We start from the raw sequence: 51,106 nt of genomic DNA on the forward strand, positions 1-51,106 counted from the left end.
TAAAAGCCTCGGGCAAGTTTTTTTTTTTTTGAAAAACATTTATATTTAAAGACACCAGCTGCTAAAGTAAAGTTGTCAGAGACAGAGCCGGATCCATCCAAAGCTAAACTCCTCTCTGACCCCACACACCCACTCTTTTCTAGATTTGAGGGGCTCATTTCATTATTCTGATAAACTGCAAGATAGTGATATGGAAAGCGGCATTTGTCTAGGAATGAGGTGGATTTTGCAGGAAGAAATTATATTTAAGTGCTTTAAAAGCTTGAATCTGGTACTCCTCACGTTTTTTCCTAATTACTTTAATATGAAGAAAAAGAACCACTTGACCAAACCGTTAAGGACTTCCACCTGCCGACCATCAAACATCAGACAGACAAAGTAAGATCCGATTCAACTTTGCCGTCATTGCACAGCGTTTTGTTGTTGCGATGTCCATGATGGTGCTGTTGAAGTTCTGGTCAAGTTTTTTTTTTGCCGTGCGTTTCAGTCAGAGACGGAGCAGTTCCCTCACCACACTGTGATACAGTTGGCGAGGATGCAGGAAACGTTACACAGGGTCCTCGGAGACAGATGGACAGGTGTAATGCGGTAGCCAGACTATGGTAGCAGCTGCCATGCAAAGTATAAATATCAGAACGCTAGCTGATCGTAGCCCCAGGTTGTGCCTCTTGTGTTAGCATTAGCAGGCCGGATAAACACCGGCGGGAAAACAACGGTGTACAGAAGCGCATGGGCCCGCCAATAACTGTGCTATATTCAGCGCTTAACAAGATATTCAGCAAGGCTACGACTATGCACTGACACTCCCCCACAGACATACACACCTGAGAGCCTCTCGCAGTAGAGCCGCTAGCCCAGCAACAACACAAGTACCCCCACAGCGACTCTCTCAACAGGCCATAAAAGTGCCACCAGACTCCCTGTCTTTCCAGCAGAGAAAGGGAGAGTCTGACAGTAGCTTCTTGTGGCTGGTTAGCTCTGACTACCAGCTATACATCTTCTATGCATGCAACCATGGATGTAGTGAGAACATGCAACACTGACCGGTGGTCGGCCAGCATCCCCTGACCCTTTGCATCGCACACTATGTACCCACGAGGCCATGCGAGCCAGATGTTTCCCTTGGGAATTGGTGGACTACAAAACGGAGCTAAATGGAGAATGAATATTTGACTTACATTCATCAGGTGGACTCCAAATGAATGCAAATGTTGCTCAATGCCTGCTGGATGTACAAATAAGCAATAGTTTGCTCCAGGTATTTTACCAACTTGGAATCAAATCCAAAACAGAACAGGCCATTGGAACCCAACCCTACTCACACCTGAAACTGTTGATTCAGAAGCTAATTGCTAGCTACTGAGAGAGCAAACTCACCAGCGGCTAATTGTAAATAAAACACACAAGAACCACCCAGCTATCGTCACAGTTACCATTCAAATAAAAATACAAATATGGCTAACCATAGTGCAGCATGAGTTTTTGGCCTTGCCTAAGCAGTTGGACACCGTACACACCTACGTGCCAAGTTTGGCTTCTCTGGGATTGATGTCTGTTGCTGCTAGAAAACAGCTTTAGTGGGGAAAAATAAAGGAAGACCTGAGAAAACAGGCAATCTGAGTGAATGCAGCAGGGAGTTTCACAGCTTGGGTTAATACACGAGTCTTCGTGTATCAAACATATACCTCTTTTCTGCCCTTGTTGGCATGCTTTTTATGTAACTGTGCTATAATAATTCATTATCCCTTTTTTAAAAGAAATTCATCAGTTCTTTGGACCTTGATCTAAATGTCCTTGACGCTTGGTAAGAAAAGGAACCAGTCAAATGCACTCAAGGTGGTACTTGTGTCATAAAATAGACTATAGCATTTGTTGAGTACACTGCTGTGCCCCTGGCCTGATTATGACGGTTATTTTGACACTTTGGTTTCTATACACTGGCTTTATGGACGTCAAACAATTTTGTACTCCCATTATTTTCTTTTACTTTTTAAATAATACTTTATTGAATTTGTTCAAGAGGAGAAATTACATAAATTGAAAAAGGTAAATGAGACACATTCCTTGATAATACAATGTTAACAAAATACAATGCATAAACTTACAATGCCATTATTGTCTTTTACCTCCACAGGCCTGATATTGTAGTCTTTTCTTTTTTTCAAAAAACATGTTATTTATTCCTTATTTATTTTAAAAGTTAGCAAAAAGGATCTTACAAATGCAGCTGCAGAAACGAGACAAAAAAGAAAAAAGGAAAGACTGAGGTCAAAGGTCAAAAACAAGAAAATCTACACTGACTTTCACTTTTTTGTTTCATTTGGTCTGTTTCAGAGGCCTAAGACAATATTTCTAATGAGTGGGTGCCATTTTTCAAATGTTGTTGATGGTAGTTTGTTTGTATGTAATTTTTACACAGCATCTTGTGTATTCTCCTGTCGAGGGTGCATCCTCGCCAAGCCAATGTCCAGTGATACATTTCCTTGCTGTAAACAAAAGAATAATTAGTAAGTATGAGTGTCCATGCAGGGACTACTCTCAGTGCTGCAGTCTGCAGGAATCATTTACAGGGATATTTCCAGAACACTATTTATAAAAAGAAATTCATCAACTTGGAACACAACCAAAAAACAAGTAGCTTGCAGATTGTTCTCCACACTTCTCCTGTTAGCTCTGCATTTATATTTACCTTTCTCTTTGAGGTTAAACAATATCAGTTAATCATTGGGTTAGGAGTTTCTTCTCCCCATGTTTCATTCAATACTTTCCAAGCTCAGACTGCCATTTCTTTTTAAAAAAATGTTCTTGCCTAGCACTGACTTGTGCCCTACTGGCAATAGCCTGACATCATTTTGCTACTGATTTACTATTTAATACTCCACTCTGTGAATCAATTATATATTTTTCAATGAGTTATGTTTTTTTTGTTTTTTTTAAGTATGTCCCTGTTGTTCAAAAGACAATGTGGCCCAATGTGGCCTTAATTAAATTAAAATGAAGTAATTCACACCTATGACAGCGTGATCGTTTGAAATATAAACACATTTCTATAAAAGTACCACTGATGCTGGTATTACAAACACACTGCCTGTTGACAGAATAACTCAATTACCACATTATAATTGATGATTTGTGTTACAAATGCACAGGACTTTACATCTGACAACGTCTCTACTGTTCAGAAATCAAAAGCCTTCTCCTGGCTTTTATTGCTGGAATTTACACGGCAGATTCTCTGCCAAGTAGGTCACAAGCTCAGTTGTTCACAGTTCCAAAGTGCACTATTACGAAAGCAGCCCAGGCTTTGAAAGATAAGCTAATTGATAAGGGGAAGAAAAGGGAATACAAGTTGGATTTCTGTTTTTGAATCCACTTTCTCACTAGCACATGCTAAGCTGGCACACGGAAACGTAGTCACTAAAGCTGAACTATGACTGCAGAAATTTGGGACGTTATTATTGTTGGCGCCGGGCTATCTGGACTGAGTGCAGCTCATTTGCTCAAAAAAAGGAATGCCAAGTTGAGAATACTGATCACGGAAGGAAAAGGTTTGTGACATTGGATCATAATTGAAAGCAATTGGTAACTTTACACTTTATACTGGATTCTTTTAGTTGTGAAATTGTTGAAAAGAACGCTGCTCTGACTAAATCATGCCTTGTGTGCCATGCAGATCGGGTGGGAGGTCGCACAGTGTCCACTGAAATACCAGCAGCTAATGGTGTTGATCGCTGGGACTTTGGAGGGCAGTGGGTAGGAAGGTAATGTTGCTCAAATATTAGAAGAATAATAAGAGAGGAAACCAAGACAATTCACGCTAAAGTCACATTTTAAGAGTCACTCCAGTTGAGCCTACAAGGATGTTTGTTTCTGATCCTGTTAACTAGAAAATCCCTGAAGGACATAATCATGCTATAGAATGACAGAGTAACATTTTGCTCATGATAGGAGTTTGTTGTTCTGTTTATGATACTGAACACCATTTAGTAGCAATTGAAATGCAGCAGAGTTGCACTGAACATGAGATAAATGTTAAATCAGTGATTCTGGAGCCAGCTGCCAGTATGCAATTGAAAGTCAGTCAGACATTTCACCTTTTTCATTATGTAGTCATGGGAAACAGTGCAGAAGAACCTCAAGGAAATCATTAGGGCTTGAGATGTCAGAACAGGCAGAACATTTAGACCTCAGTTAGACAAGCTTCATCCACGTGATAATTGTGACAAATTAACTTATTGATGGGCGGCCCAGTGGTCCAGTGGTTGGCACTGTCACTTGGCAGCAAGAAGGTGAATGTGAGCTAGGATTGGCTCCAGCCAAGGTTAAGGTTGGTTGTTCACTTACTGACACACTGTCTTGGAGACACAGGCTGAGGATTTTGAGTTTTAAGAATATTGATGTCAATCACACACAAAACAAATACGGTTCCCATAATCTCCCATACATCATAAAATCCTTCTTTCCTGTGGACCCCAGGAAGAGTAGCTGTTGCTCTGGTAACAGGTAATGGAGACCCAAATAAGTTCTGTCTTAGATTACAACTACCAGTCTGTCTCAAAACTTCTGGAAGAATTATGCTACACTCTGTAGTCAAATGTTGGCATTAGAACAACTAGAGAACTTGTGAAATGTATTGTTCAAGAGCACGTAGATGACAGTTGAATTCAAAGAGGAGAGAGCATCTCTCAGGTGCTTCATCTTGACATTTTGCCAGTTTTCAAAGATTTTTTCGGTGCTTCAAGGACTCACTCAAGAGATGCTGTGTTCTCGAGCCAACTTCTCTAAACTCAGAATAAATGCATTTGTGATTATAATTGCTTATGTTTACGCTCATTGAAATGGCTTCCTTTCTCTTTCAGCACCCAAACACACATCTTGGAGCTCATAAAGGAGCTGGGCTTAGAGACCTTCCCACAATTCAATATTGGCAAGAAGGTGTACCACATGGGCGGGCCAGGTGCCAAAGTTCGCACCTACAGAACCAGTGTCCCTGCTCTATCCCCAGTGGTGCTAATGGACTTCACCCAGCTCCTGTGGAAGGTGAGGCAACAGACTTACACAGCAACATTCTGTACTTAGCACTATGTTCGGTCAGAGCTGTCCTCCCTGATGCTTAGAAATGTCTGATCAGGATCAGCTGAATAACCACAACTCTCAGTGGACAAATCTGATACTGAAGAGTGGTTTAATTAATTTCTTGTTGACTTTTGCATGTGCACCAAGAATGAGATGATATACAGCATATATATCAGCAGCTATACAGTAGTAGTAGTTATTTAGAGGCCAGTTTTTACAAGCATATATTATCAGCTTTACAATCCAACACCCTGCTGGGAATAAACGGATGTGGTAACGGTATTTTTACATTTAAGATGCAGTGTGCTTATGGATTGATGGGAAAAGAGTACATTCATCCCACAACAAAATACAACAAAATGTCAAAATGGTTAGAGTAGCAGTGGAAAGTAGAAAACATGGGGGGAAATGCCCTGGTAGAATCGTTTTTGGCAGCCTTCATTTTTATTGTGTTTTTTATCTGTATCGATGGGATGCTTTTGGTTCACAGTGGTAAATCATCATGTGTGGGTGTGTTGTAATGATAATAATTTTTTGCACAGATTGACAGATTGTGTGCCATAGTCTGTGTCCAGGATCCTTCCAAGACTCCCAATGCTGTTGAACTAGACAGCATGACTCTGCACTCGTACATTGAGCAACATGCTTGGACTGCAGGTCAGGGTTAGGAGCAGCTTCAACTCCTCTATCTTCCTCCATGTTGAGTCCCTTCTACTTTGTGTTAATCTTGGACAAAGTCAGTGATTTATGGTGATGTTAATAAAGACATGTCTGACCCTCAAAAAATATTTGGTTGAAATAATTAGATGCTTTTAATTAGACTTTTGGTGACAATATTTTACAAAAACAGTCTACAGCCATGCTCTTTGAGACTGTGATGCCTCTTGTGTAAATTAAAGAAATTAAGATGAATAAAAGTTGAGGTCCAAAGTTTGTCAGCAGTCATAGTGAAGTACAATGTAAAAATGGTTGTAGTTCATGTAGTAACGTTGTAGTAAGTTCACAATGCAGATGGTATAATGTTGGTCATCGTCATCTTAACTTAGTATGTTAGTATGCTAATATTTGCTAACAACTAAAGTATTGGATACATTGAAGGTTTGACCTAGCGATGGCATTAGATGAAATCAGCACTCATCCTCTTTGTAAACTGAAAATCTGTACCAAATTTCACAACAGTCCATCTAGTATTTGTTGAGACATTTCAGTGTGGACCACCTACATTGCCATTCTTGGAGCCATGCTGGTAGAGTTTGTTGTCGCTCCATAAAACTAACTATAGACTGTTATTCGTGCCTTGAGTTTAATGCCAAATCAAATAATACACTGCAGTATTGCAGATTTATTGACTGCATACTAAAAAGGCATCTATATATTATTATAGATTTAAGTACAGAAACAATCACCATTATCCTCCCAGGTGACTGTTAACTATACCTTACCCTGGTCAATGATACAATGGTAGACTTTCATGTGGCAGAAGAAACTGCAGTTTTTTGACAATGCACTGTATAGCAGTTAGCGATGTACACTGTGATTGCAGGGGCAGTATGTATTCATTCATCCATTTCTGCCAGAACTAAAAGAGGAGATGGGACTGTGTAGCAGATCTGTGCTTGGCATGGAACCATCCCAGATGTCCTTCCTATTCTTCCTTATGTATGCTGCAGCAGCTGGAGGGTTACTGCCGCTGCTGGAGAGCACTCCGGGTTGTGCTCAGGAGTTCAAGATAAAGGTAAAGAAAAAAAAAGTTGTTGACTTGAGTGCTTTTTTCTAAGCTGGAGACCACATTGGACTTCCTCTCTACCTTGATAAAACTTAGAATCCGGGCCCTTCAACACAGTCTGCACGTCTCAGTCAAGCCCCGTCCCAACAAACACAGTCTTTTCTTTTGTGCTCGACGCGTCGATTGGGACCATTTAAACACTAGGAGCTGTGGTCTTGTATTGGATTTCCGCGTTTTCTATGAGCTCCCTCAGCATGAAAGCTACAGTTCCTTACTGTTCTATTTGTGTGCTATTGCTGCACCTCCTCAGTCCTCGCAGAGCGTCAAAGGGCTGAGGCCTTAATGAAAATAGCAAGTAAGCTTTTCTAGTTCCACACTTGTGTATTAGCACATTTCCCTTCAATTTTTTTATTGTGCTATTTCAGCCATTTCCTGAAGGAATTATTATGAGTAGCACTGTGAGTATGACAAGAGCACAGGTTCAGTAAAAGCAGATCAAATGAGAACTGGAAAGGCCCTGCTCTTATCAGTTGTACACTGTGTAAGAGGTGCTCACCTCTGCAATATGTAACCTTGCTTTGTTCTTCCTCAAACAAATTTTGAATAGATTTTCATCCAAACCTTTTATGTTCAAGGCAGCACTTGTTTAATTGTGTGTATACTTACTTTACACTCAAGCTTACAATCGCCATTCATTTTGTCCTTTAAAAAAAAAAAAGGTTTCTCTGGTGTAAAAAAAGCCACTGTGAACAATTATAAATACTTTCTACCTTTTTAAGAAAATAGTTCCCACTGAAAACTGTTCACAGTCAGTCTGTTCTGTGGCTTATGCAGAATAACTAGGACATTGTTTCCAGAAGGAGACGTCGCTGGTGAGTTTTTCAAATGCCATTTCTAATTGCTCGAGCACCACAGATAAACATTTTTATTGCATTGGTGTGTTGGCAGAAGTCTCAGACACAGATACATGAAAATCTTGGCAAATATAAATGAATTATCTGTATGGCTTGCTAGACACCACCAGGGGGGTGTTGTTTAGTAATTTGGCTGAAGTGACCCTTGAAGTTCAAGCACTCTGCCCACACCCAGGGAAGGAGGGCATCTATGGGTTTTGAGCCCACCTTGAAGTGTAATATCTGTCTCTCCACAGGGAGGCACCCAACAGCTTTCAGAGCGTCTGGCAGAACGTGTTGGGTGGAAGAATGTCCGGCTGGGTTCTGCTGTGACGGCCATATGGCAGGTAGAGTACAGTAACAGCTCACTCTGGGATTGATGAGGCGCGACACAGGGATAACAGCTTCCTCGGTGGAGAAACAGGCCGTCTCCTGTGAAGGCACTGTCTGTTCTGCCTGACTGTCTTCCTTATCCACAGCTGAGAGACCCAGAAGGCTCCATGCACCCTAAAGTGTAGAGCTCTACCTCAATATATTGCTTATTTCTACTGTTTATTTATTTATTTGTGTATTTATTGATTGTTCGAGGATGGAATATTTAATTTTGATGACTGGAAAATAAAATATAAAATATTTGAATTATAGACTATAAAACACTGAACTGAATACCAAATTGAATCAGTTAGGAACTCCATACAGAGTGAAATGGCAGTCTCCTAATAGCTTAAAAGAGCTGAAACGAATAGTCGATTAATCAATTAGTTGATACGACAGAAAATGGCTGACAACAATTTTGCTAATCAATTTGTAGTTGATATCGTTCATCAAGCAAAAATGCCAAGAGTTCCAGCCTCTTAAAAGAAAGCATTTGGTGCTTTTGCGGTTAATGTTGTGGTATATTGAACATATTTGGGTTTTGAACATGTGGTGGGACAAAATAAGCAAACTGAAGATGTCACCCTGGACTCTGGGGAATTGTGAGGAATATTTCTTAAGATTGTGTTACTCTAATAGAGCTGAAACAATCAACAAGTCAACCATCTTGATATTTGATCAATTCATCATTTAAACCACAGGTTCTATCCTTTCAAATGTGAATATCTGTTGGTTTCTTGGACAAAACAAACAACAATCAGAGGGTTCTTGGAAATTGTGATGGGATTTATTTTCTGTTTTTTATAGACCAAACGGTTAATAATCAGTAATGAAAATAAGTATTAGTTGCTGTCACAGTGTTTCCTGTGTGTTTAGTTCAGTCATTTATGTTTCATGTTTCCTGTTTTATTTTGTTAATTCACTCTCCTCTTGTTTTGATCTACTTCACTTCCTGTCTTTCTGTGTTTTCCTGCCTGTGTGATTGTCTGCACTTGTCCTGATTAGTTTCACCTGCCCCTCATTATCTCCACCTGGCTTCTGTATTTAGTCTCTGTGTTTCCCTCTCTCTCTCTTCAGGGACAGTTTGTTGTATGTTGTTGTGCGTTCCCTGTCTTGGTTCCCTGTCTTGGTTCCCTGCCTTGGTTCCCTGCTTTCCCAGTGTCTTTGGACTTTTGGACTTTTAGACTTTCAGACTGGATTCTGATTCTTGCCTGTTCCTTGCCTGATCTGTTTGCCTGTTTGGACTGCTTTCCTGGTTTTGACCACTGCCTGCTCAGTATCCTGTAAGTCTTTGTCCCTAAATAAATCCCCTGCACTGCATCTACTCTGCCTCTGCAATTGGGTCCTATTCCTTGTGTTCCTTGCTGCCCTGCACCACCAGCTGTGACAGTTGCAGCCCTACATTTTATACACTAAATAATGAATCAATTAATCAACTTTTCCTGGAGAAAAAAAATGAAATGACTCATTATTGAAAATAGTCATTAATTACAGTCCCAAGGACACCGCAGTAATAATCAGAACAAGAATGAGGGAAGGAAGAAAAAGAAGAGTATGTGTATTTTCTATACACGCTCATCATTTGCAGAGTCACAGGAGGCTACAGCCTATCCCAGCATGCATTGGGTGAGAGGCAGGGCACACCCTTGACATTTTGCCAGTCTATCACAGGGCTAACACATATTGACAGACCGACACATTCACACTCACGCACACACAGCTACGGGCAACTTAAGAGTTTCCAGTTCACCTAAGCTGAACCGGAGGACCCAGAGGAAACCCACACAGGCGAGGGGAGAACATGCGAACTTCACACAGAAAGGCCCCAGTCGGCCTGGTTGGCTTCACACCCAGCGCCTCCTTGCCGCGAGGCAGTAGTGCCATGTGTGTACAAAAACCGCAAAAATATGAAAATTCAACATTTTCTGAGAGTGTAACTGAAAATAAATAAATAGGCTTTCTTGAGACTTTGAGGAAAGCTTGTACAAACTTGAGGAGTGGGGACACCTTTTCAGCTCTGACCCTGAAAAAGCCAACAGTCCCTGATCTAAAGAGCAGAGGGCTGTTAGAGTGGTGCTGGAAGATGTGAACTCCTAATTACAGAGGGGCTTTACTCGTTAATGCCTCGTGAATAAAAATCATTTTAATGTTAAAGTTACCAGGGAGCCAGCTAAAAATAGTCAATTTAATTCCTAATTTTCCGCATACATATCTAGTTGTTTTACAGTCTCAGAAGACAAGAGCTTTCTGTGTTGCACAGTGACGCTCTGCTTTAATTATCACCATGGTGATACCACCTCCGGCCAGAGGCTTAAGTTTGTGGAAATGCAAGTGAGACCAATAGAGCTAGCACATATAACATCCCTGCTGTGAGGGAAAGACTATTAAAGTCTATTTAACCACGCAATTTGCATACGTTACTAGAATATCTCCATTGTTTTGTTACGGATGTAAATTCTCACAGTGTAATAGAAGGAAATCTATAATTTATAAAACGATTTCCTTCAAAGCTGTTTTTGCTTCACTGTTCAATACACGCTTAATGAACACAGTAGCATGTGGGTGACGCTTGTCGTGAATCAATTTCAGGCGTCGCAGGTCAAGGTTTATGTATAGACCTATTATAAAACATGTCTGCTTTAATGTATGCAGAGATGCAGAATTTGGCTTCAAAAAGGAGATTATTTCGCCAATGACTAACTAGTAATGACTCCAGTTAAGTAAAAAACAGTTTGTACTATATTTGAAATAAATTGTATTCAAAATCATTCAGCTAAACAGCCCCACCGCCCCAAAGAGGATATAATGTGCTAGCAAATCTGTGCAACTTGTTTAAAAAAAGCTGTATTTCTGTTTGTGTTTCAACAGGATGCTGAGTGGGCCAGGGTGACGACCGCCACCAACAACTTCTTGTGCAGAGCCGTGATTGTCACCTGCCCCCCTCATTTGGCAGGTCAGTGTGTGTCTCCCACCTCTGTTGACTCGCTAAATGAAATTCTCACTGATGCAGGAGGCAAATATCCTCCTCTCTCACCGCGTCTGTCAAATGTGGCAAACTGTGCATCCATGCAGATAAATGTTTGATTTTCCTAAATCTTTTTTTTTTTTCCCGGCTCTTGGGCGTGGCAGTCACTTTGGCTGAAGTAAATCCCGTCAGTGGCTGGGCCCTGGGCTGGGGAATTGCCTGGATTAGATTTTGAACCAGAGCAAGAGTTTAGGCCAAAACTTTTTAACTGGGGGCTAATGTGACATTTGTTATGGTCGGCCGTGGGAAGTTGAAAGTGACAAATGCGTCATTGCCGACCTCTCTGCAAGCTACCAAGGAGGGGAAAAATATGGACCCCTACAGGAAAGTGTTTTTTTTCTTTTTTTGCTATTCACAAGAACCAGAAAGTTTTCACTGATCCAACTGACATTTAAAAACATGCCATGCTGAAAACTTCAAAAGCCTTTTTTAATTAACAACACACATTGGCTGAAAACATAATGTGTATGCTCTTGACTGTGTGGCCAGGAATGTGCATTGACATCACGTTGTGCAAGTGAATTTGGCATATCCAACCCCTGAGTTTATTTTGTTTTTTTCTGGTCAGAAAATAGAAACCCTGCATTCCAACCTACAGTCATAGTGGTGACTTGGAATTGAATTATTTAAATTATTAAATTATAAATTATATCTTTTTTGCAGTTTGTTTGGTGCTTGTCACGTGTAGGACACATACTAAGACTGGAGTCGCCGCTGGTTGATGTTGAGGCTAGGTTTTGCCAGACTTGCAAAGGGGCCGAAGCTGCGGCTCGGGCCTACTCTGGGTCTGTGCCTGTTTGTACTAAGCTGGCAACAGATCTGTCACTTAAAGCCTCATACTCAGAGCCATGGACCATGGCCAGGATCCTTAATGAGACAGGTTTGAGAGCTGTGTTGAATTATGCAGCATGGATTGCTCTGGCTCCCGATGCCACAGTGCCATGCTTTGGCCTTAAATCAGTGTGGGGGATTGACAGGGACTTTCAAAAGCCAAAGTCAGGCCAGTGATTGAGACGTCATTTCTCCCAAAAGGAGTTTGGGATAAATTAAAGAGAGGATTGCTGCTTGAAGTCATCTGTTTTGGTTTTCATTTTGTGGAAGCGGGCAAACCTGAGCAGCTTTCCTGTTAGCGGGGGAGCGAAGAAGAGAGCTTAACACGGACAGTGGGAATGATGATAATGAGTCTAGATGATTCCAAGCCTCCCATGGACAGAAGTCTAAAGCGTTGCTCACAGTATCCACAACCTCTCATGTTTGGCTCGTTCTTTTTTACAGATACTTGTTTCTGACATTCCTAATTAATTCTCAAGTCACTTTCTTTTGAATCAATCAGTGGGGTAGACGGATGAATGAACACAAAAATGAATACTTTCTGGGGTCCAAGAGGTGCTTGGCATTAAAAAGACACCACTGCTGCATTCACAAACACAAATGCTGGCTAGAAGCTGCGCGTTCCCTAATATATCACGTTTGTCCTGTTCTTGGCTCCTGGATTTATCTCCCCATCCATCCATCCATCTTTTATAATGAGTTCTGTCAGTTTTCACCCCTCCCGTTTTTTTGTTACCACTTCTCTCACTCACCTCAATGATTTATGAACTGTTTGGTTTTGCTGCATATGAGATTGTTATGCATGAAAAGGACAAGTCTGGAAATGAGAATGTTGGCCATGTGTTGACTTTTGAACACGGTTTTAGTTATTCATGTAAATTCATTTTGAGACTGCATATCAAAAAAAAGATCCTAATGAAGCTTTCACAGCATGCAGTTGGAGTATAATGCCATTACAGTACGTGCACAGTCTAACATCCGGTGATAGTAACAGAGACAGCTCTGCAGTTACTGAATTAACATTTAGATTCAATGTGTTTTTCTGTCTCTCTTTATCAAGTAGGAAATCCCTGGCAGAGCATGCTGGCTGTGTGTGCACATATGTATGTGTGTGTGTGTGTGGGTATTTATTGTTAAGTGGGTGAAGCTAAAGTTCTTGATGTCACTTGCAGAAGTCGTTGTTCCCAACTAAAGGGGGGATTCTATCTGATTGCCACTGAACTTGACAGGCAGCCAAGCAACACTATATCTGACACTGCCATCTATCTCCTCGTGGAGGAGGAGCCGCTGTAATGACAGCAGGCTTGGGCAGCGACGAGGAAACTATTACATCTGCCACTCATGGTTTAGTCCAGAGCCTTGTTTACAGTAGCAGAAAACAGGTAAGCAGTGCATTAGCATTGATTTGCCAACTGACACTGTGAGCCAGGATTCAAGGCCAGCATCCGCTGTGCTGTGAATGAAACTAATGGAGCCTAATTCAGGGATTAAACACGAAGTGGGAGCTGACGTGATTGTGGAGATAACTAACGCAATGTGATTTTTATCTCGCTGAGTTTAAACTCTGTGGAAATGAATTTAGCTATCTGTGAGTGGCTGTGCTCTCCTGATGAGCAATATAGCAAGTGTTGATGAGCAGGCAAATATAGCAAACTTGGCTTTGCAAAGCTTTGTTCGCCAGTGGAAGTAGTTAAGATCTCAAAAGGACATACCATGGTCAGTACTCTCCTCTCTAAAGCTCTCGTCATTGCTGCGTGGAGCCAGACAATAATGGCATTTTGAGACCAATACTGACATGGATGTTAGTTTTTCTAGAGTTTTTCTAAAAAAAACTGATAACAATCTATTGTCAAATATACATTATTTAAAACACTATTTTTTGTCAAAGATCCTTTAAATGTGGTTTTCAAAGAATTGCGACCAGGATGTGTACTCAGTGTGACACCCTTTCTAAATGAACTTCTGTACTGCAACATATAGACTGATACTGTCTCATCTGTGTATCTATTTCTCAATAACAGTTCCACTTATTAAGAGAATTAAAAGAAACGGTCATTAAAGATTGGCGTCTAAAGTATGGCAACAATCAAAAAGAGTTTTAAAAATAAGTCCTTATCAAAAATGAATAACACTTCACCCTCAAAAGCGCAATTAATCTGCTTCCTCAGGACTGTGTGTGGTGTGGTTTGATTAGATTTGACTGACAGCGGTGTCTGTCTGGCAGCACAAGCAAACAAGTCTATCAAATTTAAAAACACAACTCATCTGCGATATACCATGCTTTCTTCCACAAGCATTTTTTGGCTATCTTGCCTTTACCAGCATGGAGAATGTTTGGGGAATAAAGTAGAGCTGCCCCCTGAAGTCGAGGATTCAAGTCATTAGTCGAGAAGACCCCGAGTCCGTTTCTTTTTTAAAGCTGCGTCATTGTACACAGCAACAGCATGGCAGGCTTTAAACTCAAAATGACCTCACAACACAAAACTGTGATGGAAGTAGAGAAGGGTAGGCCTAATGGAAGCTCCACTGATGACTGATGTTAATGAAGTCAGCTGAACTTTTGAACCAGATGCTGGTACAACGTCCTCTACTGCCGTCCGGTGCGACTGAGTGTTCGGCTTACAGCGCTGTCAGGGGGAGACGCTCCGTGGTGCGCTAAGATTGTGTAACCAAACTATGACTAGGACGCACATTTTCTCTGACTGTGTGGAAATCACATCACAGTTGATGGAACAAAGGTGTTAAAACGTGGGCCTTACAGGTAAAACATGAGACTAGTGTAGGCTGATGAAGGAGTTTAGTGCGGGGTGGCTGCTATGCAGATGCGTTGGACTGACACTAACTGGGCAGGGGAGTGAATAATACATTTCTCATATCTGTGGGTAAGGTATATTTAAGAATAGCCATTAGTTATGATCTTGAGGGCTTATAAAAGCGAAAAAATAAAGATATGATCCGCCTTGTGTCCAATTTTGTCAAGACCAACTGCAGGAATTATTAAGTAATGTTGTAGTGTGTGTGTATGGAGAGATGGGGGAGATGCTGCTACTACCGAGCCTTCAATTTCAATAAGTGTCAAGGGGCTACGCACGTAATTCAATAAAAGATCTGTGATGCAGCGTGCCCATAGACACAGGACTCCATCTGTAACACTTGGATTAAGTGGTTGGTTAATAGCGCTGCCTATTTCTGATGGCCTTACAGATTTATGACATTGGTATCCATCTGTCGTTATTGCCTCATTCTTATGAATTTACCTTCTGCATTACTTCCTGCCCAAAGTTATGTTATAAGAGGTTCTTATATCTTTGTTTTGATCAAAACGTTGACACAGTGGAGTCGTGGAACATCAAGTCTCTGACTCTTAACATTAAAATCCTTTTCACATGAACATTATCTCGGCCACACACCTAGCAAGAGGTTGTGCGTGTAATTTCTCCCTCTTCTTCTTCTCCACAACAGGTTGTTACATCATATGCTGTGCACCGCTTTATTGGCTTTTCAGGATGAAAGAGATGATCCAATTTCATAGCACACAGGCACAGCCATGAACTAAACCTAAGCTCTAGCTAGCTTTAGTTGTTTTCATACTTTTTAAAGTTTCTTTGCACCACTCTTGATAAATTGCCATTCGGAAACTGCATCTCTGAATCATCATCCCTTTGATGTTATGTCTTGATTTGAGTGGCTTTTCATGTTTCACTTTCCTCATCCTTCTGACAGTCAAAGACACTGAAAGTGCCTGTGCGCTATGATAAAAGTTCAGAGTGAGAAAGTAATGGGAATTTCGAAGCCCCTTGCTGAAGGCAAGCGCTGATATGACTCACAGGTCAGTGACAGAGGAAATTGAGAAAGCAAGGTCACCGTTGTCCAGTAGTGCATTCACAAAAATGAAGTGAGAGAGGATCAAATGCCACAGTATTTTAAAAGGAGAGAGTGAGATTAAAACAGACAGAAAGACGACAAAAAGACTGAAAGGAAATCACTCTGGGGGAAGCAGCGTCCTTAGAAGTCAGAGGAGTGTTAAGGGTCAGGAACCAGCAGTTGTGCCCTTTGCTCCTGAGCAATAAGATGCTCTTGAACTTGCAGCTGTTTTCCAAAGACGTCAGAGTGATGCAAAAAGCAGTCTGATGAAATGTCAAATGAGAGTACTTCAGACAACGACGCAGATGAAAATTGTGTCAACATCCTTTTGAGGGAACTTGCTGCAGTCCTACACGTCTGGTCCAAGGATGAATCCTGTCATTTTTTTACTTTCATCAATAGTCACAGCATCAGTATAATTCTAAATAAAACTAGCTGTGTTTTCAATAGCTATAATAATATAATGATGTAAATAAATGAATAGGTCATAACTGACTGTGCATATTGAAAGGTCCAAGTGGTAAGGCCACATAAATTATATGTATATGAATATCAATAAATATAAGCATGTTGGGTTTTTTCTGCTGGTCATGTATTGGCCTAGGTCAATAAACATTACTGGAGGAAAAGATGACTAATGATGTCAACAAAGTAATGTAACAGATGTATCAGAAGACAATAATAGCTTTGACAGTCTGCATGTCAAAAGACCTGTCATTCAATTTAGGCGTGAGGTTCGAATCCTGTGTGTGAAATGATGGTGCTTGGGAACTCTACTGTTTTAAATTTTGAACAGATAAAGTCAAAAAGCTGTCAAACTCTTTAGAAACTCTTTCGGTGATAAGCTTGGTAAAGGTCAAGTGCAGTATTTCATTAGTACCTTGTGTACTTGCAGTACACCTGCAATAGTAATTGAGGAAAACATAATGAAAAGAATATTTCCAAACGTCTAATTAATATAAAGCTTTATGGCCTAAAACACTAAGTATCCCTAAAAGTATATTACATGTCAATTGCCAAGTATTAATGACCGTGCTATTACCATTAGACCTCCTTCCTGGCAGCCATGATGCTCTGTGAGGCTGCACTTAGGGACAGTGGTGCTTTAAGCTAAATGCTAACGTCAGCATGCTAAAATGTGCATAATGAAAACGCTAACGTGCTGATGTTCAGCAGGTATGTTTACCACGTTCACCATCTTAGTTTAGCATGTTAGCATGCTAACATTTGCCAATTAGCACAAAACACAAAGTACAGCTGAGGGTGATGGGAATGTTATTAGTTTTGCAGGTATTTGCAAGAATACCTAGTGCACGCCAAAGTATCAAGGTGAAATTTTGAACTGATGGTGGCGCTAGAGGAAAAGTCAGAACACCAAAGTCGTTACAATTCATCCTGAGGGGGACATGAATGTGTGTACCAAATGTAACTCCATCAGACAGTTTGCTGAGACATTTCACAAGAACAGACACACACGTCAACCTCATGTTGGAACCAGAGTAAGAGTCAAGGGATTCTGTAGAAAATTTCTTGGCGATCCATCCAATAGTTAAGATATTTCAATTTGGACCAAAGTGGTGGACCAGCCGACCCTGATGGCATGGCTAAAATTGTTAATATGTTGCACTCCCACCGACCTCATCAACCTCAGGGTAAATAGAATAATAATAAGAATTGTGCTATTTTCTCTTGTCACCAGCATCAGACAAAGTCACAGGTGCCTCCTCTTTATATGTTTGTGTGTGCAGTTTTGAAGGTATGCCAACCCAACAACAAACACTGGACTATTGTGAAGTTGAAGATATTTTATCATTTTTCATGGCGCCTCTTTCAGCCCTATTGACACAGAGGAAATCCTCAGTACTTATCCTGTGGAGAAGCCAAGCCCTGCAGTGGATAAGGTCCGTAATTTAGGCCGCCTTTTCAGATGGTGCCAAAAGTGAGGCGCCTTCAAAAGCACAAGTCTGGAAATTGCTGGATGGCAGAAAGAGTGCATGACAATAGCCTTATTTTGTCACCGCCGCAAATGGCTGATGTCTGTTTACAAGCAGCACTCTGTCCCTATTCATCAGCTAGCCAACTTTTGAGCACATAGTTCTGGATTTGTGTGCTTAATCTTATGTTATCTAGTTATATAAACTGCCATCCCGTTGAACCTGTTTATTCACATCGTTTTGATTTAGCTGTGATCCTGAGCTGTGATGAAGTTACACGAAAGTGTCACAGCAGATTTGAGCATGTAAGAGCGGATGACGGTGTTGTCACTGTAGAGCACTTGAGTGTTCAAAGAAATAAGATGCCAGAATACATCTCATTTAGCCGTCCACAGTTTAACATCTGCCTGACAAATAATGAGGTAGGAAGGCATTTCCTGCTATCAACTTCCACGGCTTTGGTGCCATTATGGATATGACACCACTTGACAGGTCTTATGTCATGTGTACAGTGCTGTCAGTTGAACGTCTAAGTGACCATGTCAAATTAGTTTGGAGCCACTTATCATGTCGCTGTTTTTCAATTTTACTGCTTCGGGCTCATCAATTTTGTTTAGCATTAAGGGCATTATTTTGAGGTTGCTGACAGGCTCTTGACAGTTTCTAAATGATGTTTCACATCTTCCCCTGGTTCATTCATTAAAAGCCTGGCTTTTGTCCAGATGTCGCTTCACTTGCCAGAGCAGGCACAGTAGCAGTCTGGCTTCTCTGCATGCGTGTCATACAGTACCTCTGATGGTAGTGATGGAGTTATTCGACAGATGTAAGTGCTGCGATTAGTACTCTGGAGCACAGCAACAGTCAGCGTAGTATTAGGTCATGGGGGTTTCTTTGCAAGAAATGCCATTAATGCTTTAATGCATTATGATTCAAGGTAAAAACCATCCTGATCAATAGAGGGATTAGCTCAAGTGTGCTATCCGTCTTCACTTATTGATTTCCCTCTTTCACTCAGTCTCTCAAATAAAGCATTGATTTGTCCTAAATGTTATATATAAACTGCACCGGGTGAGACTGGGAAGGTAGATTAAATGGACTAAAAAGAGCATGACGTTTCGGGGATTCATGGTGTTCTGTTGTTTCCCCAACAGCAAAGATACACTACCAGCCGGCCCTGCCCAGCCAGAGAGAATTCCTCACCCAGAACATGCCTGTGGGCCACATCATAAAGTTCATTATCACCTACCAGACGGTGAGTAACGGAACATAGATCACGGCTGAACAGACGTTTGCGTGACTAATATTATGAAGGTTCAAATGCAGACACAATCACTTTAATAAATCATTCTTTGTCTTCTGAACAGTTGTTGCAGCTTTTACATATTTTCCTTTCCCAAAGGGATTAGCTCTAAATAATGTTATAGATATCACATCTGTATAGAAGAAAAAAAAAAAGATTCATGGTTCATGAAGTAGGTAGGTTATGGTAGATTATCAAATTGGTCATACTTGCAATAGGTTGTTATGTGAAGTTATTTTAATTTTTGGTACAAAGAAAACAGCATTTGTAACGGTTGATTTCCAAACTCAGTACAGTTGATTACATTTAATGAAACTACATGCTTGTCAAATTTGATATTTTACAGTTGCAATACAGAGGCCCATTTAACAAGGGCAATTTGCGAGTACTGGTCTTCCGCAGATCGGAACGGTGGCAGCGTCGCGTTTCACAATTGTTTGTCGCCTGCAAATTGCAGATAAATGTGCGAGTCCTACAGGGCTCTTGCATGCTCATACATGGGATGCAAGTACAGCATTTGTTTAGATTTGTGAAATCTGTTCAAATAAGCGGTTGCAAATGGCAGCTTGCATGTTGCAAATGTGGTGAAATGGGCCCCTGCGATCCAAACATGAGACTGTATCAAAACAAATTGTAGTTTTCAGCCATTCATGAGAAGAAATACATTTGAAATCATATTCAAATGCAAGAATGTTTCCTTGCACTGGCCCGACTTTCCCAAGTGAAGAAAAATCGTTCTCAAATATGTATTTGGTTACCTATTTCATAAAGATGGAAAGCCTGTAGCAGACAGCACTCGACTCATTTGGCACAAGTTCTTTATAGATCTCAACACTTTGTACAGAGGAGCTTCTAGCACAGGAAATTTGATTTGTTTAATCTTTTTCCATTTTGCACTTTACAACCACACAATTAATTAACAAAATGCTTGTGCACCTTGTTAGTAGATTAAATTTGTCGACTGTAATGAACACAAAATCATTAGTGCTCATGCAAACATTTATCAGAATCCAAATGCATCTTGGCAAGACACCAAGACACAGACCTAATAAACACGTTTGAAAATATTGGTCACTGATCTAGGATATGGTTTATTTGATGATCTCCTCCCATGAGTCCATCTGGAGTCAGTTAGCAGTCTTATACATGATTGGAAAGCTTGCCGTTTTCGAACTAAAGTTATGAACATGACGTGCTTTTCTGCACTCTATCTGCAAGTGTAAAACCGGCGGCAGGCTCAGGTGAAACATGCTGGATTCTTCTAAAATAGCATGGCAAATATTATTAAAAGGGTGAAGGTTAGCAGTGTGGTGGAGTGTAGACTTTTCCCTGACATGTGGCAGGAAATGAATGAAGGAAATACAGAGAATACATGTAAAGCAGACTAAAAGGCAAACAGCATCTGAGGGTCAGGAACCCAGAGATATTACAGATCAGATAACTAGGCATAGTGAAAATGAGACAAAAAGTTTAAAAGCTTAAATACGGATCAAAATGACTGTCAGATGTCAAATTATGCACAGGTGAAACAGACAAAAGACAAAGTCACACAGGCTGTGTCTCAAAACACTCCCCACTACATAGTGCACTACATTTACCATCTGCCAGTCACATGACAACAAAGCTGTCAGTGATGACGCAAAATGAAGATGCTGAATAAGTTTCCGATATTGACTTTGGCTGAATACAAATATCTTCACTTCCCTAAACTTGCAGACGCCCAGATTTTACAAGCATGCGTTCAAGCACACTTGACTGTGGACCTCCAGAGAATCTGCTCCGATTGCAGACCTCACCAGTTTGGAAGATTACCATTATCAAACTATCAATAAGTTAGACACAATTTAGATACATAGCAGAAATATACAGTATTTTGAAAGAATTTAAATGGGATGCAGTTGTTTTTAATGTTATCAATTACTGTGTGTTTCCTGCTACGCTAAGAGAAAAGGTCTGCTGTGAAAATGGACTATTGCAGTCTGAAGTCGCCTCTTATTTAACATCTTTAACTCGGCATGATGATGTAACATGTCACAGTATTTGTACCTGAGGTTGCCAAGGGCTCAGTCTGCAAGCCAAGTGTGTGAACATTTGCATTCAGCCTTCGACTGTGCATGCACCTACCACTGCTGTTGCATGGTTTTACTTTGAAAATGTATGTACAACAAGTGTTGTACTGCACTACAAAACAATCTCGTCTCGTTTGAGTCTTACTGAGAGTCTGATTCTTTCTATTCCTGACATCCAAAGCTGTGAACTCAGCATCCCCATTTGATTTTAACACTTTTTTTTAATTAAATCTGGCCTCATCTTTTATGAGCTGTTGTAGGCTGTCTTATTTGTTTGTTAAGCAAAATCATTAAACATATGAGGTGAGAAGGCACCACCCAATCCCCTCTCAACCCAACCAAGTTAAAGATAATTAGGGCTATCTGTTTGAATATATTGATTAAAAATCAGATCTGAGCTCACCCAGTCCTTCCCAATGTGTACCTTACAGGCCTTGGCCCTTGCCATCAATTGTAAGTGTCAGTATACAGGGTAAAGAAACGCATTGGTCAAAAGCAACTTGGCATAACATTATTGGGCAGAACAAAGTTCACTGATTTGCAGGCCTCTCACCTAGGCCAAGGTCCCTTAAATGTACTTTCAGGAGCTGAAGGAAAGCTGGTCATGCTTGAAAACCCACAGATGTCATTGGCTGGAAGCAGTTCTGCTTGAAGGAGTGGGTGAAACACCTCTATAGTGTGGCGAGAGACTGTTCAGTTTCTACAGGAAACATACACACTTATTACCATTTATTGAGCCAAAGGGACAATAATGTTTTTACACAGTGTCGTTGTTAAATTAATGTGATGTGCTGATTCCAATTAATTAATTCAATTTATTAAAATGACCTGTTTAATGCAGGCATGTGTGAGGCAGGAGTTACTCAGTGACATCATTGGGATTTTATTTCATAAATATAAAAGGTCAAAGTTAACTTTCACCATGAGGGAGCATTCCATTCTAGACGCACTTGTTATATTGACATGGACCTGTTGTGCTGGCTCTGATCAGTCCATCTTGATGTTGTCAGACTTGAATGTGGTCTAGTTCTGCTAACTTATAACATTTAGGATGCCAGCCTTTGTCTTGTCACTTAAATGGAATTCAGGTAAGGGAATAAAAGGATGATTCATTTGAAATATGGCAGAATTAAAATATTATGCCCCTTTTAAAATGGAAGCGTAACTCAGAAATGCACTAGAGATCAGTACTTTGGTTACTCCCCGCTCCTAAGGATCTCTCTTTGGACAGATCCTGTAAAACTGCTCTCCATGAAGCACTTCATTTTGGATTAAGATTAAACAGACAAGTATAACCTTATACATTGAAATTCTCAATGTTGGAGAGTGTGTTTGGGAGGATATTAAAAGGTAACCACAAATCACTGACATTTTGCTGCTTACAGAAAAGGAATATTGGAAGGCTGGGCCGGGTTACTAAAGAGGGAACCATCACTAGCAGCAGCAAAACTCACTGCTAAACCTCTCACACTGGAGGGGAAACTATGATCAAAAAAATAATGTATTCAAAGTAAGGCTAATCCAAAACCATTCATGTAGGGGTTACCTAAAGGGCTGCAATTAATTTGAGCTTTGTATGCTGTGATGTAAACATTGATGAACCATAACAACATAAACTAGACCATATGAGATTATAATTTCTATAGCAGCCTTTTTAATCCATAAATGGAGAAAACAGAACACAGTGAAGTACCTCAATTAGGGTCAATTTGGAAGCCTGAAGCGTGATTGATGTCTTTCTACTTCCTCCTTTATGTTCGGTCTGAAAAACTGGGCACACAGGTCCTCTGGCGCCGTAGTCTGCTTTAGCAGTTCCCGATATTGATTAAGCCCTTCCACAATGTAATCAAATTACAGATCAAGGAGGGTGTCGACTTAACCTACAGTAGTTAAATACCAAAACAAGGACATATCAAAGCACTGATATTTATTAAAAATAACTCACCAGAGGTGGGACCGTTCTTGAGAGGACGCACAGTGTAATCTCCATGTTTGTACTTACAAGATGATACAAGATGTGTGTGTTATACTAACATTTATTCATTACTTCAGATAAGTCAAAAATACCTCAAGAAAGTATTACTTTTCTATAAAAAAAACAACAACCTTGGAGCTCGGGGTAATGCTGTCAGCTTCTCACATGCAAGTGTACAAGTTGTCAGTGTTATGACCATGGACCCCATGACCTGTATATTCCTCAGTATCAATAAACAAGAAAGTTCCCTTTCTACATTGGCAAACCCCAACTCCCCATAATCTTAATTATTATTATTATTTTTTTTTTTTTCAAACAGAATTTATAGATTATAGAGTTCCGTTAACAAAGATATAATTATTTATAATATAAACATACTTGGCTGGAGCCTGGCTTGTGTTGATAATAATAATTGATAATCATTTCCTACAGCACACCACACCATTACCTGGTGTGTCTGCTCTCATATAACCGCCAAGAACCAGCTGCCAATAGTGTTGGATCAGGTCCGTTTGGTCTGTCTTCCATTGCCAGCTGATGGTAGGGAGGAGCAGGTTTCTCTGATGCTTATGATAAGTAGACTGACCGATTGCTTGCATGTTGAATACCTTCATGAACTGAAGAGAAGGTAAATGATGCATTGGATCACAACAGTAACTCTGCAGGCATATCTAAAATATCAGGGAAATCATAATTCCTGATTACTGTAGTCACTCATTCTCCAGGTGCTGTAACAAGTAATCATTTATTTTGTTAACTTTTATTAGTCAGTATGGTGAATGTTGTAAGATGTTGTGAGTATTATAGTTCAGACGGATTACAGTTGTCTTTCCAGTAAAAATGTTTTTTGGTTAGTAGCCTGATCAGTTTGCACTCTCAATCAAGAAGCATGGAATTGTCTCATTTCATTCCTGAGACACGTCTGCGTTCGACAAGCCAACATTTCTAAGTCTGATGGGCTGAGCAGAATTTAATTTCTGAAGTAGATTATGAGGCTGTCAATAAAATGATGTTTTGTATCCATACCCATTACTCACCTGTGAGACCTTCAGAAAAGAGGATCCTGTGAACATCACAGCTGCAGCAAGCTGACGGTTTCCAGCTGGGATCCTATTCATAGAGGGCTGGAATAAATATTCATATTGAGGCAGCTCTGGTCAACAGGCAGCAGGGAACCAACAGGCCTTGTACTGACAGCGCGACTTCTGGTGCAAACAGGACAACGATGAAAAGGTTGCGTTATGTTGATTAGGTTAGGTTCTTCGTCTTGTGAGACTTGGTCTTAACTGATGTCCTGTGAATGGTAAGAAAAAAAGATGAAACAATCAAACCAATCTGACACAACAGGTGCGCCGTTAATCTTAAATTTAAATATGACAAAGCCATACATTACAGCACTTGGTTGATATCTATAATGCAATAAAACAGGAATACCTTTCACCATCAATAGCACTTTCAGAAACCTCAAGACGGAGGTTTGAGCCACCTGCGCACACTTTTCACTGGATGTTGCCAGAGGTTGCCAGAGGTTGAGGTAGATGGCATCCAGAGAACTGGTGTCACGCACAGCACTTTTGTTTCGCCTTCTGGCCTGAGTGGCTGTTAGATAAAGGATGCATAAATTGTAATAACACAATGTATGTATGTACAAACAATTGCTGAGGGATTTTCTATAGGCAACACAGGTGCACACAGCAACTCTATTATACACATCAGGGCTCTGCACAAATGGTACCAGTATATCTACATGTAACTGCATCCCTTCATTCACACAAATGTTCAGCAGTATAATGGAAATTGATTGAGATGACCAGTACAGTGACACGTTACTAATTTACAACACAGCAAATCCCACCAATGTGTTGTCTGCAGGGACAGCTGTAGATGATCACAGTATGTGCAATTCCGGCACACACATTTTGGATAGTTAGCAGGACAATAACGTTAGCTAACGTTACAGATTTCAGACATTTACTGTAGCATTAGCATCAACTATAATACGTTCTATAATTCTCTAATAATAATTCTCTTTTTCTGAGTAGAGGGAGTTAAGATTTTTTTTTTTATATAAATTCTTATGACATAGAAAAGTCCCGACCGGTTGTCTCTATGTCAGCATTGGACTTGCAAGGTTCAGGGTTGATTTAAAACAATAGATGGCGTTTTGAGAAATTTTCAACCCATGAACCAATAACCAATTTTTATAAATTTGGTAAGAAATGTCAATATGAACACCAGCATTGATGTGTTTCATCACAGTACAGTTTAAGTGTGCAGTACCTCTTCAATACAGTGGTCAACTAGTGGCACAAGATCTAAGATTCTAGAAACTCCCAGGCTCTTGTTTTCTTTCCAAACACACATTTCACAGAAACAGTGGCTGCCATCCTGAGGGGTCACACTATGTGTGCCAAATCTTTTTATCACTTTGCCAAAGTACTTTAGTTTGGGATAGTTGGTGTTGTGAATTACTAGTGGATTGGGTGCAATTTGTATGTATCATTCACATAAAATCACATAGAAATGTTCAAACACAACAACATATTGGTTAAGTTTTAAGTAACTGCTTGCAATGAGTTGAGACAAACGGAAATGGCATGCATTTCACTCATCCTTTTAGCTGAGGTTAAGGCAAGCAGCGTTGCTTGATTGAAAACAGCTTGAGAGGGAAGTGCACAGTGCATACAAACAGCTCCTTTAAAAAGGACATGAAGGACTACCAGCAGTCCCCACTGAAGGGAGAGGAAGAGGGAGTTTAGTACTGGACACTTCCATCTTACTCCCTGTCGGAAACATTTCAGAGGAGAGTGGTTAAAAACCAACCTCTCGCTAAAACCCATGACCAGAGGAAATGAGACACTTTGATAGCAGATGGCAGCAGACATCTCTCTAGTACGTATGTAAAAAGAGAGAACACTGAGCAGTTCACTTGAAAGCTCTTATCACATCTCTTGTGCAAGCCCAAGGATTTAGCATTTTCAGCATGAATAGTTGAGTCTGCATTCCTGCCTTGATGATCTTCTCCACAGTGGGGGACAACCTGAGAAGCACCAGCTTGTCCCTCTCAGGATCAAAGTCCTTAGAGGAAGCCTCAGGCTGGGCATCACATCTGTCTCTCTTTCATTTACCTTTGACAACGCTCCCCAATGTTGGGTAATTTTCCAGGGCAACGCCTACAGCAGCTGAATCATCCCTGCATTATATGAAGCTCATGTGAAGTCTGGATATGCTGAACATCAGCAAATGCTATAGCCTCAAAAGGCCTGTTCTTGCATGGTAATGTAGGCAAACCCGTCCAATCCCAGCAGTGGATTGTTGTTAGGTTGACAGGTCAGGCTACAGGCGGCAACAGCTGTCTTGCCTTGAGGTGGAAAGAGCCCATGTATGCCTACCGGACACAAGGTCCAACAATGTCGCAATGATGACCAGGGAGGTAGCTGAGGCAGCCGAGACTAGGGCAGTGTGTGGTGTTTATTGTTGTTTGCAGAACATGCTGTGCATGCCAGGAACAGCCTCTTCTACTTGGAGTGTCTCCTGAGGTCTAGAATACGATGAAGGCATGCTCATACTTCACGCTAGTTGATCACTCAAACGAACTTCCCTGACAGTGCTCTTTGGCAGGACAGCTAATATGTCCTGTGCAGAAAATGGATGGGTCTGGCCCTGAAGAAACAACAGGATGGTGTGTCCCCATAGCTGAGAGTCCTAAATCCCATGTCATCTGGAGTGCACTGTTGCTATTTCAAATCATTCTTTTATTGTAGTGTAAAATTATAATGCAAGAATGCTGTGCCTTCATTATTCTTAAAGCAATACTTGGGAGAGTGCAATGTAAATACGTTTTGTTTTCTATTCTATTTTGTTACTGTAAGTTTAGTTCTTTTGCGACCTCAGCAAAATGCCTTCTAACTAACAACTAGGTAAGATGACGCTACTGGAATATTGAATTCATTTCTTCGAAGATCATTTATCAAATCAAGTCAGTATTTATTTAGGATTAAAAAAAACAAAGTGCAAAACAAGAAATAGAAGTAACATGCATAAATAATATGGAACATATTACAAACAAATAATATAACACAGACTCACAATAACCCCGATCTCAATGTTGTAGAGATACAGAGTGAATCTGCATGGATGGATAAATACACAGGCAAACACATGTGCATCCAGATGTAGGCATGCATATGCAAATGTAAATGCACATACTCGCACAGCAGTTAGCAGAAGTGACACGAAGATTGCTGATGTAGTAGTAAGAAGTAAGTCACAAAATGAATATTCGTACAAATGAATGTCAAAATGAAGTGTCATTTGATGCACACTCATAACAGTCTGTACTGCCCAAAAGCCTTAGTCGCAGGTACATCAGAATCACTTATTATTACATGAGGCTGCAAGTTTGCCAGCAGTCTACAAATAGCGTGTGCTAGAGAGCCAAATACTTATTATTTTATGAGACATTAGTATTACATTTGTAGGTCTCATGCCATCTTGGGAAGTACCATAGAATGGTTTTGACACTGGATGATAATAAGAAATCTACCCATATGAAATGTTGTGTGTTGTAATATATACATTTGTTTTTTTAACTTTGCATATGAACATTCAATGTTTGTATGTATCATTGTACATGAGTTTGGCTCCTTTTTATACAGATCTCACAAAAGATTGTACTTTGTTTAAACTGTATGTTTTGCATATGGTAGTTTAGTAGAACAGAGTTATACTACGCTGTATATTTTGTCAATGACAATATAATACAATGGTTGGCTCTAAGGCTTTTTTCTTCAGATGAGAGGCCAACCTGCACTACTGAACCCACTGCATAGAAATACTAGGAGCAAATCAACTGCACACCATTCAGTTTGCAGATTACTCATTCATAGCCAGTACAGTCTCTTGGGTTATGTGGTCTCTATTCAGTTAATGAGGGTGAGTAATCCTATCATGCACTACTTAACTAAGTAGAAAAAGTTAATACCTAAAAGTGACTTGCATTTAATCCCATGTTACTAATGCTATGGTTGCACTTCATAGAAACAAAGCAAGCCCTTGAGCAACAGAGATTTTGCTGCTACAAATTACCTTCCTTTTGAATGCTGTTGAATGTGACACTTGTGTCTACTTGGTGTCTATTTAGCTTTCAAGTGCAGTTCATTCTCTCCAGGCAGAAGCTTGTAAGAGATGACACTCGACATAACTTGTGCGCAAGTGATTTCTGGTTGGGTTTTGCGTTAAACCTCTGTAGTTATTGATATACGATGAAGCGGCGTCTCTGTCTCTCTACAGGCTTTCTGGAAGGAGAAGGGCTTCTCTGGGGAAATAGTGGCAGGATCCTCCAGCGACTGTCCGTTCTGTGTTACCTTCGATGCCACCAGCCCCAGTGGTAATGCTGCTTTGGTAGGCTTCATTGCCGGCCAGCAGGCTTCTAGATGGAGCACCAAGGAGGTAAATGGTTATCAATGTGATTAGTAGTTATCGATATTTATCGACAATTTCAACATGTCAGTGACAGCTGTGCCTTGTGCTATCTATCGTGTTTTCATTGATTCATTGTGATCGCTTGTAAATTCATGATGCATATATATGGTAAGTGAGCAAAGTAATTGATGCACACTTTTTCCATGATCAAGATGATGTTTTGTAATTATGTTTAAGTTGACAGTGGCTATAAACTGCGGTTCAAATTGTGGGCAGCCATGAAAGATTCCATTATCAAGAGCTATTCTTGATCTTGCAAGTTGCCCTAACGAGATGTCACAGCTTCCAATAGCTTAACTCTGAAGTCTGGTAGTTTTATTAGATGTAAATTGTACAATAAGTGCGTGTGTTCAAATGTAAATGCAGGTGAGCATTAAATTAGGCTGCAAACTGTTACTTTGTTAAATATAGGACATAATGGGCTGAAGGGTACTTTTAAACATTTTCATTTTTTGGTGCTATTTGCTTTTAGGTAATCTCTATTTCCGAAGTGTCAATTATTTACCTTAAAACAAATACAAGCTTTTCAATGGCACATGGTGGTAGGTGAAAGAAAGATGATAAAAATGGAGAATTGTTTTATTCTAATGTAAGGAGCCACTTGATTGTTAATGGTTATCGACTGGGTAAACAAGTAATCCCACAAGCAATGGCCTTGACTGAATTACTACATCACAGAATCAACACAATATCAAGTGTTGATGAATTCTATTGGATTCATGCAGGCTTAATATCCCTTTACGCCTATGTGGCTGATTAATAAGGTTATATTTCATATAATCTGCCAGTGACTGAATATTGCTATTGACAGCTGTAATCCCTGCAATTGTTCTCCCATACACACTTTTCGCATACTCACATCCTCTCCTCTTCCTTGCTTCCCATCTGTGATGACATTTTCATTTAACCCCAGTGCTTTCCCTCTACCTGAAAAAATAAATAAATACCGCCTTGTCTCTAGTGTTGTTTTGGCATTTTGGTCATTAGCCTGACTTGCTACAAAGCTCAAGAGTAGCTGTCTCCCCGCCGTGCCATGCCGCACAGGGTGCTAAATAATTAACCCCTTATTTGCTACCTGACTGCTAAACATAGGAGAATAGTGTTAGAGTGTGTGAGGCAAGTGAACATCAGGGTTACAATTACACACGAGTTGTGCTGTTTAGTATATATATGTGTATATATATGTGTGTGTGTGTGTGTGTGTGTGTGTGTATATATATGTGGATCTCATACAGTGTACTTGGTTGGATTTGAAATGCCAGGTTCTTTATTATCATGTGCACAACAATTGCAATGAAGCAGTCATTAGCAATGAAATTCTTAATTTTTTGCTACGTAATTTCATAGGAACTGCAGCTGACACTATTAGCAGTCACTATGCAGCAAATTAACAGAGGGGTTTTTCTTGATTTATAGATTCCACATTGAAAGCAATTTGGCACCATGCTTCAATTTACTCTTTCTTCCTTTGTAAGGAGTATATTAAGAGACTAGACTTGACAAGAGTTTCAGACCCAAATTATTGCACAAGGGTGCGCTGAAAAAAAAGGTAAAGTGACATGCAGATGAGGAATATTTGACAATTTTGCAACATCTGCCAGCATGTTTTATGGTGATCTGCGCTTTTGGTCCTCAGGCCTCCGCTGCTCTGTACATAACTCACTGTGTGCACTAATACAACCAGGAGCATGTGCTGACCATGCTTGAGTTATTCAAATTGACTGCTGTGTCCAGCTTGGATTGGTTTCTAGAATAGGCATTCATATTTTAGCAGCTGGCTGTTATATTTCTGAGTGATGAGCAAGTGTAATGCAAGCACCGTGTTGGCACAGGCATTTCCTTCTGTTTGCAGGATGGAGAGAGGAAAAAAGCTGTGCTTTCCAGTCTGGTCAAATACCTAGGTCCTGAGGCCGCATCTTTCATCCACTATGAAGAGAAAGTAAGTAGTTCAGTGGCAGATGTCTCATCTAATAAAACAATAATGTTTTGGTTTGAGGCAGAATTTTGTAGTGCTAAAATTCCTAGTCTCATTTTTTACCCTGGATTCCAGAGAGGAAAGCATTTTGTGTAGCAAAAAGCTGCATTTCTGTCGGCAAAACTGAGCCAAACTGATTTATTTATTAAAGATTTGTAGTGTAGTGTAATGCACACTGAGTGAAACAGTTGCTTAAAAAAAGGCTTATTTTATAATAGTTACAGTCTTAACTAGTCTAACCTTACAATACAAAACAATAATACAAACAGGGGGCCCAACATGGGTCTACCAAAGACCTGTGATAATCCCATTTTTATTACCTCTAATTTTGTACTGCAGCAATGCAATTGTTAGTCCACATTCATCAAATGTGCTAATGTTGACCACAGATGTTGATGATCCATCATGCAAACATATATACAGATGTGGTAACAACCACAACTGAGTCCATCTGTACCAACAATGACATTGTCTTAATATGAAGGTGGGAGGCCAGCGTGGGATCACAAAATGGTCTGGGGAGTTTTGATATGGCTCAGGGACCGAAGGCAATTTCTTTTCTGGGATGGCAGGGGAGGCCATCCATAGAGATACTCTCACTGTGGCCCTTATGGGAAAATAGACTCATTTCTTAAACTGTTCATGTCAAGGCATGTTAATACATACCAATAAATCCCTGGAAGGTGGGTGTGGAAAACTTGCAGAAGGTGGAGGCAACCGGCCATTATGGACACACATGAGCTTCTACTAGCACAAATGCTGGGAAAGAACATTACATGCAGTAGACATCCTACTTACCTTACCTACTTACATTTTCTACCACATACAGCTACTTAACTCCACTGCATGATGCACAGCATACATTGGTAGAGTGTGAAACAGCACATTAGTCATGCAGATATGTGATTTAGTCCCTGGACTGCTTTTTCCTCGCTTCACTGTCGAATGGCAAGATGGAAAGTAAAACTGCCCTGAGGAAACTTGAGGCAAGGACATTAAGGGAGACATCATGAATGTACTTTGTAGAGACTCAATGGGAACATAGAATATCAAGAAACTCAATAACTCAGAAGAGAAGAATGCTAAAAGATAAATTGAAGGTACAGTGTTGAGAGACATATCTGGTCTGATTTTATGGTAGCCCAATGAGTTTCACAGTTTCTTGATACTAAATACTAATTGTTTTTGTACTCGTCATTTTTTGAACAAATTCAAAAGTTATTCATTGTAGTTTGACTTATGTTTATGTTTGACTTGGCTTATCAACACGATCAGCACTTGGAGCTGCAGCTGCAGAAGCTCATTGCGGCAATTAAGGTACTTTAAAACCCTCAGCGCCTGATTGACGCAATTTAGGTAAAAATTCTGGAATGTCCATCACAAATAAACATCCATAAATTGGCATAGAAATCATACGGAAAAGATGCTCCTAAAAACTGAGAACTATCACATCTTTAAGTTCACTTCAGTTATAAAGCAATCCAGTGATAGACGTCTGTACATTCATGGCCACATTTAAAACAGGAAATGCTAATAGCTAATTCAGCATAACAAACAAGGGGTGTTGGGGGCGCAGTTCTCAGTAGTGTCTGAAGGATGGTCAGACTTTGAAAACCCCTGATCCATGGTCTATATTGTGCTTTCATGTCCTGTGCTATCAAATAAGATGAGGCTAGAGTAGATTTGGGCAGTTCTGTGAAATACTTCAATGTTAATGTCATTTAACTTTTCTGCTTTACAGGATTGGGCTAAGGAGGACTACAGCGGGGGCTGCCCTGTTAATGTCATGGCACCAGGTCTGCTAACATATTACCATCCTAGCCTGAGGAAGCCCTGTGGCAGGTAATCACCCTCACGGATGACAAATACACTGCAGCGTCAAACCTTTCCTTCTCCCTACACTCAAGAGTCACCTTTCCTCTGTGTTCTCACCAGAAGAATTGGTTACGTAGAAGGGTGTAGCAGAGTAAACAGATGTTACAGTTTCTAAATCTTTGATCTTTTCAAGAGCTAAATATACAGTTTATAGTTCAGTAAATAGTATCATTGTACACTAGATGACAGTGTGAGAGATACCGACTGTGGTTGCTGCATGCCCATGCTATTTTTATACCACAGAAACAATGTCTGCACATCACCCTGCCAACCAGGTATTACTCACCAGCAGCCAGTGCCTACAGATCATTGACATGAGTCGTGGGAGTGATTATGCCTTCACTGATACATATTAGTCCAGTTCCAAAGAAATGGCAAGAGGTCGGCAGGGGTGGTGTTCTCATAGGAAAACGTCCTATAATCCATTTTCTAATGGCCTGTTCGGAGATGCACAAAGCTGAACGAATGAGAGCGAGAGGTGGGGAGGGGGATCCAGGTAATGTATTTCCATAATGACATTAAGTCTGTGGGGAGCAGAGGAAGCTCATTACATAACGTAACTCAAACAGCAGCATGGGGCAGTAGCCCTTGTCCACATCCCTTCCCCATATAGGAAATGGATCCTCAAGGACAAGCTATGACCTTGACACAAATCCAGCACGTGTAATGAAGACAAGCCCATGCTTGGTTGACTAAAATGCTGCTAAACAGCACGACAGATTCCAGTAGTGTCTGATGCGATTATGGGATTGTATGAATCCTAATACTGACCGCGGTGTGGTTTTTATAATTAGTGTAATTATCCTAGGTGGATACTATGCCTGAGTGGTCAGTATGTGAGATTTTTACTTTTATTTTTAGGCCCTCCTTACTCGCCCTAATTCTAGGTGTGGTGAGAGAGAGTGGAAAAGAGAATGAGCAAGAAGAAAGAAAAGCTGCCAAGAACTATGAATAAATTGACCTCAGTGGGTTCATGCTTTACGAAGTTAACAGCTCCAAAATGCATGCAGGATGAACACTGCACTGTCAAGAGTTGCTTAGTGGGATGCTGAACAAAAGAAATTGGTTGTTTGTGCTGCTCCTGACATTGTTTGGATTATTACAGCCAACAGAGAAGGATTAGTTCATTCAACCTTTGATACACAGTGTAACAGAATACATTGAAAATCTTTTAAAATTGTGTGAGTTTTAAATGCAGTGGGCTTTTGTAAAATAATATCAGATGTTCATACTTAACTATTTTAAAGATTGGTGCTGAGAGTGGTAATTAGGCACCTAATTATAACACAAGTGGAGTTCTCCATCAGAGCTCTATAGACTTAGTAGTTCATCTCCGTGTGTACACACAGTGAAGTTTGCACCCATTCAGCCATTTCAGGATTAGCTATCAGTCGTTTCTGTGTTTGGAAGGGCGGTAGCAACACTGCTCCTCATCTTGAGACACCAAAATGACTCCCCAGGGAGCCTCACTTCTCAAAAAAGCAGGGTTATAATATTTAGTATCATTCTTTCTTTTCTTTTTTTTTTTACACGGGCCTCCTCTTCTTACAGGGCAATGCCTGATGTTTACCCCTAATACTGTATGTGGACCCAAAGCTTGACTGCAGACCAACATATGGTCACAGCACCATACTGCTTGCCTTAAACACATGATCTTCACTGGGCTACAAAACATGTGCAGGTCTTTACAGTGCATCAATAGTATAAGTGTCTCATTCAAAGTCCCTAAGGTCTACATATGGTTAGTGAAGTGGCTAAGATCAACGCTGATATGCATTCATATAATGTATGATAAAAGACTGTCTAGCAGCCTTATACTCAGAGTCTTTGCCCCAAAATTCTCCAAAGTACAGACTTAAAGAAACACCCAGTCACATCTAACGAGTCAAATCGTATGAATAGGCACAGCCAGCCACAGAACTGCTGCACAAATCTCCTCCACTGGAAAAGACTCAGCAACACTGCTTCTAGTATTTGCATAAAACAGCCTTGGGGGGGATCCCTTCCTGCCAACACATACAGTATGATTGTGATATGCCAACACAAAGGCCAAAAGCAAAACATCTGTTTATACAAGGACAATCAAACAAAACAAATGTGTGATGGAAAAGTAAGCAAGAGGCAAATGTTAAGATGTTTCTAGTGCCAACGGACAAGTAGGTAAAATAACTAGTCTCTTATGTCTTCCGAGTGAATCCACTCCTGCTGAACCGACTGATACAAACGGACCCTGACTTCACCCTGCACATACCAAAGCAGCACTATCCTGCAAGCACACAGGCCAGGATGCAAACTTAAAATCTGTGAGATCCCACTGGTACTCACACGCAGGAGGGTTTACTAATTTTTTTTAATTACAAGGAGAATATAAAGGGATGAATTGCAATCTGTACCACCACCCACACCCAAGGGAATTACAGAGCATTGCTAAATACACAAAGATTAGGCTGTGAACAGGTGTTAGACAGGTGTTCATTTGATCAAACTGAACATTAAGTATCTATCTATGATCCTTACGCCAAAAGTTAGCAGCATGATCCACCACGTAGAAACTTCAAGGGACTTTGTCAACTCAATTCAGGAAAACATACTTGAAGCAGACGAGATGATTGTATCATATGTCTCCCTGGGGGTACAAGTGACAAGAATGTCACCAATTGCTACACAACCAAACCTTAGAACAGATCTGCATCGAGCATCTGTGTTGAAACGCCATATAATCAAACACAGAGGTGCTTTCTGTCGGCAGAAACAGGCTGCACCACAAGTTAATTAGTGTCTACCATTGTAGTCAATTAGGTCATCATGAGGACGGATGTACACACCTTTAGACTGTCATATATACTTCATTACTGTACGTGAAAAAATAGAAAGGAGAGGGATAAAAACAACAATTAACTACAATTCAGTCTCAGACAGTTTATGCAACACTTCAAATTTCCATATATGGACATAAAAGCATTTGATTATATTTTAGAACGAGTAACATTATTCCAGAGAATGCCTTAGTCAGTGGGATCAAATGCTCGAGAAAGGTCGCTATAGAAAGACAGTTTTGTCCTTGAGTCTATATTTGTGCTCAATGTGACAATGTTGACCGGTTTCTTACTAAATCCATTTTGTTCATCTGCTGTTACAATATCTGACTCAGCCCACTGGGAAATGTGATTAAATTGAATACAGCAGAACAGTTTGTATACAGCGGAGGTCAAAATGATATCCCACAAACTCAGAGGGATTCTTTTATCTTTATTCCCAAATTCAGTAATTGGATTAATCCCATACTTGTGCATTTTCTGGAATCGCCCATGTTGGGGAATTTAAATGGTAGACCACCGTGTTCGCATGCTTTACTTTTTCTCAACAATTTACAAAAACAAAGCCTCGCATTCATTTTGACAGAGCACCGAAGTCGTGGATGCTGTCGTTTGATCAGTTTCACTTAGCTATTATCTTATAATAACCTATTTAAACACGACACCAATCAAGTTCAATCAAGACCACAAGGCGGTCTTTTCAATCTGACAAGCTCCCACTCTTATCATAATGCCGCTGCTCATTATAGTGTTTACTGCCACCTGCTATGCATGCCGCTGTAATGGTTGCATTGATTGATGTCTCACTACGCCACTCCTGCCTGTTTCAGTTTTTAATACCATACTTGGAGATGCATTGCTTTCCTTTTTCATTGTCATTTGTATATAGTATATCTCTGTAATATGTAGGTTTATCACGCTCTGGCACTAACTGAGTCACCCGCTGTATAAAGCCATTACAGAGCATCCTCAAACAAAAGTCTATAACCATGTGTTACATGCTAATATACACATCTATATTTCGGGTAATGTCAGGCCACTTTAACACTTTAAATACAGTCTTTATCAGCTTGCGGTAGCCCCAAGACCTCTCAGTGGACAGACAGGCAGTATGCATTACCAAGCCTGATGACATGTTGCCAAAAGGCCTTTCAGTTGGAGGTCTCAAGGTCTTGGATATTTTCCTGATGGAGATGGAGTGGCATCTTTTATTAGGCTGGCCTGAACAATCAAAATGCTTCTGAACATTTCCCGTGGCAGCTTTGGCACACACACACACTGATCCTCTGTTTACTCCTGACTACTCTGTTTTTGTGGTCATCCAATTTTTTGTGAGCACCCTTGCTGAATAGTAACGTCCCTTTGTGAAATTCGCTGTCATATCCTTTGAAACATCAGAGAAGTGCGCATATGGAGTCTAGATCAAGCTTGTTTGATGCCGAGGCCTTGAACTCTGCCGTTCACTTAACATGAATTAATCACCAAGGATACTGGCCAGATTAAAGGAGCTAAGAGGGAGCCCCTTGCATTCCTCTGAATGGTGGGCAGGGGTGGGGGCTGGTATTGTAGAGGAGACTTGAAGCAAGTATGATGGGCTAGGAAACAAATGAGTAGTAATCCGTGATACGTGTCCTTTGAATGTTGAATTAGCCTCGTGTCTTATATAGTATTATAGTACACAGATGTGAGAGTATGGAATCAGTTGGTGTGAACCAGACTTTGCTTCCCTCAGTAAAGCCGGGATTATGGTACATGTAACACGTACTGCGGAATTACACTCAACACAGGTGTGAGTGTCAGGCGAGCTGATTGGTTGATACAGCTCCTTTCAGGAGGCGGGTCTGTAACAAAAAGCACATACATGTTATATTCCAAATCTGGAATATGTTTACCTACATGCGGCCCGATTTAGTATGTTCCCGCCTTAAGGCATGCAGGATCACTAGCATTCAAAGGGTGCAGATCATTCATCTCTTTTGTTTTTGTGGGAATATTATTGCACTACAATTAGTGAATAACAGACTTGAAGAAACTTAAACTGCATGGAAATTTATCTGGAAATGCTGTGAGTGACTCCTTCAACAACTCAAGAGCATTGTGTTTTCTCCTTTCTTCACCACCTTGTACATAGTGCTGTGGGGTGGTTTCTCAAGACCAAGGCTGGATATTATCTTGTGTTTCTCCAGGGGACTCGCATTCCCACCTCCCAGCTAGGCAGGTTACAGTATAGACTACAAACTCTTAACCCCTCCCCTACCTTGGACTGGGGCTTTAAGAAAAGTAGCTAACCTGCTGCTAAGACGCCTCCATTTGGGGGTGGCTACTTGTTTGTTTTTGCAGCGCCACTGGTAAAAATAGAAGGTTATGCATTATCTTCAATTCAGCAGCCATTGTCTTCAACCTCTTGGGGGGCTGGCAGCTGCATCCACTGCCACATTGACTCCAATGCTTGTTTTCCTCTTTTTTTTTCCATCGCACTAGACTGTTAATTGTTCTACAGTGCTTTTTTGAGAATGTCTATTACACAGTCAAACCCACAATGCTAGCATCCTGCCAATGACAAAGCAGTCTGCATACTTCAGCTGAAGTTTAACTGTGAAAGTAGTATGTTCAACTCTAAGGCACAACAAACTGGGCACCACGGGCAGTAATTTATAAGGTTTAGACATCCATGACTTGGTTGTCATTACATGGAGCAGAAGAAAAGCAGAAGAGAGGATGACAAGGAGTAGTTATTGTGTTTTTCTACAGAGCAACCCCTACAGGGTTGAACAGGCTCAACCCAAATTGCTTGAATGTACTTGCAAAGACAGAAACTGCATGGGTTTGTCAGAGAGGAAATCTCTTCAGTCAGCTTCACATATGTGCTTCACATCTACACTGATAAGGCAAATTAGTCTGAATGGCTTAAGATTATATACTTACAATATAAATGTGCTGAAAGGGATGTAATAACTCCAACAGAGAACATAAGGCTCACTGATTTGCTTGATTTACAGGATTCATTGGGCAGGCACAGAGACAGCCACCCAGTGGTGTGGGTACATGAGTGGTGCCGTCCAAGCTGGCCAGCGAGCTGCTCTGGAAGTACTGGCTGAACTCTGCCCCATGGCCCTGACCCAGGAGGAGCAGGAAGCAGTGCAGCAAAGTCAAACTGTCAAAGGTCCTGTCAAGCAAACCCCGTCCAAACTCATGAGCCTGTCTACCTGCAAGGCCATGGTAATAGCAACACTGACAATAAGTGCTGCTCTCTTGCTGGCTCGGCGTCAAAATGCATTTCCAATGGTCAAAACGTACTTGACGAATGTATTTTCCACAACCAGGCATACTGCATTCCTAGAGTAACAGAGAGCATTTCACCTTTTTGGTTTAGACAGAATGAGCGAGTACAGTTTTTGCTGGTTCAAACTCAATTAGATAAATTTTCATTATATTATATCATATTAAATCAGATTATAATATAGGACTATGTGGCGTTACTTACAGTGCCTACATGTTGATTTAGAATGTGCAGATTAAATACAATATGTTTTCTGCTGTGGTTTTTCTTTTATAATTACAGTATAATTATTTTGTGGTATAACATGTATTACATTATGAAATGCTGATTTTCATGTGTAATTTACTAATAAAACTAACAGAAAATCAACTGCTTTTTTTGTTTAAAAAAGGCTTGTTAGGCTTGTAAGGCTTTGCAAAATTAGAATAACTCTTAACCTCTTTTATCTAATTTCTGTCTGTAGCAATGCCTATGGAGATCAACTGGAGTCTGAGCAGCATGTTATCTCATTTACCTTTTTAACATTTAAAATTGTAACCATAAGATTTAGGTTGTGCTTGTAAGCCCTAAGGCTTCAGAGCCATCATGTTGTGTTTAAACCAGTTTGCAGTGAGAAAATGCAGCTTTCATACTGCATGCCTTCCTTTGTTTCCCAGAGAGCCGTAAAAACCTGCTTGAGAGGCTTGGAGCAGAGCCACACACGCGTTTGTGCGCCCACAAAACCACCAGCAGACATTCGGATGAGCGTAAGATGGATGAACCAGTCGCACAATGATAACGTCCCAGAGAAAGTGATTTAATCGCTATCACTTGATTGCCCAGTTGATTGAAAGGATTTTTGTCAGTCCCCGTGTCTCTCTCCAAGAGAGTATCTCAAACGCCCACTGATCATTGGGCAGAAGTCTATGACTCCATTGGCGCCATGGCATGCTATTTGTCTTTGTTATCACTGGCTTGCACTGAATCAACCGCCTGGTCTTCCTGGTTTGATTTAAGCCAGTCCAGTTTGAATCAACACCAACATCTCCAATAGGGCAGTATCTGAAGTACCAGAATTTTGTCAGTTAAATTTGATTTAGCTGTTCAATATGAATATTCTAATGTATACTAACTATGCTCACAACTATATCGTATTCATTTCCTGTAAGCTGTAAATTCACCACTTCAAAGCAAAAGGTAGAAGATAACATTATCTCTGAGCCGGAACGGGCACTGACCGTCTCACTCCAGGTCCGTAGCTGCCTGGACTGCACTAGTCAAGATACTTCTGTTTTGCATTTGTTTCGAATATGATACTATTTTTTTCATTACTAATGATAATATCAGCATTAGAACAATTTGAGTGAAAAGTTGAATCTTTGAAAAATGTACAGGAATTTCAGAAAATCAGCTGGCATGGACTCTATAAGTTTGTGCCAAACCTGATGACCCATGTTATCCCAGCATGATTTGACACCTTTGTGATGCTCCCAAGATAAGGGTGAAATGCAGTAAATCGCTTTTTAGCAAGTTTGGAAGCGCAAAATAGGGTACACAAATTAAAAAGCAGAAAAGACAGATCAGCATCTTTCACTATCACACTCTGCTCTGCACAGTGGACTGTGTGTTTGTGTGGGCATTTTATGCCTTTTTTACATTAGTAATGTTGCTGTAATTACTGCAGCCTCTGTAAACACCTGTCGTAGCACTTGCCTCAGTGTTTGCCTTGGGGCAATAGCACCAACTTTAAAAATTCATACATTGCAGTGCAGTGTAATCGATATGTTACAATAAACAACTCTTTTCTCATAACTAAAACCAGCCCATTTGTTTAGGCAGATCTATCTGCTATCATACTATATGTTATGCTGACTTAAATCTAGTCATGCAGGCGCTTGTGATAACAACAGTTCCGTTATAATGCCATTCAGAAACCCTGGAATAAATACGGTCTTTGTGAAGCTTATAATGTTCATTTATTTTAAATGATGTCAGTAAGGGGTTGATTCAACTCTGCCAATTGTGTTAAGACTGAATTTTGCAGTATTGTTATGCAAATGTCCCATTGAGTGCCTTTCAGTTAATGTTGGCAAGGGTTTACTAATGGCCTCTGCTCCTGTTTGCCAAAAGCAGCTTCCCTGTGTTTAACATACGACATGATTTTTGAGGCTGTTTTGAAAACTTAATGAGTCATTTGTGCAGCTGCCTTTGCAGCTGTGATTTAGTTGCTTCAAAGTTAAACACCCGTTTTCTTTGATGCTGTAAAAGTAACAGTGTGGAATTCAGGGGGCTGACGTGCATGTAGCTCATTCGACTTTCACGCTGGTATTCCCGTCCCACCTCAGACCAACAATTAAAGGAGCTCTCCACCAATTCAGCATTGCACTCTTAAGAAAGGGTGCTGCTATCCTCAAGCAAAGATGAGGAGGTGGGCTACAGAGGTTTGGTAAGCTCACTTATTTCTAACTCCACACCCCCAAATTGTTTCCACTTTCAAACCTGTACATCTTCTGCCCCACTGATGCCGCCTCAGGTGATTAATTCAGTTTCGCGCCGCTCCCTCTTGAGTGACAGAAGGGTTCATACAACTTTTTTCCACATATGCAGTAGTGCTCCCTAAGACCTGTGAACATACTCTGATGTGTACAATCGGTGGAGTTCCCCTTTAAGACCACAAACTTGCCTTAATCTTATCCCAGTGTTTTAGCTGTATAACCTTAACCATACCTAAATACTTTAGATGCAATGTGCAGATATTTTTGTTTACGTTAAATATTGGCATTTTACAAAATATATCAACAATCAGTCTGGAAATTACAAAATCCAGCTACACAATTGATTCTTTTAGATCATTTTATCGTATTTTTTGAAGGGAATATAAGTCAACTTGCAGGGGAACAACAAGGCCAGATAGTCAGGATTGTAGACGGTTCTCACTCTTGTAGATATGACTGCATGAACCAATCATAAAATGAAAAACATCCAACAGAAAGTGATTTAATCGTTATCACTTGATTGCACAGTTGATTGAAAGGATTTCTGTCGGCCCCCATTTCTCACCAAGAGAGTATCTCCAACACCCACTGATCATTGAACGGTCGTCTGGTGCCATGGCTCCCTATTTGTCTTTGTTATCACTAGCTTGCACTGGATCAACTGTCTGCTCTCGCTGGTTTCATTTAAGCCTGTCCAGGCTAAATCAAGGCCAACAACCCAACATCTCTCTAAACAGTACGGTGTCGGCGCCAGAACAAATCTGACAGGCAGATTTCCACTCAGATTTCCAAATGAGGGAGACACATAAATCATCTGCCGTAGCAACAAGGTGTATAGATAGCCACAGAGGCTGTTGAACAACCCCCGCCAGGGGTTCAAGGTCATTCAGACCAAACCAGAACTAACGTTCATGAATACACAACAAAATCGAGCACCAACACACCCCTGAAAGAAAGACACACATTGTCTGTGCATTCCAAACACACTCACTACCTTATTACATCCACGGTTCAGCACCAAGGACAGCGACACTGTTGACTAAACACCGGAGAGCAGACAGCTGCGGATGTGAGCAATGTACAAATGAATCTACAGCAGAATAGAAGCATAATAAAGCCAAGGGTTAAAAAATAAGCTTCACTCACCATTAAAATAGCTGAAGGCGGCGAGTAACTGTGTCGAGCTGTGTGAGGACAACATCTTCCCAGTCATTAGTGCACTTCTGTCAGTTCTCTCTCTCGACGGCCAGCTGCACCAACCGGGCCTCCCATGAGTGAAGCATGTCTTGATGATGTTCAGTGAGAATGGAAAACAGCTTTTTACACATGTGGCAGTGAAGAAAAGAGCATGTTTTAATGCAGTGAAGAATCGCCCGCCCCTGGCAGTGCTACAGCAACTGCTGGGAGAACAGTGTCTCTGTCTAGCATCTGTCTTGATAGTACATAAACGATAATCTTACAAATGAGCCGATTATGTGTATATAAACGGACTTGGTAACGCTGTAATAAGATGATCGGTGACAGCAGTCCAGGTAGAGACAGCCTGTGGGAGTGGATGAGGAGAGGTAACGAGCTGCACCGCAGGTTGTATATAAAGATATAAATACAGTCATACATATAAAGATATCATATGTAGTCTATGAGCTGCACCTGTCCACCGCTAGTTGCTGAGGTGTTAGCTTCGCTGGAACTGGTGTGTAACAGCTACCGCCCTGGGCTAACTTAGCCTCGTTTCATATTGGCACCTGCCCGTTGTAGAGTCTCAGGGGATAACCCTGCTCTGGAGGTTAGCAGGCCCTAGGCTCAAGATGGATTTAGCCCACCTGGAATGGTCAACGATTGCGCTGGTGTGAAAGCTTTTTTAGCCTGGGACTAAGTGCAGTGAGAAAAGCCAATTGGTTTCCTTCACTTTCTGCACTAGCCGGAGTCCCAACTGTTCCCTCAAGTGCTGCAGCGTCTGACCTTACAGCTGGTGTAGACTAGTCAGTCTTCAGTGCTAGCCTGCTAACAAATTCAATTTAGGCGCGTTTTACACTTCCTGTCACGTGTGTGGACAAAATCGCACAATCTGACGTTCTGCTCTGAAGTTCCACCCACCTGCACAAACAGGAGATTTCATCATTTTATCATATTTATTGATTATTTATTTCATTATTTTATTTATTATTTTATATCTAAATGTTAATTAAAATGTGTAACTCATTTACACAGGTAACGCAGGTAATCACAGATTCTGGTTGAAAAAAACTTGAGCAATTCACATCCTATCGTGCTCTGTGACATGCAGGACTGGGCAGGTCCAGTTGAGCTCGGACAAGATGAGTGACTTTGAAAGAGGGTTCAATCAGCAAGAAGTCACTGAATGGTTTAAAGTATGAAAAGCAACTGAATTGTCGCCCATCTGTGTATATATTGTATATACTGTCCTGTAGGTGCCTGCAGGTCTCAGTGGGGAGATAATCTCAAGCTGCTCTGTGAAATGTGTGACAAGGACATGAGGCAAACACACGCTCATCTCCTCACTCATGTGCATGTATGCTTCATTTTATATCACAGTTATTTACGGCTTATGATACACCGGTGTGTGCTGGGATAGGCTCCAGCCCCCTGCGAACCTGAACAGATGTATGTGGAGAATGGATGGACGGATGGATATTTTAATTCATTTTCACTTAATTTTCAATAATTAATGCAGAAACTGCAGGAACATTCAGGGAAAATATAATTTTTTTTATAATACACATAATATAAGTCCTCCATGCAATAACCAAAGCAGTGGTTAGCATTTTCAGTATAACTACTTTACCTGCTATGAATGTTGCCAATTGATGTTCTGACAATATCTGCTCTGAATCTAAGAGTGGGTGACTCTTCGTCTTTCCAGGACTTTTTGAAAGGGAGCATTTCAATTTTAAAATTAATTCCGTCATTTGGATCAAGGTTGTATTTTAAAGCAGAAATCCAAAGAATATGAGCAGAGAGAGAAGGTGAAGTATTTGTAATTTTTCTGAGAGGTGTCCTAAACTGGAGATGACAAGAGTGAATGGATTTATATACGGTCATAACATTTTGAGTATTTAATGTATTTTTAAATTGGTGTAATTCAAAAGTAATTTTGCCAAATGTTCATGTTCAGATGGGAAAACACAGTCAGCACAGAAGCTTATAGGAGACCGAAAATTAGTCTTACCCCTAAATCCAACACTCCTTTGTAGTTTTTCTTTAAAGTTCATTCTTGACCTCGGGAACAGGATGTGCGACAAAATAATCTCAACTGTAGAAGGTCCACGTAGCTTTGTCAGAGCTTACGACCAAATGTCACCCATTCTTCATCAGCTAATGGAGCTGGTGCAGGGGTCATCTCATGACCAAAGAATGGAACGTCAGTCACAAGAAAACAAGCGGTCATATATGTGAGTGAGATGGAGATCATGACCCCCGTCTCAGAGATGTCTTTGTTGACGGACGTGAATGGAGTCCGTGACGTTTTCCTCAGACGTCTACTGACCCCTGGTCGATGACTTTGACCCCTTCCCGGTCAATGCTGTGACCTGTTCTGATCGTTGTATGCTTCCAGTGTTCATTCAATCTTTCGTGTCCTTAAAGGGTACAGTTCTGGTATTTTAAAACCGTGGCCCTATTTTGTTTTTTAATTTGGGGGTATAAATGACTAATGGTTTCCAAAAGTTTTGGAATTGGTCCAATAGATCGCCTCAACCTGCAGCCGCAACGTAATCTTTTGTGAAAAGTACGTCCACTAGAAGTGCTTGTTTTTGCCAGGCTCAGATTGTTATTCAAGTGTCTGACAACATTATGGAAAGAATCCCTACAGAGATTTGTCATAGAGTAAGAAGGACTCTGACTCACGTTTCCGCCGTTGTCTCCCTGCAACAACTCACCTCTCGCTTCTCTTTGAGCGACACTTCTGTTTGGTTTAACAAAAAGGATCTTACTTTGTGTATCTTCAAATCTACCGGACCAGTACCAAAACATTTGGTAACTATTTTTCATTTAGACCCCAGAATTTGACAAAAATTCAGGATTAAAAATACCAGAACTACCATTCAACAGCTGAATACAACTCTATGTATACTATATACCATATAACATTTGCTTCATATACATACGAATTCGTAGCTTAATACAGGATTTAGGAACACCCCTACATGGTATCTACTGTAATAGCCTATTACATTTTATGGGCCATCCCTGGTGGTCATTCAAAGGATTCAATTCTGGGTGTAATTTATCCTTAATATGCCTCCCTTAGGAGACACAACCCATTGATTTCAGTGTGCTTGGTAACTTATCAGTGCTCTGTGGAAAATACCCAGCTCTCTGTCTCCTTAAACCTTTCATATTTTAGCAGATAATCATTTGTATAAAATTCCCTACTTAACATTCCTCAGTGGATGGCACAAAATACCATGCAGCGAAGGTCAGATTAAACAGATTCTCACATTAGGCTCTGAGAGTGTTGAGTGCAGATCAAATTTGGAGGTAACTCCCCTTTTCAACATTATTAGTTTCCTGTCTGTGTCTTGTCCACAGCTGATCTTGCTGCTTGGGGAGATGACATGACCTCAGCCTGGTACTTCATTCCCCTCAGTGGCTCCCAGTTGGACTCTGTGTTGACTGTTAGTCTGCTGCTTGTTTTGAAGGCTTTAAATGCGCTGGATGGCCTAGACCTTTTAGGTTAGCACATGGAAAACTCTTAGTGATTCCACAGAGAGCTCAGGCTTTTGAGGTTGCAAGCCCTAGACTGGAAGAGCCCTCGCTTCATCAAATCTGCAAAGCTCATTTTATTCATAAGCATTCTTATGCAAGTTGGCCCTGCTGTGATTGCATCCATGTTTCTGTCGTGCATGTATGGTCAGTTGTTTTGCAACTCTGGAGTATCAATTGTATTTGGGTTGTTATCTTACAGCATTTTGATTGCCCATGGTTGTTTTCAACTTTGATTTATTGATAAACTTGACTTGATTTGGACTTACCTACCACAGCCGTTCTTTTGTTTTCATCTATGTGGAATGAATAATATGCAATGCTTCTTCTGAAACTTTTCCATGGGTTTTTCACGCATATTTTAATAATTCTAGTCTCATTTCAAACATCCCAGTCTCCCTAAAGAAGTTCAGTCCTGAAGTTAATTGAGTCAACATTTAAATCACTTTGTCATGGGGGAAGTGCTGAAGACAGCCATTTCTCTGGAGAGCAAGCAAGAACGTCACAGGACACATACAGTTCTCACACACACACACACACACACACACACACAACCACACACAGTCACACACAGTCACAAAAACTGTCCAGAGGCACCACTTAACAAAATGTACTTCCAGTGTACATGCTTAACCTCAACCACACATCACGAGCAACTAGCAACACAGATGATGGACACAATTTGGTCAGTTTGGTTCATTTAGTCATTACAGGCTCAATACATTTGGCTGGTATGACATGGGAGAAAGACCTACAACCATTGGACGCCATTAAAAATCCAACAGTATGTATCTGTTTACTAATGGATATGGTAAGTATTTAAACAATGAATTAGATCATTTTCAGAGCCAAAGAAAACATGTTTCACCAAGTTTCAAATGAATTCTATTAAATCTTTGAACTGCCTTGAACTAATAAGGCTATAGGCTAATCATTTTGTTTCAAATTGTAGTTTAATACAGGAAATCAATATGCAAAAAAATGCAAATCTTTACAGAGCGAGGTGAAGATTTATACCCAATACACAAAATGAGATACTCAGAAAATATAATTACATATAAAAATGTATGAAGAACTGCTGTCTTAAATTTGAGGCCTTTGGAGAACAGCAATAATGGCGGAAACCCTGTGATTCAGTAAAAGGTCCCATTTTGTAGAAAGTGAGAACTCTCTTTCAAGGTCAGTCATCATGCGTAGCTACTCTAGTGGAGTCCCAGAATAAAAATATAGAGCTGAAATGAGTCACATGGCTCCACTGGCTGCAACTTATATCCAACACACCCTTTTGCGAAAGGGCGGTCCAATCGTTGCTCCGCCCACCGCTTCAGTTTGCTTCTTTGCAGTGCAAAGTTGACCTCATGGTAGCATGTAGCAACATTTAGCTCATGTAGCATTTCATCATTAAGCCAGCTAGCCTGCAAACAATCCGACTATTTTGCCCCAGAGCATTTTTGTGGAGGAAAAAACACAGGCTTCTGGCAGGACGGTCATATTAGCTGTTGGCCTCCAAAAAACCTTGTTTACCTTGCCCTGTTGTCAACACCTCAATTTTCACCCCAAAAAGAGGGATTTATCATCAGGTACGATGCCAGAGATCACCGCTTCACTTCAACAAGGTAAGTGCTGCTTCTGCCAACATGTGTATTATCAGGTGCCTTGGCTCTGTGTGTGTGTTATCCACTTTGTCTTGTGTGTGCTGGCTACTGAGTTCTGCTCTCATGTTATGCTGTTCTCGCTGGTGCTGCTTTTGTGTTGATATTGATTGTGAGTTTTTTTTCCTTGTAGTGACCGAGCTTGTGTTTCTTCTGGTTATTGTTTGTCAGGGGCATTATGATGCTGCTATGCAGTTTATTTACTTTTTTTTCAATTTATGTTTTATTTAAGTACTCGTGTTTTTTTGTATTAGCTCAATGCAAACAACAAACAATAGAAAGTAGAGAGAGTATTCTGACTTTCAGAGCTTAAAAATGACTGCTGTCTTCAAATCAATATGCCTCACAGGAAAGATATTCACATTCCTACATTAGAAAATATTTACACCCAAAGGAATGTGCTCACAGTCAATTTGTGTTACTATTCTTCATATCAGTGTTCCATCTAAACCGCTGGGCTCTTTTTCAGTGGCTCACTTTACTGCTCCACTCAGCTGCATTCATGGCCAATCTTAAGTTCATACCCATGTATTGATGGTCATCGGCTGCTGGTCGGAGCGGCATGGCTTTTCATAAAAAGAGACTATCTACTCCGAGGCATGAATTTCTGATTTTAATATCCGTAAGTTGATAATCATCTGCTGCTTACGTGCCTTAGCCTGCTGCTGCATATCAGGTGGATTGTTCCCTTTTTAGATTCATCCATCTCAGTTCACGGTGGTGTAGATAATATATTCCCTGCTTGGAGATGCTTTGTTTGGGAGTGGCCACTTGCCGGCTGGCACTGCTGGCCCACAGATAGTAGATTCCACAGCATAGACTTGTATCTAATGCAGTTTTAGTAAACTTTCCAAACACATGCTGCGCTGAATTTAGTGTGTTCGTGGTCAAAGTCACCAAATGTCATTCATACTCCTTATGAGTTGGCTGATTGAAATACAGCTGATTGCCTATTTCTAATTTCATCCCAGACACCTGGTGTGTTCATTTTGGAATAGCTTTTAAAAAAGGAGGTAGACTGTTTTATCTCACCGTAGCTCAGATGACTACCAGCTGTTGGGCCCTGGATGATGTTGCAGATCTATGCTGTGATGAAATGCTGAGGATTGGGACATGCTTTACAGGCTGCATCCTCAGAATCCGTGATACATGGGCAAAAAGCAAACATCTCCTTAGCTTTCACGGCACTGTTTGCTCATCTCGGTTGAAGATTGAAAAACAGGAGAAAGCATCAGAGCCAGCAGTTGGCGATGATGGTATCGGCGATGATCTCAACAAGAACCCTGCAGTCCCCCCAGTCGGGAGCAGATGGCAGATGATCTGCTGAACGTCACTCCTGGTGTGGGTTTTGCGAGAGTGGGGATGTGACTGTTTTGAAATAACTGGTGCTTACATAAAGGGTTGCCATTCGTTTTGATGATGGAGATTGGTATTTTAGCGTCCAACTCATTTCACTTGAGCAGTTGCTGACTAATTGCTAATTGCCAGTCATAATTAAAGTGACAGCCACCCAGCGAGCTGCACTCCAAGTCGGAGATTATATGAGGTTATGAGTGATAAGGAATACTTCCTAGAGAGGCGTACGCCATCGCTGTTAACAAAAAAAAAAAAAAAAAAAACCAGCCCCTGAATGAAACTTCACATTGGACTGTCACATCAAATTCACATGCCCAACATAAAAAGAATGATTTGTCAGTGAGTCATCCACCGTGAGGTTAGGCAAAAATTATTAGTGACACATTTGTTTGAAGAGAAGCCCAGGGGGAGGAGGAGGAACACGGGAATCAAAGGGGTTGTTTTGCTGTTTTCTTTCACACCTTTGCCAATCAGAAAAATCTTCTAAGGGATGAAAACCTATATATCGAGGATCAAAAGGGTTGCTGATAATGTTATTGCTATAAATGCTATAAATTTCTTATGCGCTGACATTTCTCCCAGAAGCTGGTCTCGTGTACACTTTGTCAATTTTGATACAGGCTTTGCTTTTAATGTGATCTTCATTGTAGTCTCTCAAGTCATAAAGTTATGAGATAATCTCATCGTTCTTATCAAATCGTCTTTGTCTGAACTTTAGCTTTTCTCATGTCTCTAAACTGGAATCCATTGTCTTGCTTGGCCTGTATGTGCATGTCTTCATTTTCACACACTTTAAACTATCCCTATCATCTAATCTGAGATGGTAGATAGAGACAAAATCTGAAAGTCATATTGTTTATAATGTCACGTGAGCGGCTTGACAAATCTTACATCTGTGTATTAGTTTAACATCTTCTTCCTGGGGCCTTTCTGTGGAAGTGTTATAGACTGCCAACTGTTTGGACTCGGGTCAACAGGGAGCCCAATCCGCATGAATTATGCATGGCGTCTCCTCTCAGGCATACAGCCCTGTCTGTACTGCCACTGCACATGCAGCGCCGGAGACGGAGGCTGAGTTACGGAGATCATAGAGAACAGCGGCGGAGAAGACAGATACACAGAAAGGAGAGAGAGAGGGACATGGAAACACAGAGGATAATACCAAGCACAGAGATGTACGACATGCATGAAAAGAAGACAAGATATTTGAAGGGTCAATTCACTCAAATTCCCTCTAGAAATATTTCTTATGTACCACTACGAGGGCTGCAGCTCATGACTTTCATCATCAATTATTCTGTCAATTATTTTGTCAATTAATTGAATGTTTATTTTATTAAATGGACCCTCGTGATTACCCAGAGCCCAAGGGGATGTCTTCAAATGTATAGATTTTTCTGACCAACACTTAAGTGATTATGAAAATTGTCAAGAGACTCACAATGTCAGTGGATCGCTTATAGCCAGGGGCCTTTGGTGTATAGCTTCAAGGATTATAGTCGGTGAATCGATTATTTGATTGACAGTAAAATAAGCTGAAATTATTTTGATCGTCATCTTGAAGCGAAAATTTAGAGAAAAAATGCTGTTTTCAGCCTCTCAGATATGAGCGGGTCCTGCTTTTCTCGGTTTTATAATATTGTAAATATGTCCTTATAAGATTAGGAATATCTCTGGGTTTTGGACTGTTGGTCAGACAAAACAAGACTTTGGACTTGGAATCATGAGGGACAGTAGTTGCAGTCCTACTTTGGTGCATGTCATCCCCCTGTCCTGTCTGTCTCTAATATTTGCTGTCAGCAATGCCATGTCGATTAATCGACTAATAATTTTGGTACTGGCCACTAGTAGCGTCTGGCTACACAGATAGTATTTGCCCAGTTTTTGAGAACTAAGTCTCTGAGGTTCTTTTTGCCACCAAAAAACAATTGTTCACAAAAGCGAACACAATTTTGTCTGGGCTCTCTAAAGCATTGAAAAATCACATTTGACAAATTCCACGGCAAAGTATTGGTTACACTGGATGATCCACAGCCTTTGCTGTCAGCACTCTTATTGGAACTAAATGTTGTTTTCAAGTGTTTGAGCACCACAAACAAGATTCCATTCATCTCCCATTGTATTGGGATGGAAGCAGAAATCTCAGAACCGTGACACATACGCTCAGCTGCCATTTTAGTAGGAACTCCAGACAAATGCAGTCTGATACAGCAGCCTTGCAGTAAATCCCATCAATGTGCAGTTTTTGTTGAAACTTTCTACTTTTTTGGTCACCCCATTTATAGGCAACCGGGTGTTAAACTGAAACTATCTGCATGCTAGATAGATAATGGATAAGAGGACGAATCTCTTCCTGTAGTTTGGGTGAACGGACTCTTTAAAACAGATGGGGAGGAAGCAA

At 40.6% G+C, this 51,106-nt stretch overlaps 1 protein-coding gene across 1 annotated transcript; it reads left to right on the forward strand.

Annotated features, from left to right (window-relative positions):
* Window positions 1-3,430: 3,430 nt before the first annotated feature.
* LOC139301663 (probable flavin-containing monoamine oxidase A) lies at window positions 3,431-38,563 on the forward strand. Its single transcript, XM_070925104.1, has 12 exons — window positions 3,431-3,548; window positions 3,674-3,761; window positions 4,860-5,040; window positions 5,619-5,733; window positions 6,654-6,811; window positions 7,953-8,042; window positions 10,939-11,023; window positions 18,876-18,976; window positions 28,361-28,519; window positions 30,405-30,491; window positions 32,269-32,369; window positions 38,218-38,563. The coding sequence occupies exons 1-12, from the start codon at window positions 3,431-3,433 to the stop codon at window positions 38,561-38,563; spliced, it is 1,629 nt and encodes a 542-aa protein (XP_070781205.1).
* The last annotated feature ends 12,543 nt before the right edge of the window (window positions 38,564-51,106 follow it).

The sequence above is a fragment of the Enoplosus armatus genome, chromosome 18 (assembly GCF_043641665.1).
Source record: "Enoplosus armatus isolate fEnoArm2 chromosome 18, fEnoArm2.hap1, whole genome shotgun sequence".
Lineage (NCBI taxonomy): Eukaryota > Metazoa > Chordata > Actinopteri > Centrarchiformes > Enoplosidae > Enoplosus > Enoplosus armatus.

Excerpts from the sequence above, each read along its gene's own strand:
- LOC139301663 (XM_070925104.1), top strand. The coding sequence starts at position 3,431 with ATGACTGCAGAAATTTGGGACGTTATTATTGTTGGCGCCGGGCTATCT. Across the intron at positions 8,043-10,938 it reads CTGTGACGGCCATATGGCAG|GATGCTGAGTGGGCCAGGGT; the intron begins GTAGAGTACAGT and ends GTGTTTCAACAG. Across the intron at positions 30,492-32,268 it reads TCATCCACTATGAAGAGAAA|GATTGGGCTAAGGAGGACTA; the intron begins GTAAGTAGTTCA and ends TCTGCTTTACAG.